This window comes from Pelobates fuscus, chromosome 12, assembly GCF_036172605.1.
Source record: "Pelobates fuscus isolate aPelFus1 chromosome 12, aPelFus1.pri, whole genome shotgun sequence".
Taxonomy (NCBI): Eukaryota; Metazoa; Chordata; class Amphibia; order Anura; family Pelobatidae; genus Pelobates; species Pelobates fuscus.
This window is the reverse complement of record NC_086328.1, coordinates 125,639,384-125,711,472: the sequence shown is the minus strand read 5'-3', so window position 1 is coordinate 125,711,472 and position 72,089 is coordinate 125,639,384. Positions and strand designations below refer to the sequence as shown.

The following is a 72,089-nucleotide window of genomic DNA, read 5'->3' as shown; positions in this document are numbered from 1 at the left end:
GTGTGAATGTGGTAGTTTATTTGCGTAGCATGGCAGTGTGTGAATGTGGTAGTTTATTTGCGTAGCATGGCAGTGTGTGAATGTGGTAGTTTATTTGCGTAGCATGGCAGTGTGTGAATGTGGTAGTTTATTTGCGTAGCATGGCAGTGTGTGAATGTAGTAGTTTATTTGCGTAGCATGGCAGTGTGTGAATGTGGTAGTTTATTTGCGTAGCATGGCAGTGTGTGAATGTGGTAGTTTATTTGCGTAGCATGGCAGTGTGTGAATGTGGTAGTTTATTTGCGTAGCATGGCAGTGTGTGAATGTGGTAGTTTATTTGCGTAGCATGGCAGTGTGTGAATGTGGTAGTTTATTTGCGTAGCATGGCAGTGTGTGAGTGTGGTAGTTTGCGTAGCATGGCAGTGTGTGAATGTGGTAGTTTATTTGTGTAACATTGTGGTGTGGGAATGTGGTAATTTTATTGCATGACATGGCATTGTGTGAATGTGGCTATTCATTTGAGTAGCATGGCAGTGTGTTAATGTGGCAGTTTTCGTAACACGGCAATGTGTGAATGTGGTAATTTATTTGTTTAACATTGTGGTGTATGAATGTGATGGTTTGCGTAACATGGCAGTGTGTGAATGTTGTAGTTTATTTGCGTAGCATGGCAGTGTGTGAATGTGGTAGTTTATTTGCGTAGCATGGCAGTGTGTGAATGTGGTAGTTTATTTGCGTAGCATGGCATTGTGTGAATGTGGTAGTTTATTTGCGTAACATGGCAGTGTGTCAATGTGGTAGGTTATTTGCGTAGCATGGCAGTGTGTGAATGTTGTAGGTTATTTGCGTAGCATGGCAGTGTGTGAATGTGGTAGTTTATTTGCGTAGCATGGCAGTGTGTGAATGTGGTAGTTTATTTGCGTAGCAAGGCAGTGTGTGAATGTGGTAGTTTATTTGCGTAGCATGGCAGTGTGTGAATGTAGTAGTTTATTTGCGTAGCATGGCAGTGTGTGAATGTGGTAGTTTATTTGCGTAGCATGGCAGTGTGTGAATGTAGTAGTTTATTTGCGTAGCATGGCAGTGTGTGAATGTGGTAGTTTATTTGCGTAGCATGGCAGTGTGTGAATGTGGTAGTTTATTTGCGTAGCATGGCAGTGTGTGAATGTGGTAGTTTATTTGCGTAGCATGGCAGTGTGTGAATGTGGTAGTTTATTTGCGTAGCATGGCAGTGTGTGAATGTGGTAGTTTATTTGCGTAGCATGGCAGTGTGTGAGTGTGGTAGTTTGCGTAGCATGGCAGTGTGTGAATGTGGTAGTTTATTTGTGTAACATTGTGGTGTGGGAATGTGGTAATTTTATTGCATGACATGGCATTGTGTGAATGTGGCTATTCATTTGAGTAGCATGGCAGTGTGTTAATGTGGCAGTTTGCGTAACACGGCAATGTGTGAATGTGGTAATTTATTTGTTTAACATTGTGGTGTATGAATGTGATGGTTTGCGTAACATGGCAGTGTGTGAATGTTGTAGTTTATTTGCGTAGCATGGCAGTGTGTGAATGTGGTAGTTTATTTGCGTAGCATGGCAGTGTGTGAATGTGGTAGTTTATTTGCGTAGCATGGCATTGTGTGAATGTGGTAGTTTATTTGCGTAACATGGCAGTGTGTCAATGTGGTAGGTTATTTGCGTAGCATGGCAGTGTGTGAATGTTGTAGGTTATTTGCGTAGCATGGCAGTGTGTGAATGTGGTAGTTTATTTGCGTAGCATGGCAGTGTGTGAATGTGGTAGGTTATTTGCGTAGCATGGCAGTGTGTGAATGTGGTAGTTTATTTGCGTAGCATGGCAGTGTGTGAATGTGGTAGTTTATTTGCGTAACATGGCAGTGTGTCAATGTGGTAGGTTATTTGCGTAGCATGGCAGTGTGTGAATGTTGTAGGTTATTTGCGTAGCATGGCAGTGTGTGAATGTGGTAGTTTATTTGCGTAGCATGGCAGTGTGTGAATGTGGTAGGTTATTTGCGTAGCATGGCAGTGTGTGAATGTGGTAGTTTATTTGCGTAGCATGGCATTGTGTGAATGTGGTAGTTTATTTGCGTAGCATGGCAGTGTGTGAATGTGGTAGTTTATTTGCGTAGCATGGCATTGTGTGAATGTGGTAGTTTATTTGCGTAGCATAGCAGTGTGTGAATGTGGTAGTTTATTTGCGTAGCATGGCAGTGTGTGAATGTGGTAGTTTATTTGCGTAGCATGGCAGTGTGTGAATGTGGTAGTTTATTTGCGTAGCATAGCAGTGTGTGAATGTGGTAGTTTATTTGCGTAGCATGGCAGTGTGTGAATGTGGTAGTTTATTTGCGTAGCATGGCAGTGTGTTTGTACATTTATCTTGTAATCTGCCACCATGCTCCATCAGCACAAACAGTCTGAAGATGGAATACATACAGTTCTTGACCGGTAGACTGTAAGGCAGCAATCAAGGTCTAATGAATCCCTTCTAAAGGTGAAATGAGGACATCACTTCAGTCAAAACTCAAACAGTGTGAAGGTCAACTGTATCTTGATGGAAACTGTAAATGTTTTTTTTCACAGGAGAGATCCTGGAGCCGTGAAACTTTATCCTGAGACAAGAGCCAGCAAAAAAAAAAAAACAGGCTCAAGTGACGGGAACATTAAGAGGTACTTCACACTTGGTTCAAATGGGTGCCCATTGAGGCTCTGAAGTACCAACGGTAATTCCCAGGGAGGAGAAACGTTTTTGATGGAAAGCTAAATCTTAAAGGGACATGCATCACTTCTTTTTTTATTTTTTAAACCCAACAAGCTAAAGCAAACGCTTACCCAATTGTAATAAAAGTGTTCTGTGTTAAAACCGCTATCTTAAAGCGGCACTGTCATGGCCGCATCCGTTTATTTTTTTATTTTAACCCCCCTCCCGACTCTAAAACATCTAATAGCTCCCATGGTCGCCGCCAAATGCCCCTAAGTCCCCCATATTTAATGATTATTTTGTGCCCGGACCTAGGTCCTGGGCGCCGCCATCTTTGTGTGGGTAGATTAAGTTCCTGTGGGACACGTCATCTGCCCACACTAGATAGTGCTGTGAAATTCACGCGCATGCCCAGTTAAACACTTGGGCAAGCGAACGGGAATTTCATCTATTCATTCATTCGTCAGAAAGACGAATGAATAGAAATTTCAAAGAAAAAAAGAGACCGAATGTTGGTGTTCATTTGTTTGTTCGTTTATACCAAGGAGGGAGCTGCCGGCTCGCAGATCCCTCCTTGTAATATGTAAAAATAGAAGCATCAGGGAGCTGTGCTCCCTGCCACTTCCTAACCCCACACATGGCCTCTCTCACTCTATGGGGGTCAATATGACCCCCATAATAGCATAAGGGAGATTAAAAGTTAGATTAGTTTAGTAGGGAGACTAGTTTGCACAAGTGGGGGGAGGGGACGGAACACTAATTGTTATAGGTGCCCCACTAAGGGGCACTTTATTAGAGGTGTGAGGGGGTCTTTGATGCCGGTGGCAAAAATGTCTAGGGGAAGTGCCATAAGGTGTGCATCCTAGGATTTTGCAATGTCACAATCTCTTTCAAGTGTGCATGCGCAACGACATTTTCAATCCCTAGGGTGAGGACAGTGATTGGCTGATTCATTGTCCACCCCTAGGGTGAATGTGGAAACTGCAAGGAAGAAGCAGGTGAATATGAAGAGATTCCTATATACCTGTTTGTTTTTATTACAGCTAACAGAATGAAACAACTTTATCATTCAAAGATAAAGCTTTTGTATTAGTGAGTTGTCTCAAGATGATGCATGCCCCCTTTTTTATTGAGGCAGGTTTAAGATACATTCACATGTGTAGTTGAACTCGATATAAGTAAAATCGGGAATACAACCTGGTAAATAGGCATATGATAAGAAACTCCTAAGAGAAGCAGCCTCATTTGTAAAATAAAGTTAGAAAGAAACAAGTTAGGTAAGCGTGAATAGCACGTCAGTACAAGTAGCATAATGGAAGATACACACTCGCTAGCTAGAACAATCCATATGAGTGGAGGCGATAAACAGTTAATGGCGTGTGAGTTCGAAAAATTGCACTTCAACTGTGTGCATATAGACAGCGCCTCAGCTATTGCAACACACATGAAGAGAAACCAAAACTACAAAAGAAAAGAAAATGCATATAAATCAACATAGTAATTAAGCAACGGAGTGCAAAATTACATGGAGTTTTCCATATGGCCCATCAAATATAAGACATTAGGTATAAGAGTTGTTGTTGAATATTGCATACTCTATGTTTCTAAAGATTATGTATGGATGTTTGGATTGACATAAGTAACAGATGGTATCAATAAGTCACAAGGCTTTCTTTGTCTGAGAAGTCTGGAATGTGGATTGGGGGTCTTGTCCTTATTTGGCTAGAGTTATACTCTGACGTCCGTATGGACATATCTATATAGTAACTGAACAAAGGGACACAAGGGCTCTCTCTCTCTCAGCTCTTTTTCCTGTACAGCTATGTAACGATGTAACTCTCTCTTCAGGAGTCCAGCAATTCTCACCTGCTGTTGAACATCCATGATCATGTAACATCCTTTGTTGTTTTATTATGTATCAGTAACTAAGAATAAACCGTAAGAAACCGTAAGTCTGGTTGCCTATTAGTACTTTTCATTCATATAGACTAAATATACATAAAAGAAATGTATCAATGAACTGGAAAAAGACAGAAGAACAAAGATATTACAGTTGTGTGCCTTGAAAAGTGTCTGATCAGCCAGTTCCTAAACTTGGAACATGTTGGGTAGCTGTGGTGCAGCAGTTAAACGGTGGTGAGGTCAGGCATCCCAGAAGCCCCAACCCTGTAAGGAGGCAGTCATCACTGCACCACGGACTTGCAGTCCAAGTCCTTCCCTTGTATGGGATAGCAGAGGATTTGTGTGATCTTTTGCTGCTTGTTATGATGATTGCTCTGCTGTGGTCGATTAAGAGGAGGTAAACCCCTGTGGCCTTCAGCCTAGGTGGGTTAAGGTAAAGTGGGGTAGTAACTTAATAGTACCCAAGGGAGACCCACCGCCATCTTACTTCTCGTTCCCCTGCTCTCTTGTTTGGGAGGCTAGTCGCAATGATGCTGCCCGTGCAGCTAGTACAACCCAGAAATCGTTAAAGATAGCTTCCAATTTTGCCCTAGATCTCTCCACAGGTATACACTGGCACCGCTCCTTCAGAGTATCCCCTCAAGGATCAAGTACCACCACCATCTTGTTCTTGTAAGCATGCGTTTCAAGGTTCTGTACCAATGATGGTGAGAATTTTGGCACTGGTACGCTGGCAGCGCAGTGGGGACCGGGATAACCCCTGCCAGCCCAGAGAGTACAGGACACAAGATTTTTTTGTAAGAGAATGATGCATTGTGGCAGAGAAGATCATCCGTTTCTCCCACCCAGTGCACACACAAGGCCTCAGCAGCTCCGTCAAACAGGACTGAGTGAGCACCATTGGAGACCAGACCGGGTCCCTCTGTCTGGTATCAGGAACAGGTAGGACACTGTCTGTCTCAGTTGTGAGTACTGGGTGTCGTGGTAAACTGCTGAAACAAGAAGCTTGCTGAAAAGGTCCTGCTACTTGCAACCAGATGCCATGAGGTTCAGGCCCCACTCCGCATGCTCACTTTTTATGACCTTTAATTGCCATAAATCTCGCAATCCCCGGGTTAGGTACCAATTTAGTTTCATTGAGAGATGAAAGTGCTAAGACCTGAACTGTCATAGGAGTAAAATAATGTTGTTAGTCAGTTTCTCTCCCAAGTTAAAGGATCACTATAGGGTCAGGAACACGAACATGTATTCCTGACCCTATAGTGTTAACACCACCATCTCGCCCCCCTGGGCCCCTCATGCCTCCATAAATATAGCAAAATCTTACTGTATTCAAGCCAGAAGCTGTAACTCTGCATGCTGTTTGCCTCAAAAAAACAAGCAGTCTGCTGACATCATCAGAAGTGGTAGTGTTGCGGTCGCCGGCCCGCCGAGTCACACGGCCGTGCCCGACCGGCACAGCCTCGCCGACAACACAAGCTTACCTGCTCGTCGGCAACCGCTCCCCCAGGTCTTCCGGGCATCGCGCCCATATCCAAGATGGCGCCGACCGCGTGGACGCGTCCATCTCTAGCTCCGCCCCCGAAAATTATACTAACATGTGCGTGACGTCACGACGTCAACGCACACGCACGTTTTGGGGTCAATGGTCGCCCTCTGACCAATCAGAGCATAGAGAGGGATATTTAAATCCCTAACTCACCCCAGTACCTTGCCCTGTCGTGGTTTCCGTTTCCTGGTTTCCTGAGAGTGCTCTATATTCGTGTTTCTGATTTCCTGGTATCCTGATCTTGGCTTTTCCCTGGTTATTCTGAATTCTGGTTTTCCTGACTTGGCTTGTGTTTACGGTATTGAGTATTTTCTGGCTTCCTTGACCTCGGCTTTCCCTTTGACCATTCTCTGTCTCTAGCGTATTAGTCCGGCCATTCTAAGGTCCGGTTTACGCTCTGTCCTTTTATTTTTCCTTTCCTTATATATGTATATGTTTACATAGTTTCTGCGTGCTGGACCACACTAGTAGTCGTGACAGGTAGCCTGATCCAATCACAGTGCTTCCCCATAGGATTGGCTGAGACTTACAAAGAGGCAGGTCAGGGGCAGAGCCAGCATGATTGAAACACAGCCCTGGCCAATCAGCATCTCCTCATAGAGATGAATTGAATCAATGAATCTCTATGAGGAAAGTTCAGTGTCTGCATGCAGAGGGAGGAGATACTGAATGTTTGGATGCATTTTAGGCAGACATGACCCAGGAAGGATCTCTAACAGCCATCTGAGGAGTGGCCAGTGAAGTTATCACTAGGCTGTAATGTAAACACTGCATTTTCTCTGAAAAGACAGTGTTTACAGCAAAAAGCCTGAAGGTAATAATTATACTCACCAGAACAAATTCAATAAGCTGTAGTTGTGCTGGTGACTATAGTGTCCCTTTAATATTAAGTTAGGGCCCAATGATCTTGCATTGGCTTTTTCGTCCAAAATGCATTGCATTTCTTCCTAATGTGACCTACAACTAAAATCCTTTGAGTGCTAATCATCCAAAATGTATGTTGTCAGCATTGAGTCCAAAAGTCAATACATGTAACTTTAGCATAGTGAGCTCCTCTCATTACTGCTCCGCCTTCTCACCTGACTTTTACTACATAATAGATAACATTCAAGGTTATTCACTAAACTCCAGGTGAATCAAAAGCGAATTTCCTATTTAAAGGGATTCTTTAGTGCCAGGAAAACAAACCCGTATTCCTGGCACTAGAGAATCCTGCAGTGACCCGCTCCCTCCCGCCCCCTATCCCATGTCACTGAAGGGGTTAAACCCCCTTGAGACACTTACCTTAATCCGCCGGCGAGGGAAACTTAGTGCGCATGGGCGGCAATGGCTGCGCGCATTATTCAATGCTTTCCTATGGGGATTCCGACCACGCTGCATAGCGTGAGGACGTCCAGCGTCGTTTAGACGACCAAAAGTCGTCTAAGAAGCCGGAAGTCCCTCTAGTGGTTGTCAATAAGATGAAGTGGTCTGGGTGTCTACAGTGTTCCTTTAAGGTCAAAATAGCCGAAGTGGAAAAATTCACCTTTCAGGTCAGCAGCTCTGCCTGAATTCTCAATTTATAATCTGATCATTAAAAAAACAAACAAGCAACAGTTAAATGGTTTTATTGGAAGACGTGAACTCATGCAGCAGGGATTAGATGATAACTGTACCCGCTGACAGCCTGATGTATGTGTAGCCTTTCAGTAAACACAGATAGCAATCTAAGTTTCATTTGCAGCTACAATGTCCACTTGTGTGAAAGGGTCACTATAGGGTTAGAAATACAAACCTGCAATATCGCTACAGTGTCCCTGGATAAATTCAACCACTTTCCCCCATCAGTGGTCAAATCCAATGCTCATCATAGAGGAGCACTGGGTACCTGATGCACATGTGCAGCAAGTGCTGTGCACAAATTCAGTGCTTCTCAAAGGAAACACAGCCACTAGAGGTATATTTGAGCATGGATGTAACCATTGCAGTTTCTATAATTCATTGCAGGGTTATGACAGGACCATGCTTCCCGACCAGGTCATTAAGATGAAGTGATCTGGTTGACTAAGAGGCTCTGCCTTGTTTTCTTATCTCTTCTACTGCTCTTAAACTACATAAGGCAAGGTATATATTTTGTGCCACTTGACGCAACTTGACAAAGGGTGGAGCTAAAATCACGCCCCACTAACTTTGTCATGTTAACGTTTCCCATAGTGCTCACCCATCCTCCACGACCACTGGCATCAAATATTGCGAGTCTATGCATGCCCACCCTGTAACTATTAGATGTGCAGAGTGGACTGTGTATGCGCGAGAGCAGAGTAAGGGCAGATGAAAGCAGAGACCCACCGTCAACCAGAGGAAACAAAACACATTGCCAGAACAATGAGGGTTCATAAAGTGGTGGGGGGTGAGGGGAAGAATATGACAAATATAACGTCACACGACACATACCGCTACATATAACGCCACACAACACATATAACGTCACACATAACGCTACATATAACGTCACGCGGCACATATAACGGCACATATAACGTCACGTGGCACATATAACGTTACACAGCACATATAACGTCACGCGGCACATAACGTTACACAGCACATATAAGGTCACCCGTCACATACAACGTTACACAGCACATATAATGCCACACGGCGCACATAACGCTACATATAGCGGCCCGCGGCACATATAACGTTACACAGCACATATAACGTCACGCGGCACATATAACGTTACACAGCACATATAACGTCACGCGGCACATATAACGTTACACAGCACATATAACGTTACACGGCACATATAACGTTACACAGCACATATAAGGTCACGCGTCACATACAACGTTACACAGCACATATAATGCCACACGGCGCACATAATGCTACATATAGCGGCACGCGGCACATATAACGTTACACAGCACATATAACGTCACACGGCACCTATAACGTTACACAGCGCATATAACGTCACGCGGCACATATAACGTTACACAGCACATATACCGCCACACGACACATAACGCCACACGACACATATAATGCCACATGACACATACTGCTACATATAACGCCACACAACACATATAACGTCACGCGGCACATATAACGTTACATATAACGTCACGTGGCACATATAGCGGCACATATAACGTCACGCGGCACAGGGTTTATTCACTAAACAGCAAATTGCAGAGACCTCAATATTACAATAAGAGTAAAGCAGGCCCCAACTGTGGCTAGAGCTGTGCAACTGTCACTTTAATACCCAGGCTGATGACGTCATAGCCCCTCCACATTCTCCACCAGCCCCTTGACTATTGCTGTCTGACTGCCGCAGGCTGATGACGTCATTGTGTAAACCAAACATGCCCCATCACTTCCGGTGAGTAGCGGCCTCAGCCTGGGTGATCGACGCGGGTGGACCAACATGGCGGGCGGATATTGCGCAATGCCCGGAGTGCCCGTGACGTTCCGCTCCGTGATTGGTTCCGGACGGGCGCCGTGACCGCGGAACGCTCTCTGATTGGCTCCCGGGTTGATGGCTGCAGTGGCTGACGGGAGAGAGAAAACATGGCTGCGGAGCCGAGTAAAGCCGATATTCAAACAGTGTTCAAGCGGCTCCGGGCGGCGGCCACCAACAAGGTGAGAGGGGGGAGGGAGGAGGAGGAGGTCAGGGAGCGCGGTGTGACCGGTGGTGGGAGTCTGAGTCACCGGCTCACAATATGTCTCCATAGGAATGAATGGAGCATTGTGCTGCTACTCCCATCACTCTCAGCCAGCAACAGCCACCACTGGCCGGGATGGAGTGTTAGCACAACAGCCATTCTGGACCACTACTCCCATCACTCTGTCAGCAACAGCCACCACTGGCCGGGATGGAGTGTTAGCACAACAGCCATTCTGGACCACTACTCCCATCACTCTCAGCAAAACAGGTGTCCCAGATCTGCCTTATGGGTGAACACAGTGTGAACCTGGGAGAAACCTGACTGTCCTAAAACAATAACAATATCACCCTGACTGTCCTCAAACTATAACAATATCACCCTGACTGTCCTCAAACTATAACAATATCACCCTGACTGTCCTCAAACTATAACAATATCACCCTGACTGTCCTAAACAATAACAATATAACCCTGACTGTCCTAAAACAATAACAATATAACCCTGACTGTCCTAAAACAATAACAATATAACCCTGACTGTCCTAAAACAATAACAATATAACCCTGACTGTCCTAAAACAATAACAATATAACCCTGACTGTCCTAAAACTATAACAATATAACCCTGACTGTCCTAAAACTATAACAATATAACCCTGACTGTCCTCAAACAATAACAATATCACCCTGACTGTCCTCAAACAATAACAATATCACCCTGACTGTCCTCAAACAATAACAATATCACCCTGACTGTCCTCAAACAATAACAATATCACCCTGACTGTCCTCAAACAATAACAATATCACCCTGACTGTCCTCAAACAATAACAATATCACCCTGACTGTCCTCAAACAATAACAATATCACCCTGACTGTCCTCAAACAATAACAATATCACCCTGACTGTCCTCAAACAATAACCATATCACCCTGACTGTCCTCAAACTATAACCATATCACCCTGACTGTCCTCAAACTATAACAATATCACCCTGACTGTCCTCAAACTATAACAATATCACCCTGACTGTCCTCAAACTATAACAATATCACCCTGACTGTCCTCAAACTAGCGATGGAAACCCGACTGGTCTAGAACAGCTGGTCTTTTGTTTGCCACAGATGCAAAACCTATTTAATAACCTTTTGTGATGCAAAATGTTTGACTGGGAATGCTGGGTCATCTAGCTTACAAAAGATGGAGTTTTACCCAATAGGGTATCCTAGGTAATATAGTCCCCAAGAGCTACAGTGCCAACAGTTAGTTTTTACACCATTTTATGTGAGGACAATTATGTAATCTGGCGTGGTGGTGGACCAGAACTGTTTTGAAGGATGAGAAGAGGAAGGATGATATTGCTATGGAGTGCAGAAAAACAGTATTAACACAATTGGACAAGTGGAATTGATTTATGGGGAGGTTTGGATTGAATATTAACAGAAATAGTGAAATCTGGTAGGTAAATTATGTTAGTACAAGGAAGGGACCTTCAGGAGAGCGCATAAGAGTCTTGTAGGGGAAGATGAGCATGCTCTGTAGTTGCTGTGATGGAGAGCAGGAGAACTGCCTAGAAGTGGCTTGTTTTAGTCTTGCCTTTTGGATTGTTATTGGCTGACATGCTCTGCTTTGCCAGATGAAGTGAGGGGCTATTTTAACTTAATATATTTTCACATCTATACATAATGTACAGAGGGAATGTTATGCTGTTTCATGTAATAGAAGTTGTATCCATGAGAAGTACTCTTTAAATATGTGAAATTATGGGTAACTTACATTATTTATGTGTATATAAAATGTTTTCTAATAACCATGATTATACTATTATACCAGGACTCAAAATTGCCACTAGTCATCTCCATCATCTACAATGGGAAATAACCTGTGTAATGTCCCTTTAAAAGGGCAATCTTAGTTATTGCTTCTTCAGCTTATGTTTGTAGAATTAATGAATAAATGTGCCCCCTGTGGTGGCTACTCAGCCAGCCAGTCTCATATATTTTGGAAAAAGGGAACAAAAACGGCTGTCAGATCAGCCCCTCAGTACTTGCACCGTTTTTTGAAAACTATTTAAAGTTACATTAAGGCAGTTCTCTTCCCTAATTCACTGTTCAGCCCCAAAGTAGGGAATCCCACCAGAGAAACGTCACTGTAATGCCAGCCTGGCATTTCATTATTTTATTTTTCTAATTACAATGATTTTAGTTGCTTTTTTTTTTTTCTTCCAGATCAAACCTGTCTGTACTAATTATCACAATCACTCCCATCCACCATGCAGAACAAACTAGGTCTTTGTGTTCTTGAGCATTGATAGATCAATGGCTCCATGGAAGAGTCATGCTTTAGAGGGAAGCTGCCCATCCTTGCAAAGCAATGATCGACCAGGATAAGACGGCGAGTTAGCACTTAAACCCTTTCCCATCCACCAGCACAATGAGAAATGTTACTTCCTCATTATCCCTCCAAATATCACGACCGGGAGAGCATGTACCGTGTGTTCACATTATGCAATGATAAGATCTCAGCATTGGGTGTTTGTAGAATTCAGTTTTGCTGAAATATTGCAGATTCTCTTTGATGTCAAATTGCTGTTCACATATTTGGAAGCTTACGGTGTCAAAACATGTTTTAACGTGGTATTGCACAAATAGCATATGGAGTGCGCTATTGTGGCGATGGTGCTTAATTTGTCTTTAATACGCGGTGTTCTTGTGGAAAGGGTTAAGAATTACTAAATAATCCCTGTGCTTTCGCATTGCTAGCAGGTGCATAATGAACACAGCTCTCTACACACACTAAAATAAAATTCACATTGAGGTTTATTGAACCAGTAACTGCTTGCCACGTAGAGTGATGACAGGACTAACACTGTCGTTGGTAATCAGTGTTGCGTGACAGTTAAAGATGGGTTGAGATAATGTGAGGGTTTCCATTGTAAGTGTGATTTCTGTACACTGATTCTCTTTTTTTCAGTCCTGCTTTGACTGTGGTGCCAAGAACCCCAGCTGGGCCAGCATTCCTTATGGCGTGTTCCTATGCATTGACTGCTCGGGGATTCACCGCTCTCTGGGGGTTCATCTCAGCTTTATTAGGTGTGTGAGATACAATTTTCCGTTTTTACGTGCAATTGTTTCGAGGAAGTAATCATTCTGTTGTCTTTCAAACCAGGTCCACTGAGCTAGATTCCAATTGGAGCTGGTTTCAGCTGAGGTGTATGCAAGTGGGAGGCAATGCTAATGCAGTGAGTAATGGTTTTATGGACTTTCTCTATACAACCACTCAGATATGGTTTTATTTTCATTTTAAATATTTTTTTTTTTGTATAACTTTATATATTCTTTACGTTACTCAGAACGCCTTTTTCCACCAACACGGCTGTACCACCAGTGACACCAATGCCAAGTACAACAGCCGCAGTGCCCAGATGTACCGGGAGAAGATTAGGCAGCTGGCTAGTTCTGCCATGGCTCGGCATGGCACTGATGTGAGTTCCCTTGCCCTTGGGAGGAAATCATATATTTTGAATCATGAGGAAGAGTGGTTAGAATTGACATCCATGTTTAGACTTACTGGGGAGGAATTGTATGGACTAAACCGGATAGGTAGTATGGTAGTGTGAAAAGGAATCTGCACTACACTCGTGGCCTATTAGTGACTTAATGAATATAAAGTGGAGGATTTATAGCTGGGAAGAAAGTTGATCCCAATGTAAGCCACACATTGGAATATAAATGATCCTCCGTGTATACATTTAGAGTGGGATCCACCAAGACTGAGGGAGTGGGTGAACTAAGCATGACCCAACTCTATGCTTCTTTCATGTTGGGGGTTATTTTATTAATTTTAAAGTCTGTGAAAAGGTTCAGGTTGTGAGATTCCCTGAAGATCCAATAAGAGCAGTGTGTCAGTCTGCTTTCCAGTGAATATCTTTGGTTTGATTTATTTGGGTTATTTTAACCCAATTCTCTTTTTCGCTCTCTCTAGCTGTGGATAGAGGGGATGAACTGCTCTGTTTCCCAATCACCAGAGAAGAAAGATTCTGACTTCTTTGCAGAGTTGACTCAGGTATTCCTTGTCAGTTTTTATTCTATTAACTCTGTATTTGTGGCAATAACTGACCAGTCTTAACCAATATCTGCTTCACAGCCTAGCTCATGGGATGTAGCACCAGCCATAGAACAAGTCCCAGAGGCAGCTTCACCTGAGACAAAATCTACCAGCGTCTCTGAGAGCAGCGAATCCACACGTAAGATCCCGGCTTCAACGAACAATGAGAATACTCTGTGTATCAAATACATCGAAATAAATGAGCACACTCACAACATGCAGGCTGCTCGAAAATATTATCTCAAATGAAGAAAATGTACAGGGATATGGTCACTTTTCCTACTCCTTCAATGCTTTAAAGAACACCAAGATTGTTCTGTTCTAGCCTTGTTATAGGCATACACATAAAAATGTTAATCCATGTACTTACAATGGACCATAGTTCTCTCTATAGAAAGGATCGTGCTAAATACTATAACAACTGCATCTTTACACAGATTCTGGTGCAGAGAGTACCCTATACCCAGTCTCACTGATACCTCCCTTATATTTGTAAAACTCACTGCAACTATAGAACACGGTACACCACTCAGGCTGTTGATATGGAAAAGAGAATTTAACATTATGAAATGTGTCGATTTTGTACAACTTCTACTTAGAGTGCACATGCGCAATTATAAATAGGAAGGATCTCTGTTGTCCTAAGACCTGAGCCATGCTTTGTGTCTGTGACACACCTTTTGGTCTTGAGCTGACCATTACATCAAACTCTGCCGACATCTTAACATCACTTGGTTCACTAAACGGAGAAGGCTACTACTAAACTAATATCCGTGTCCGTATGGCTGCTCTCTGTGTACAGTGCAGTGAGTGGAACTGCCCTCCGGGGATATTCAATGCAGCGGTTTATGGGACAACCTCACACCCCATAACTAAATTGTTATTTGACAAGACACTTTCAAGTTGTATATTGTTTTGTTTTTCATTTTGTTTTCTCCACCTTATCTTTTGCTCACAGATCCAGAGACTGGTCCCAATGTTGACATTCTCAGCACGTCCCCTAAAGTAACCGTTGGTAAGTTAAATTGGATTTCTTTTCTCCCCCATTGTGATTTTTTTAAATTTTTTAATTTTATTTGATTTTCTCTTGTGTGTTTTGTTTCTGCACTATTTTTATGTTTTAACTTTAGGTTTATGGTTAGGTTCATACCTGTTTTACTTGTTCCTCCACAAATCTGTCAGTTTGTCAAACCTTGTGCTGGTGATAAGAGAATCAGATTTTGGTAGTACATACATTTTTATATTTATAGTTTGCTTTAATTGTATATGTATATATATTGTTGTTTTTGTTTTTTTTATGACACGGCTATAGTTGTGCTAAAATCTCAGATGTAATATGTAGTTTGGAACCTCACAACTTTTGAAACTAAATATCCGTAGATGGTACACAGGCTGTTTTCATGTTACATTTATAATGCTAGTATAGAAAAATATGTTCTTGGAAAAGGGACTAAACACATGAATGTGTCTGCAATGTATGCACTAAATACCTCTCCTTGTGTTCCTCCTCACAACTGAACACCTTGTTCTTCTCCGTTACTTAGACCGGGCTATGTGCCTTTCAGTTCAGGAGCTGACACTGGGTACAGGTGACCAGATGGTGACTGGCTGACACTGGCTGCTGTGTGCTTGGCATGTCATGCACTGTGTATTTTGCAGATTGAAATGTCTGAGCTTAGCGTTCCCACTGAATTCTTTTCTCTATGTGTTTTGGGATCCCTATCTAAGGGACACTGGGTTTGCCTCCAGGATCGCTAACTCTGAATGGCCCCTGACATTTAGACCGTGAATCCCATGTTGTGCGCTGGGGAGCTGCCAGTTACTAACACTTTATGGATGTGCACAATTGCGCGCACTCGTTCACAGACATTTCTTCCTTCCTCTAGAAGTGAAGCCTACTCTCATTGGCAAGAAGAAACCAGCCACAGTTAAGAAAGGAGTGAGTATTTTTCTGGATACTAGCTAAGCTGCCTGAGATATAACTATGCCATCTGAGACCTTTTTCTTTGGCTATACCCTCCAGCTTGGGGCTAAGAAAGGCCTGGGTGCCCAGAAGGTCAGCAGCCAGAGCTTTAATGAGATCGAGCGGAAAGCACAGGTGGCAGAAAAACTCAGAGAGCAGCAAGCGGCTGAGCTAAGGAAAGAAGTGGAGGAGTCACTGTGAGTGTCACTTACACTGTATATGCATGACCGGCGCTATATCGACCATTCTTTTGGCAGTCTGTCAGCTGGTGCTGGGCAACACTTCCCATAATCCTCAGGGAAGAAAAATGTATATTCTAGATCATGGGGTCTTGCCTCTTCCAAGCCTGAGAAATAAAATTCAAATGGGCTTGTATCATTGAGCCATAACTGGATTTAGTTGCTCCTCGTGTTAAGATATTTTTGTATTGGTGCTATCAGATAATTTCTTCCAACCTTATTTTAGATAGGACCTGTGATGTCATATACTAGTTAACTATCATATGGATCACACTCTGTTGACTGATATTGCTGTATATTGCTACATTATAATGTAAATATACATTTACACATAATTGCTCAACCACTAGGTCAAATTAAGTCATTTTTCTTTTTTTTTTCTACAAATTTGTTTTAGTGCATTTGCATTTTAGTTTGGGGAAAACAGATTTAATAAAAAAAAAACAAAAAAAAACTTTGGATCAATTTAGATCATACAGTTTTAATGTATACATTAATTTTCGCTTCTGCTAACAGTATTTAGCTTGAAAACAGGGCGGAAAATTTCTGAACTACCAGCCAGTCCTTGGGTTACTTGTCACTGCCTACCTGGAGGGTACATGGCACACTCAACAGGAATTATTTCTACATTGTCACGTGTTGGTGACAAATGGACATTTTGAGACCTTTTAAACTAAAATATTCCTTGTGTTCACTTGCAGCAGGCTGTGAACTCGGTCTATCCCCTCTAGTGCTTTGCTTTATGAATGGAGGGCACGGATTCTCTGCTAAAGATATACTTTAAAGCCGATTAGCTGTTGTCAGATCCATATTTGTATGTTGCTATGAATCTGGCTGGCTAGCGCAATGTATTGTTATAGTAGTATTATCTTAGCCTTGTTATCAAGTCGACTTTCATGTCCAGTACACATTTATAGTTTACATCCCAGCACTGCAAGCATTGTACGTTGTCTTTACTATGAGTTTCCTTTTAGTGTCTCCTCAATGAGGCTGGCGTACCAAGAACTGGAGATTGACCGGAAAAAGGAGGAGAAAAAGCTGCAGAATTTAGAAGGAAAGAAACGAGAGCAGGCGGAGCGACTTGGCATGGGCCTGGCTGCACGCAGGTACACTGTGAACGTACTACGTGTGTTTTTAGATCCATTCATGGTTGTTTGTGAAGAACAATTCTGGAGCAATAGGCAAAAATCATTCCGTTGGGTTTTAAGCAGATTTCTCCACTAGCTAAACTTTGCGGCACAACTGCTGTTTATTCATAAGCTCATTTTGTTTTTGTTTTTGTGTAACAATTGTTGAAGGCTTTGATAAACAAGCAGTTGCGTGCACAATTTTGCAAACAATTATCCTTTTTTTTTTTCCTTCTCCTCGTAGCTCCGTTTCACACTCTGTCCTCTCTGAGATGCATGTGATTGAACAAGAGACTCCTGTTGCTACAAAGTCTTCACGCTCCCAGCTTGACCTGTTAGATGATGTCAGTTTCACCTCTGGACCCCCTAAGTATGTATAGCTATCGCAGAGCTTAAGAATGTCACATGTATGAAACCAGCGATTTCTGTTTGATTTGCGTGTCCACCTTCCTTCCAATCATTCCTCCCCTTCTTCACTGCCCCCATTATTTATAGGATTTTGTGTGACCTCCTCCTGTTTTTCTATCCTTGCCAGGGGGTGGGGGCCTTGTACCTGGCGCCTAGTGTAAGTCACATAGAACGTGACTTGCATTACAGAGCAGCACAGCTACCTGTCGGCTCACACTGTACTAATGCAGGACAACATCTGAGTGTTTTTGTTACTGCAGTGCAAGTCTCTGGTAGTTGAGCTTCTTTATAATAGGCAGTTTAGCTTTACATTACTGGCAGGTGTAACAAAACCCCTATACTCCGACCTAGTATATCCATTGTAATTCTCCCAAATCCCAAGTGAAGCAGTGATTTATAGCTCTGGTATACCCAAACATCAGCTTAGACGTGATTAAGGGTACAAGAAGACTGTTTGTTTGTTTTTAATCTGTCCAGATAGCCCACTATTAAACACAACAGGGATACAGTCGAACACTCCCCTAACACGCCCATACATTTTCTGAGTCCGCATGACTAAGCATAAAACCATAACATACCATAAAATATCAAAAATACATAGAAGACATATAGGAACCCCCACGAATATTATATCCCTGGATATCCTGAATCTGAGTGCCCAAGTTGTCCAAATAGTGCTCAGATCCCACGAATACAGCCGAATCGTTACTGGGGTAAAGTTTTTTGACCGACTGCAGCCGCGGCGTCTGCCCAAATCAGTTCCAGAGTTTCAGGGGTAGAGGTCGCTCACTTTCGGGAGTTACATACGAACAAACTGTCGAACAGTTCCCCTGGCCCTTTAGGTTTGTTCACTTGGTTTGGGAGAACAAACCTAACGAACGGCGCTCTCCTGGCTTGTCGCGGAAAGAAGCAGACGTTCATATGATTTTACTGGTGTTGGCGAGGTCAAGTGTCCGACGTAGAGTTCCAGACACTCGACAACCAAGTCCCGCTACCTGCGTACATGCAACAAGATGGCAGAGAGAGCACTTAAGTCTGCTTTCTTTGTAGTCAATGAGCCGGTGTTTGGTAGATTTATCTACCGAAAGTTGGGAAAGTATTTCTGTTCGGGAACTATATAAAACAAACCAGGGAAATGTCTTGGGAACAGAAAGGAAAATTTATTAAGTTTGGCACAAGGTATATGGTCTGTAGTTGGTGTCCAGGAGGCTAGCTTCCACACTCCTCCAGGAATTCGTGGCAAACGTCCAGGGTAAGGAGTGTTTGTCACAGCAGGGATAGTGGTACTGACTTCTGTCTGAAAAGGTAACCACGGTTATTTTCCTAGCGTATAATGGCATTACAAGTGGGAAGAACCTTCTAGTGCTGGCTAAGTAACCCTGTAAAGATACAAAAAAGCAATGGTTAGCCCCTCATACGCACGCCTTAAATGTGTCCATTCTCCCTGTAGGTTATGTCTTAGACTTACTCATGCAATGTGGAATGCTTTACAAAAACTGCATGTTACATGAGAAAGGACACTGATCATATTTAAAAAATAATAATAAAGGTTTAGCTCGCCTCTGTAGTGAACAGCAATCCGTTTCTTGAAACCTCAAACATTGCCCTGATGTGAATTTAAAATGCATGGATAGCTGTTCACTATAGAGGCATGCTGGGCCTTGTTTCTGCAGTATGTTACCTTCTTCACAAATTGACTTCTTCTAGTGCAAAGGAAGATCGCCTAAAATTAAAAAAAAAAAAAAAACATCCTGGCACAAATGTGTGGGCTTCTTTTTATTTATTTATTTTAGAAGTTCTCTTTAGAGGCACACTCTAGGTCCCATAAACACATCCCATTAAAGTAGTTGGGTTACCCAGAGTCCCCTGGTGTTTGAAACAGTTTACCACTGAATGGGGGTACCTTGGTACCTGTGGTGCCACCACCTGCTCCTTCAAGGGCTGAAGCAGTTAGCTGAAAGTCAGCCTTGTGAGGTATCTAACTCCTAGGTAGCTTTGTAACAACTCAGCCTTTTATGTAAACTGGAAGATTAGATGTCTGGATCTGAATATTTGGTCCACGTAAGGTGGGTTTCCATTAAGATCTAGTCACAAGCTATTTTTAAAAATGTTTGTTTACTTATTCTGTGTGCTGCTTTTTTTTTTTTTTTTTTAAATTCTTTATTTTATTTGTGCAAATAAGTAACAGGCAGGTTTGTTCTGCCACAACAGCTGAGGCAAACCAGATGATACATAGAAAGGTATAACACTATGGCATGAAGGGCATTGCACATTTTTAGGGTTAACTGAACAAGATAGACATATAATACAGCTTGACAGCGTAATCTGCACGGTCGTTGCTTGGATCCGTTAGTGATTATACATGTATGGCTGACAGCGTTAAATTACACAGCTTTGCTATCGACTTTGTTGTCGTCTCTTAAAGTAAGTGAAGGCACTATATGTGATATTGTGTTACTATAGAGCTTAATACAATTTTTAACAATTTTTAACAATTAACAATTAACATTATATTTGCACCATAAGTGTAGCTGTCAACATGGCAACTCTCAGGTTTAAATGTCGCTAGACAAGCCACCTATATATAAAAGGTGTGATGAGACATCCTTGTGATAATCTGCGATCTTTGCATTAAATAACAAATTGTTATATCATTAAAGAAAGAACAAAGAAAAAAAAAAAAAAAAAAAAAAACGGTATGGTAGCAGGCTGATTAAGCATTATGTTAATTTCAATTTGAATTACAGGCTAGGCAGAGCATGTTTGGATTATCTATTGAGCGAGTGATACTAGGCTATACAAATCCTAGGCATTTAAATAGAATTACAGTGCTAAACCAAATAATAAGATGATTGTCGCTTGTGTACCGCTGGGTTTTCTGCTGCCTGGGTTAGAGTCCCTGTCAGACTTAGCTGAGTTGGCAGCCAGCTCATGTAGTCTGAATATCAGCTGATACCTTGGCAGGGTACCCAACTTCCACATGTGTACTGCCCATAGGCTAACATGGTGATTTAGCAAGAACTAAAGAGTTGAGATAGAGTCCTGAATACTAGCAGTGACCAGGTAATAGTGGCAGAGCGGTGGCCTACTAGATATTATTGTGATCACTTCCTAAGTTACGTAGCGTCTTGTTTACATTGCACAGTTTAAGCTACCTACTATTTTCTGACTTTGTTCCTTTTAAGTAATTAAGCAATAGGGTACCCCAGTGGTTATCGCTTGAGTTTATGTTAGGTGTGTGAGAGATAATGAGCTTTAAAGGTAACTATCAGACCAGTTAGGCTAGGAATTACGTTGGATGAGATCAGAGAAGGTCTGAAAAGGGGTACGGTTTGTTCTGCGCGGTGCTCAAAACGATAGTTAGGTAACTACATTATAAACCCATATACATATATACATAACTTTAACAGAGATAGATAACATAGTGAGGCTTCCCTACCGTTTACGAGTGTAGGCTAGTCAGTCGCACATTTCAAACATTGTGTTATCACTTTAGTTGCGTTGTGCTATTCAATGTGGGTGGTTAGGGAACCATAGCTTGCAGGTCCACCAGCTGTCGTGTAAGATCTGTCGTGGGTCGATCGGGGATAAGCGCTGTGCCAAACATTGTGGTGTGTGAGGGGGGACCGTACCTGTCGTAGCTGACGGCACCCTGGGGCTGGTGTGTGCGCTCTGTCCTCCCTTGGTCAGTACCCAATTGGTGGCCTGGTGTGAATGTGTGTGTGGTTAGGTGTGGCGTGATGTGTGGCAGTGTGTATTTTTGTGTTCCCCGTCAGCTCCTGGATTGGTGCTCGTCAGTGTCTGGTCGTTTGTGAGGTGGGTGTGCGTGGGTGAGTTATTGCTGTATTGCTGGACCTCGTTGGTAGGTGTTAGGGAGGTAGTAAAGCCGTTATACGGCCCGTCATCTGAAAACGGGTCTGGGAGGGTCAGGGCCCCGTAGTGCCCTAAGGGGGGGGGGGGGGGGAGGCATTCTGTTAAACAGACATATACATTACAAGTCCAAGGAGAAATCGGTGTTTCTCATAGGTGTCCCAGGGTTGTCTGCTGGGGTGTCATCCATGCGGTTTCTGAGGAGAATATAGTCCACGGTGAGTCACGAGTGTTAGGTAGTGACAGCAGCATAAGACACAGGGGTTGAGCCTCTCGGGATAAACGGGTTGATTTTCGTCAGATCCCAATTATGGTCCGATGTGGTCAGGTGAGGAAGTCCTTCTTGGGCGAGGGAGTCCTGTGGGATGCCCAGAGTCCGCAGAAGGTCCGGTGCATCCTGGATGTCGTGGATCAGGTGGAAGTCCTTTCCTCGTTGTACGCTGAGAGTCCTGGGATTCCGCCAGTTGTAGCTGATTCCATTTTGGCGGAGCAGGGAGGTGAGTGGCCGAAGCGACCTGCGCCAGGCCAAGGTGCCGTTAGACAGATCGGCAAAGAAGGTTAGTCCCCTGTTGTCGAACTGTAGTGGGGTTTTGCCCCGTAGGGCCGTGAGGATCACAGATTTATCTCTCCCAGTGCGAAACGTGACTATGGTGTCTTTTGTGGCTGAAGACGGTGCCCTGGGGGGTTTAGGGATCCGAAATATGTCCGCAGGGGTGATGGCTTCGGGCTGTCCATGCGGCAATATGGCTGCTATCATGCGCCGAATAACGTGCGGTAGTTCGGACTCCGATATTTCGTCCGGTAGCCCTCTAACTTTCAAGTTTTGCCTTCTTCTGGTGTCCTCCTGTGCCGCGAATCGGCGTTCATAGAGCCGGTTCTGCCCTTGTAAGTCCTGTACTGCCTTTTGTAAGGATGACAGGTCCTGCTGGTGGCTCTGTGAGGAAGTTTCCAGCGTGTTGATGCGGCCTGTCAGGCCCTGTATTTCTCCCCTGAGGGCATGTACATCAGCCAGTATATTCTTTTGAAGATCAGCCAGTAGGGCTTTCATCACCCCTGTGGTCACCAATTCAGTGTCGGTAGTCGTCCCTTGGGGTCTGGCCCGTTGTGGCATGACTGGAGCTGGTAGGTAGTCGTCCTCCGCGTCTCCGGATAGATCATCAGAAAAATCAGAGCAGCCGCCATGAAGGGCCGCCATATTGGGTTCTGTCGGGCCTCGTGCTTGCCTCCACATATCTCCGATCGTCAGCCCAGAGGTAGGTTTTGCCGGCCCCGGCTTTTTATTTTTCTTTCCCATATTGCTCTTGGGGGTTCCAGCAATCTTTTGGGGGGTTAGTGGGTAATTCTTAATTAGTTTAGGCAGTTTTCCGTCGTGTTGTATCAGGAGCTCTAGTTATCTGCGACCGCTCTCCTCGGCAGTTCGGCTCCGCCTCCAACTCTGCAATTTTGACCTTACTTTTTACAATTTGCTTGTTTCACCACAATTTAACTGTTCAGTGAATCCAACCCTTGGCTGTTTTAAGACCCTGATTGGTGATGCATAGACAATCCTTGCTCCCTAAGAGGTTAAAATAGGAATTTTTGATAAATGCTAAATGTAGTTATTTGCGATTTGTTCACCACGTTACTGGCGTCATGCTATTTCCTCATGGCAATAAATCACATCTGACTTCTGTGTGCTGCTTTTTAGTAGCACATTGTCACATTTTGTTGAAGTCTTTGAAGACCATAGCTATGGACTGTGTAATCTGGACTTGCTTACTGTCATTGGAGTGTAACATTGGCTGCCTCCCTCATCAGGTATAAGGACAACCCATTCATGCTAGCAGAAGGTGTCTCTGTTCGGTGGGACTCGGACACTCCCTCGTGGTTAATAGCAGATAAAGGTTCCGAGGATGGTGAAGTGACAATCTCCAGTATTCAGCCGGCACGAGACAGGTCAGTCATAAGCCATTCATTTAGCGTAACTGCCAATTCTCTGTGGTTTATTTGGTTCTAGAATTTTGAAGAATCTTTAAGTTCTTCATATGATATGGCGCAATGAACAGGAATATGCTGTGGGTTTCCATGGTTACTCTCCTGAATGAGTTTATTCAAATAATGAAATTTCTTCACAAAACATGCAATTCTCAGAAGTTTCAAATAGATGACTGTTTGAGGATACCTTTTATAGTTCTGCAGCAAAGCTCCGATTTTATTGAAAACCGGTGAGGTAGCTCAGTTGGTAAATTTCCTGACTACAAAGCATGTTCACGGGTTCAAATCCCAGTGGGGTCAACTCCAGCCCTTTGATAAAATGAGTACCATCAATTGGGTAATAATAACAATTACTATTAAGCTGCCGATTTGGTTAATTCCGAGAGCGTGTGCTGAAAAGCGCTTTAAATCCCACTGGGAGAAGTGCGCTATATAAATACTAGTTTTTATTATTATTATTATTATAATGCACTTGTAAATATTTGAAGTTCGGTGTTTGCTCTGCCACACTGGCCAGAAATTGTTAGTATTGTGTGTCATATATTCTTCTGAAAATCCCCATAGCATGTTTCTTTAACATGGGGAAATGGATATATATATTATATCAGGAAGCTATCCCACAATTAAACTTCACCCATGTATTCCTTATGTTCTGGATACTCTAGGGATTTTGCTAGCTAAACATATTAAAGAATGCTGTAGTGTCAGAAACACAAACATGTATTCCTGACACTATAGTGCTGGCGTAACAGTTTAGGTCCCCAGCCCCCTTCTCTGTGCAGTGAAAGGGTGTTTTTGTTGTTTTTTTTTTTTACTTTCCTTTTCTCCCACTCTGCACTGTTCTCGCCACGGCTGGCTCTGCCTCAATGGCTGAGATCATCAAACTTAATGATTTCAGCAAAGCATTAGGAGGCTATTGCGGATGCGTGAAATAAACGCTGTGCCAATCAGTATCTTCTGATAGAGCTGCATTGAATCCATGCATCACTATTGGGAATGTCCAGTGCCTTCATGCAGAACATGGAGACTCATCGCCAGTACTACAGATTGTGCATCACTGGATTAGGAAGCACCTCTAGTGGCCATCTGAGTGACTGTTCTAGAGGTGTTACTAGGAAACAATGTAAAATTTAATTTTCTCTGAAAAGGCAGGGTTTACATTGAAAAGGGACAGACTATACACACTAGAACCACTACATTAATCTGTAGTGGTTCTGGTGACTATAGTGTCCCTTTAAGTAAATTTATTAAAAAAATACCCAAAGCAGACCTTGTTTTCCCCCACATGTTAACTAAATGTGGTTTCCTCCTGCCCAACATGATTTATCCACTTGGCAAAAATCTAACTTTTTACCCCTGTGCTTGCTGTTTTACGACACAAACTGTTCTTTAATTTAGGTAGTAATATATTTTCTGAATACAGGCCTGCCAACCGGAGAAAACCAGAGAGCACCCCAGGTCCAGAATCCAATGAAGCACGGATGAAATTTGCCACGGCCAAAGCCATCTCCTCAGACATGTTCTTTGGTCGAGAACAGGATGCTGAGGTCTGCTTTTTTATTTTATTTTGTTTCTCTTCTTTTCTCTGTTCAGTGTTTTCCATTTTAAATCCATAAAATTCATACATTTCATTACTGCATGGTTCAGAAGAGTGCAGTTCATTTCATGATCTGGAGCTGTATATGTTGTATAGTAACGTTGAAGGGGCAATTCATTAAATGCCAAAATCCGTTTCTGACAAGACATATTCCCACATCCATTTGATTAGCTGTCAATATTTGCCGATTCTGTATGTTTGGAATTTTGACTGTTCATAAGCAGCTGAATTGTAACCATTTTCAGCTTATTACCCCTGATGCAGAACAAGGACAGTGTATTTATAACTGTGTCATTTGTCCATTTCAGAGAGACATGGCTTTCCAGTACAAAAAAACATTACAGATAGTTCTAAACTAGAAATTTTGCTTTAATCAGAATTATGTTATAAACTACGTGTAAAGTGGAAGCCAAGCTTTTAAAGTAACTCTATAGTGTTAGGAATTCAAAGCTGTATTCCCAACACTATAGTGTCCATCTGCCCCTGCGGCCTCCCTGGCCATGCAAAGGGTTAAAAAAACTTTGTAAACACTTACCTGATTCCAGCACTGATCATGCTCCTCCTGTGATCTAGGAACATAATTCGCAGTGAGCCCAGTACTTGCATTTAGGCCTTCGCCATAGGAAAGCATTAAATGAATGGGGCTTTTCCACACACTGAATGTCCTCATGCAAAGCGTAAGGACGTACAGCGTCGTTTCACAAAGTCAAACTCTGTGAAGCTGCAGAAAGCGCCTCTAGTGGCTGTCTGGTTTCACATTGCAAGATTAAGATAACAGGGACCAGCACTCAGATCACTGCAATGAGATGAAATCGTCTGGGTGCCTATAGTGTCCCTTTACGGATGATCCATGTGCTCTCACAATAAGGGAATGCACAGGTGCCCATTCTAACTCCAGCAGAAATACATTTCCTTTAATCCTATGTATGTATATTGCGTGCATGACACCCCGTTTATCATCCTGTTTGTTTTATCATTAGGAGATCATGGTTCAGTAATCTCTTGTTAGAATTGAGATCAGAATGGCTATGTACCCTGCTGTATGTCAGGTGGGCTGCAGTAGTTAAGTTAGTGATTGCCTTGTGTAATCTCCACAGTATGAAGCGAGATCCCGATTACAGCAGCTCTCCTCCAGTAACTCCATCAGCTCTGCAGACCTCTTTGGAGATTCTAGTTCATCGGATGCTGCAGGTTTGTAGATGAGCCAGCTTTTTCATCATAATACATACAGGGTCATTCACTAAAATGAGAACTGTCAGACGTTCAGAGTGAATATTATATTTAAAGCCAAATAGCTGAATGGAACCATTCTCCTAGTCAGCAATGCCTCTGATTCAGCTACTTTGGATTGAAACTTAAATGGACTTATGGGCCGGCTGTGATAGCCTGAAAGCAGTCAGCTGACACTCTCGGACAGTCACCACCACGCGTTGCTGCTCAGATTAATGCTTCTCATTAGTCCGAACAGGACAGGGGGGACTGCTTTTGTGAACTCTCGTTTAACGTTGAACCATATAGAAACCATTTAGCATTGAATGGTGGACTCCAGTCACTATAACCACTTCATTGAGGTGAAGTGGTTACAGTGCATAGTGTCTCTTTAACCCTTTCAGTGCTAGTGTGCTAAAGTATACCATCACCAACACAGCACGGATTTATTCTAAGAAATTAGTCCGTTACAGATGATCTGTATCTGTATAACAAAGGTACAAGTGTGTAGGATTAGGGGCCCTTTGATTAACTGACTTATTAATGTGTTTACTTGCAGCTGCGGTGTCCTTGGGGAACGTTCTTCCATCTGCAGACATCACCCACTTTAAGCAAGGGGTAAAAACTGTGGCAGGCAAGATGGCTGTTCTGGCAAATGGGGTGATGAACACTTTGCAGGTAAAGCTGATCAGGAAAACCAGCCTTCACACCTGCTGCAAGTCTCCAACCTGCCAATAACCGATCTCCCTTGATTTTATGTTTTTCTCCCTTAGGATCGTTACAGCTCCTATTAACATGACCTGGAACTGGCACCTATAGCTTTTTATTCCCATGCACAAAGTTTTGTTTGGGCCAGAGGCAAAGAAGGTCCGGAAGTGAAATGAATCCATGCATCTCGAGGAGTTATGGCTGGCCCTTCCGAGGAAGTGACCATTTCAGTATTCCTAAAGCCACGTGTGCTGCGGGAACCTTTTGATCCTATTAACACATTGCAGTTGCTTCTGCTTCACAGCTGCTCCTCTCCTCCCCCAGAATGTTCTGCTGATCGCCCCTTTACACTGGAGCGGCCAAGGGACGGTGCTTTTAATTTAATTTGTGTATACGTGAGATCGTTATTTGTGAACCCTAAGCAGGGACTCGTATTATGGAAAGTCAGACAGGTGTAGCATGTACCACTTGTCTGTTTAACCTTGGGGTGTGGGGAAGGGATAAGATTTTTGATTAAGGTGAGGACACCTCATTTTTAGAAATTTAATGACTGTTACCTCTAGGAGGAAGGAAGCCGACTAAGACTTGAGATTATGTGCGTCACTGACATTTCTCCTTTTAGAGCCTTTGATATTATTGACACTGAGGACTTTTAAACGCTGATTTCTGGACAGGTTGCAATCAGATCAGGATTTCAATCACTGGCCCATTTACAGAGACTACATAGTCACACGCTTTGTGAGAGCGAGTCTGAGGCCGACTGCATGAGTATTTATTTGGTCTCTTGTACATTGGTACCATTCTGGGTACCCTACATTGCCCTTTAAACATAAATCACTTCCTTGACACACCGTGTTCAGTGATGACCAGAAAAAAAGCTATATATATAAATAAAATTACTGAGGCAATCTGGTTCCTAGTGTTTTGTTTTATTACATCCTCACGTCTTATTGAGTTGACTAGTTCTAATTGGACTGATTAGTAAGAAACCTAACTAATAAAGCGTACAGTATAAGTTATGGTGCTTAAGAACTGGTGTCAAAGATTCACTTGCGTGTTTTCCTTCCAGAGTTAGAAAGTTATGTTCTAAGCACGGGGGGCTGGCATTACAAACTACTGCTACCCTCATTCAGACAAATAATGTGGCAGCAGAAGGGCTGGGCTTTGAGTGCCAGGAAAACCACATTTTTTTTAATTTTTTGGTCAAAATGCTCCCAACAGTTTAATAAAATCCAGGGGAATGTCATCAAGTGTCTTGTACCATAACAATCAAAATAAGCTGTACTGATTATGGCATTTAGAGTGTCCCTGTCTCAAATTGTCATATTTAGTTTGAAAATCTGTATTTGATTATATCCACTGGTTCTGACATCAGGAAGTCGGTTACCAGATGCTGGTTATATTCCTTGCTAATTAATTGATCTTTTAGGTCTCTACTGAAACCATTTTAAAGTGTCACCCACTCCCCACCATGGAAAATGAGAGAATCTTTATAAAATACTCATATTGACTGTGTTTGAGTTAAACTGAAGTCAAAAACAGTCAAAAGATATACAGAGACAAAGTAGAAAATACTTGATCTCAGTATTTGTCGTACACCTGACACTTCTTGACATTGGGCAGAACTATTGCCGTGAAATGTCAATTCCCCCTAGCCGTCACCATGGACCAACTTGGCTCTATCTCTAAAGGTTCTTGCGTGATCCTCCATAGACATCGATGGTGTACTTTGGCACATGTGATGGCTCGTGGCAGCTGAAGCACCAGGAGAAGATGATGACGACCAGCCAGTAAAGAACAGCAGCGCCTGTGAGGGACAGGTTCAGGTAAGCAGAACCCACCTTTACCTGTCCTCCTGGTCTCCAGATCACCAGCGGTGATCACTGTGAGGGGTCTTTGCAAGTTGTGCAAAGTCCCCAGACTCTGTGCATTTCACTTTAATTCATGTCTGTTTTGGGACATTTTTCATTTATATCATGTCTTTAGCAAATGAAACATGAGCTACATTGAATTCAGGCTTGGAGACTAACTTGGCTTGTGAGGAACAATACTGTTTGTGGCCCTAAAAATTCCATTGGTCATGCAGTTTTGTTATTGTCCTGTTCTAAGATGCTCTAAATACCCGCCCGCATGAATAAAGCCTAATTAGCCAGCTTCAGTGGCAGTTATACATAACCCAGCCATAACCTGTCTAAATCATGTTTTATAAGTGAGATGGTAAAGCTCGGATCATGTACATTTCTCATTAGGCCATAAAGTGTTTTTTAATGTTATGCCAGGGATAAACCATATTCAAACTGCTAAATCGTTAATATATATTAACAAAAAAAAATTATCACACAAACAAGGTTAGCACAAGTTTTAGGTGGTTTTAATAGTGTAATTTGCAGAGAATTAATACTGTATTTATGATGGTTTAGCGTTTGGACTGTATTGCTAAATCTGGGGTGGCAGCTCAACAACCCAGGCCAGAGTCTCTCTGTTCTGGCCAAATCCAGGATGCTTGTGTGACAAAGGAGGGAGTAGCTCCTCATAGTGTTCACAGGAGGAACAACACAAATCAAGAGAAGAATTGGAGGTATATGGGGTTTTATTTTTCGCGATATGAAAGGAGGGGGGGGAGGGAAAAAAATTGCCCTTACAGAAGAATAGAGCTATCAAGAGCTCCACTTGCAGGCATTTGAGCAGTGTGATACCTGCTTAATGATGATTGTGTCCTTTGCTTGCACATGACCGTCCTGGGTTTATGAAACCATAACACAACATGACCATATAGTGTAGTATATCTGAATAGTGTAGAAAAATGTATAATAGAATTGCACTCACTTGGTATGGGAGCCTATACAGTGGCTCCTAAAATGTGGAATGGTACAATCTCCATTCTGGGATAACCGATGGGCACAATTCTTCTCTGTATTAGTGTATATGCAATAATATATATATATTTTTTTATTTTTTTTACTACGATATATGGACATTTGTTGCATAAACCCCAGACTGTCAAGTGGAACCAAAGGACACAATAAGCATCCTTAACATATAATTAATGGCTTCCTTTTTAATCCTGTACAGTACAGCTGCTGTGAGTCATGTCTGTGAGTTTGATTTTGGTTTTTTTTCAGACCAACACCACTTCTTGATTTACAAGAACTGTAATTTAAACAAAATATTTTTACTTATCCCTTCTATTTATAAAATGTGTAATCCGCAAATAGAAAGCAATACAGAGAAGAGGAGAAAAGAAACAGTCACATTAGCTGTCCTGTTTTTGTTAATTTTGTGCACATTCTCCTACTTTACACCCACACACCCCTCCCCTTGTATCACCCTTTATACATGGATAACTTTTCCCCTTTAATGCACTAAAAATTACAGATCTTCCCAAAACCTTTTGCCTCTTTATTTTTTTTTATTATTTTGTGATTTTACTATTGATAAAGTTGACAAAAGGCAAATTAGTCAATGAAAAGAAAAGCTGCACTCCAGGCTGCATAGTCACTGCAGTGATTATGGTACTTGATTACTTTTAGCACCATGAGCACTTAGGTGACTTCAAGTGGCTGTGATGCTTAGAGTGACTCTTTAAAGGGACACAATAGTCAACAAAACAACTTTAGCTTAAAGGGACACTCCAGGCACCCAGACCACTTCTGCCCATTGAAGTGGTCTGGGTGCCAACTCCCACCAAGCAGTTTTTCAAACTTAAATAATTACCTTGCAGAGTTAAGTCCTCCTCTAGTGGCTGTCTATGAGAGGCACCAAGTCGGACAGCCACTAGCGGGACTTCCATGTTCTTGGAACACGAAAAGTGAGTTATATGACGCTGGACGTCCTCACACTATGTGAGGATCTCCAGCATCACCCCAATCCCTATAGGAAAGCATTGAATAACCATGTGATAAAAGTCTCATGAGCACCCATAGTGTTGCCATGGTAATGCTTTGGGTGCTCGCGAGACCTCTCTCACACGGTTTGCACTCGATGCATACAGAGCAAGCTCGCCGGGCCCGCGTCATGGACATCAGTCTCCCATTCTGTCTCTTAGGTTCCCGGCGGCCCTGAATGTGTGGGTCAGTGAGAACCACACTTTGGGAAAACCTGGCTTATGGGGTATGTTCCCCCACCAAGGAAAGTGACGTCCAGTATATGATGCATTAAAAGCAGGAGGATCATTCTAGGGTGTCTTAAATAAATTAATAAATGAATCTTTATTCTGACACATAAAGCTAAAAACCTATAAAATAGAGTTAAAAGTAACACTAATGCATAGGGATGTGCATGGGAAAAAAAATTTGGTTCGGTAATTCCGAAATTCGTGACTTGGGCAATTCCCTAACCAACACAACCACTTACACTAGGGTTAGGGGTATTTATATTGCGGTTTATTAAAGGGTTAATGACATACTGATACATCGCGGTTTATTAAAGGGTTAATGACATTTCAATATATATTGCGGTTTATTAAATGGTTAATGACATACCAATATATCGTGGTTTATTAAAGGGTTAATGACATTCCAATATATTGCGGTTTATTAAATGGTTAATGACATACTGATACATCGCGGTTTATTAAAGGGTTAATGACATATCAATATATATTGCGGTTTATTAAAGGGTTAATGACATACCAATATATTGCAGTTTATTAAAGGGTTAATGACACCAATATATTGCAGTTTATTAAAGGGTTAATGACACCAATATATTGCAGTTTATTAAAGGGTTAATGGCGCCAATATATCGTGGTTTATTAAAGGGTTAATGACACCAATATATCGTGGTTTATTAAAGGGTTAATGGCGCCAATATATCGTGGTTTATTAAAGGGTTAATGACACCAATATATCGTGGTTTATTAAAGGGTTAATGACATACCAATATATCGTGGTTTATTGAAGGGTTAATGACATACCAACATATCGCGGTTTATTAAAGGGTTAATGACATACCACTATATCGCTGTTTATTAAAGGGTTAATGACATACCACTATATCGCTGTTTATTAAAGGGTGAATGACATACCACTATATCGCTATTTATTAAAGGGTTAATGACGTACCAGGAGCCATTGCTTTTGCTCTGGGATTATTAACCCACTCCTGGTTTTCCAGGTTAAACTTTGTAGCAGTAATGAGTTATTTCAGATTTGCTGCAGGTGTTACTGAAGTGCCCCCCCCCCCCCCACATGGAGAAGGAGCTCTGATGGCCAGAATGGAGGTCAGTAGTTCTCTGCATATTTCCATGAAGGAAGATAATATCAGAGATATTGTCATGTAATTTCATAAATCTGAGGTTAAAGGCAGTGAGTGGCTATTTCGCCTTATCGAGTGTTAATCTGTAAATATTTGGGTTAGGCTGGATTCATAGCGTGTGCTATTATGTTAACTCACAGTTAAGGTGTGGGTCCTACCTGTAAATCAGTAACCGTTCCATGGTACTGTGATTCCCCTGGAGGTGGCTGTGTATTGCGAACGGCTATTTATAAAGTAAACTGCAATTATTATAAAGTCAGAACTTGAAACTGAACGTTTTCAGCACACTTTGTATTTATCAATATGCAACCAGTGTGTGGTTAAGCGGTGAGTGAGATGTCTTTAGTGGTTATGGTACCTGGATTGTTCCTTTAAGGGACTTCTCACTTGCCACTTTTTTCTAAGGCTATAGGGTCTCCTCCCCTCCCCCCTCGCTTGGTATAAATGGGGAGGGGGGAGGAATCAAGTTATACTTGCCCTTATATTACGCTGAAGCTTTCTTGGCACTGCTCATCCCACTGCGTCAGGACAATGATAATGCTACTTACAGAGAGTCAATGCCCATCCCTATGGATGGGACTTCCACGTCACAGGACCGCGGTTTACTTGGGCGGTGCCGCAGAAGTTGCATCTAGTGGCTGTCCGTGTTAGAGCCACTAGTGGAGCAGTTATCCCTGTAATGGCACTGTGCTGCAGTACATACAGATTGACTACATTCAATACCCAGTGACTGTCTGGAAAACCAGGGCTCTAGTGCAGTGGGATGCAGTGCTATGAAGGAGGATCGAGACGGGAGTATTCACACAGAGCACTGGGCATATTAGAATTGCTCCTAGAATTCTTTTTTTCTTTCTGTTTTTTATGATCCACTTCGTTTTAGTGTTTAGTCAGTAAGCCTTACAGAAACCTTATGTTTATCCAGGTCGAGGCGTAATCTCTACAGACAGTAATCCATTGGCCCTACCCAAATTTAGCATAATTTAAATACAGAATCCGCGTTCCCATTAACCCACTGAGCCCAAGGATGCACCAAATAAAATCAGCAGTAGCCAAAAGTAGATCCAACTCGTGATATATAGATGCTTCCACAGCGTTGAGGTTCGCATGTCGGAGAGAAATACCGAACGCAACCTTGTTGGTTAAAAGACATTCTTTACATTGGAGCATAATGTGCAAAGAGAGAGACGTGGGATTAGGGCCTTTTTTTTTATTTTTTATGAACCTGCTGTGATACTTACCTGCAACATTATATGTTTTAGAATTCACCAACTCTCCTGAGGTCTTGCCATCCTTAACCACCGTAGGAGTTACATTTTCATGAATTGAATCTTAAAGGGACCACCAAAGTCACTGAGGCCACTCATCTCAATAAAGTGGCCTGGGTGCAGTGGTCCCGTAAATGTAACCATTTAAGGTAAAACTTTGCTGTTTTGCAGAAACGTCAATGTTTACCTCGAAGGGTTAAACACACCTCCATCTGCTGTTACGCTGACCTAAAACTCGCTCACGTGATGTGGAAGCTCCCATCGGCATTGATTCAATTATTTCCTAAGGGGAAGCTTGAGTGCGTGCACATGGCAAGGTGCATCGGGTCCCCAATTCTCCTACATGTTGAGCTTTGGATAGGACCCTTGTGTAGGAGGTGATGCCTCTGCTATGATGTCGTGAGTTGAGAGTTAAGCAGTGCGGAAGGACACTCGGCGCTGGAAAAAGATAAGCAAAAAGCTTTTGTTTTGTAAATTTTTACTGCAAACAGGTTTGTATTCCAAGTATTTGTGTTTTTTTTTACCCAATACAATCTCCAGCAGCGAATATAGATACTGGTTCCTGTAGGCTGCCTGGTGTCCAAAATTATATAGTATTAGGATCATATTGCAATTTATATTTAACTCCATAACACCCAAAAATTGCAAAAAATATATTAATTTCTTTTCATGTTTCTCGAGGAATCTTACTAAAAGTCCACTTGGTTTCATAGTTAAACTATAATGTTGTAAGTCCATAGATACCAAACTCAAAAAGAAGCCGACTAACTGCCCAGCCGGCAGTGCACAGCAAGTGGAATTTTTGTCTTTTTGGTTTTTATTGGCATGCATACCATAGATCTTCCCGTCTAATTGATCCAGGCATACTGAAACATATCATACTTCTGCCATAAGGAGCATTGTGCATGGCGATAGTCTTCTTCGATTGTCAGCTCAGTGGACAGTAAAGCTGTACAGTTGGGATACTGCGGCCATTCATTCGGCATGACTCCTGAAAACAAAATTTCAATTATAGATTGAGAAGCTTAGTATTATCTATTATCCTTGTCTTCCTACATTCGTTTCTTACCTTCCTTGGCAAAATGAAGGAAGTATTTTCTAATTAATCTCTGGAATGCACGATCTTCCACTGTAGTTTCTCCTAACGCATGGTCCAATGTTCCGAATAGCCCCAAGGTGTCCAGCATGTGAAAAGCAAACCAGCTCTTGAAGGAGAATAGGTTACCGAGTTTAGCTGGACGGGACGGAGTGTAGGTGACCACATATCGATAAACTGGACTGGACAGCGCTTCTGTAATTGTTTATAAGGAGAATTCAGTGGCTTATTGTTCTACCCTGGCAACTGTACTACTTTTTTTTAAAGCTGCAATGAATCAAGTTTATGAATTTTCTATCATCTTCCAACAAAAATAGTTAGTTTTCACTTTTTGCCACCACTCTAAATTTGTCCGGCTTCTTAATATATATATGACCAAAATGATGCTGGAATTTGGATAGGTATGCACTTTTTTCAGTGTGTGTTTATATGTAATTTTATATTTTTTTCTTATTTTAATTATGTATAGTTCGACAATTAGACACATATATAACAATAATGCTGCATGTCAGTTTATACAACAAGCGGTAATGACCAAATTTACAATTCAGAAACCTAATCAAGAGTGCATTCGATTAACTGCAGGCCAATGGCTTTATCCTTCAGCTTACTACACTCGCCATACTGAAATTAACTGTACCAGTCCTAACTACTGCTGAGTGTTAGATATTTTTTTTAATAAAAATGTTCCGTCTTCTCTCCCACGCCGCCCCCCCACCCTTTAAATGTTTCTGTCGAAGAGCTGCACAATAAGATCACATCCCATTGTAAACCTAAATTGGTCTTTCAGCCAAATTTACTAATTCTAAGTAAAGATTACTTAATATTAGTACATTCAGCCCCTACTCGCTATACCGCGAGTAGGGGCATGTCTATTAAACAGTATAGAGCCTGTGGCTGCTCACGGTTAAACAAAAACAAGACCCTAGTGTTTCCCCACCCGAGCCGTGTGAGTGGGGGCTATTAAACTGAACGGGGGACCTATTGCCCCCACCCCTGAGCAGTGGGTGGGGCCCCAAATAAAAATGGGGAACCCATTGTCCTTCCCCTCCCCCCCTCCCCTGGCACCCCTCCCCTGAGCGGCGGGTGGGGGCCCTAAATAACAATAAGGGGGGGGGACCGATTGTCCTCCCCCCCCTCCCCCTGGGCCCTCGCCGATGAGCCTCAAGTGAAGGCCCTAAATGAAAATGTAAACCCCCCAACCCAAAAAAATTAATACACCCCAATAAAACTAAATGCCTGTAAATAAAAAAATAACTTACCATTTGATCACTTCTTTTTTCAGCTCCAAATAAGGCCGAATAAAAGTCCATAATACCCGTTGGACTTTGTTTTTTTGTTTTTTTTTAATTTTCAGACGCTAAAAAATAATCCATCTTCACCCCTGGAGGGTACCACACAAACTGAGCTTATAAAGCCTTGCCCCGCCCTGCAATTAGGCTCCAAACGTTCTGATTGGTTTAAGCCAACCAATCAGAGTGCTCTGACTGGTAAATGAAGAGACTAACAGGTACGTTTCTAAATTTACCTGTCACAGCACTCTGATTAGTTAACTTGAAATCCAACCAATCAGAGTGCTGTGTCATTTTATACAGCGTGGGAAAGTTCTTTGGAATTTTCCCATGCTGTGTAATTTGACTCATAACTCTCTGATTGGTTGTTTGATAGCAATTCGGGATTGATAGCATTCGGGTTACTTATACCTTCTGTTTTAATTATTGTAGGTTCCTGTCTAATTAGGGATAGGGAGGAGCTACCCATTGTTGTGGTGCCATTGATATGGCCAGGAAAAAAAATATTCACAAATATCTTGTCTTGTACATTGATGACAAACAATTTATCTCATACCATTAAAATCACAGTGTTACATACATATCGACCTAACTAACAATGCTATGACAATGAGTTAGTGAGTGGGGAGAGGCTTTGCAGCAATGGTCTTTTAGAGCAAGTTAAAGTCTGAAAATGAAACCATGTTTTTCATGCAGTCAGGAGAGGCGTGGCTAGGGTTACATGAACAAATGGGAATTGGGGGCACACCCAGAACATGCATAACCAAGCAATGGTGCTACTATAAAGACAACAACACATACAAAATACAGTTAAAGGAACAGCGCGCACACAAACAAAAATACAGCTTTACATTTAACAAAGCTATTTATAATCACCAATCTTTGCAAACAAACATGGAGCTTAAGTTCCACCATATGGCCATATTGTGTTAAGCCCACCACTATGTCTACTATGGCTACAGAAACAAAAGGGATTAAACTCCTAAATGGCAGAGGATTGAGCAGTGAGGCTGCAGGGGCATGTTCTATACAACAAAACTGCTTCATTAAGGTAACGTTGTTTTAATGCCTGCACTGTCATCTATTGGTAAATCAGAAATATCCTTAATGTAAATAGAAATGCATTTTCCATTATTCTTTTACTGTTTGCCTTGTTGCTCATATTGGAGGGATGAGGCTATTTTCCGGAGATCTGCTTGCGCGTTTGCATGATACAAATTAGACTACATTTTGAAATGTTCCTATTTCCCAAAGGTGCCTTTTCAAGTTAGTTGTGACGTCCAATTAAAATGTATATTAATCTACATATATTGAAGTGTGGGGGGAAAACTCCCCAAACCAATATTTGTTTATCTGAATTTACAAATATTTTTGATCTGCTTTCATACTGTAATAATCCTATCGATAGGAATATGTGGACCCAGCTATCTCTGCCCCAGTAAACCCATAACAACTTTCTCAAACCTCTGCCAGCAGTGGCGTACATACCGGGGTCGCAGGGGTCGCGGCTGCGACCGGGCCCGGCCCACCAGGGGGCCCGGCCGCCCTGCGACCCCGGTATGTATGTCACTGGGCCAGCCTCTTCTCCTGGGGGGCCCAAGAGCCGGCCACCTCAGGGCCCCCCGAGGCTGGCCCTGCTGTCACCCGGCTGGCCGGTCCTGCAGGCGCGCGAGGGAGCACTGTCTCCTAGGTGCTTCCTCTTCAGCTCCCTCGCGCACCGCACTGATACCGGAGCCGGAAGATGACGTCATCTTCCGGCTCCGGTATCAGTGCGGCGCGCGAGGGAGCTGAAGAGGAAGCACTCAGGAGACAGTGCTCCCTCGCGCGCCTGCAGGACCGGCCAGCCTGACTGCCCGCCGGGTGACCGGCCCCCAGGAGCCCAGCAGCACCACTGGACCCCAGGGAATCCCCTCAGCTCTCCCACAGGTAAGGAGGCTGGGGGGATTTAAAAAAAAGGTGTTTGTGAGTGTTAGTGTATGTTAGTGTTAGTGAGTGTGTGTGTTTGTGAGTGTGAGTGTATGTTAGTGTGTGTGAGTGTATGTTAGTGTGTGTGAGTGTATGTTAGTGAGTGTGTTAGTGTGTGTGAGTGTATGTTAGTGAGTGTATGTTAGTGTGTGTTTGTGAGTGTGAGTGTGTGTTTGTGAGTGTGAGTGTATGTTTGTGAGTGTGAGTGTATGTTTGTGAGTGTGAGTGTATGTTAGTGTGTGTGAGTGTATGTTAGTGTGTGTTAGTGAGTGTGTTAGTGTGTGTGAGTGTATGTTAGTGAGCGTATGTTAGTGTGTGTTTGTGAGTGTGAGTGTGTGTTTGTGAGTGTGAGTGTATGTTTGTGAGTGTGAGTGTATGTTTGTGAGTGTGAGTGTATGTTTGTGAGTGTGAGTGTATGTTTGTGAGTGTGAGTGTATGTTTGTGAGTGTGAGTGTATGTTTGTGAGTGTGAGTGTATGTTTGTGAGTGTGAGTGTATGTTAGTGTGTGTGAGTGTGTGTTAGTGTGTGTGAGTGTGTGTGAGTGAGTGTGTTAGTGTGTGTGAGTGTATGTTAGTGTGTTTGTGAGTGTGTGTTTGTGAGTGTATGTTTGTGAGTGTGAGTGTGTGTGAGTGTATGTTAGTGTGTGTTTGTATGTTAGTGTGTGTTTGTATGTTAGTGTGTGTTTGTATGTTAGTGTGTGTTTGTATGTTAGTGTGTGTTTGTGAGTGTTAGTGTGTGTGAGTGTATGTTAGTGTGTGTGAGTGTGTTAGAGTGTGTTATAGTGTGAGTGTGTTAGTGTGTGAGTGTATGTTAGTGTGTGAGTGTATGTTAGTGTGTGAGTGTATGTTAGTGTGTGAGTGTATGTTAGTGTGTTTGTGAGTGTTAGTGTGTGTTAGTGTTAGATTGTGTGTTAGTGTTAGATTGTGTGTGTTAGTGTGTGTTGTAGTGTGTTAGTCTTAGAGTGTGTGTGTGTGTTAGAGTGTGTTAGTGTGTGTGTCTGTTACTGAGTATGTTTGTGTGCATCTGTTAGTGAGTGTGTATGTATGTCTGTCACTGAGTGTGTGTCTGTCAGTAAATGTGTGCGTCTGTTCATGAGAGTGTGTGTGTCTTAAGCACTTACCTTTCTCCAGCGCCGGACTCCCTTGGCGCTGGGAATCTCTCCGCCCCGATCCGCCTCTCAGCTCCGAATGCGCATGCGTGGCAAGAGCCACGCTCGCATTCAAACCGCCCATAGGAAAGCATTATTCAATGCTTTCCTATGGACGTTCAGCGTCTTCTCACTGTGATTCTCACAGTGAGAATCGCAGAAAATCCTCTAGCGGCTGTCAATGAGACAGCCGCTAGAGGCTGGATTAACCCTCAGTGAAACATAGCCGTTTCTCTGAAACGGCTATGTTTTCAGCTGCAGTTTTAAAACTAGAGACCTGGCACCCAGACCACTTCATTGAGCTGATGTGATCTGGGTGTCTGTAGTGGTCCTTTAAGTGTATGTGTTTATGCATGCACTTGCGTACATACCGCGGTCACACAGGTCGCAGCCCTGCGACCCGGTGCCCGCCGCCATGTGTTGCGGACCCAGCCCGCACAGAGTAAGCGCGCGGGGGGGCCCACGGATCAGTTTTCGCACCGGGGCCCCATGGGTTGTGTGTACGCCACTGTCTGCCAGCAATATAATTACCCTCATTGATTTCCAGGATGGATTCGACAATTTGTATCAGCAGCTGAACCTGCTCAGAGTGGACGTTGCCTAGTCCCTAATGGAAGATGATCGGGACATATCTTCTCAACAACGTCCAATATATGTGGACAATACATTCAAAGCATTAGCTCATGACTTGGATCAAACTGGACCCAGAGAGAAAAGCTAGGATTATAACTCGCTGTATTGTTCGGACATTGCATGACATGTAGAGACCGTTTATCAGTCCAATATGCATGTCAGTTGGTAACATACCTGCAGCACGTCTGGCTAGCTCATTACTGGGACATGTTGCACGTACGTCCGATACCATGGTCATGTAGGCTTTTTCCACACAACGAGTCGGTTCAGAGCAGAATTCTGAGGTGGGATACAAGGCCAGTGCTTCCTTTGAAAGACTTTCTCCGAAGGAATTGAGTTTTGCTGTGAACAAGAAAGGCCTTGTCAGTTGTGTAAAGAAATATATTAAACTTCATAATTTCTAATTTTAGGTTATCTTTTACTATTTGTCCAGAACCCTGTAGCTGTCACGTTTCCCTTGCCTTGATACAGCAGGGTCGCATCCGATTGGTTAGTAAAATAAACTACTCAGCTTGCCATTCAGCACCCTTGTGTAGCGATCCCCTGATGGTGCGGCATTATAATGATCGCCGGCTGCTGCGGTCCTACGAAGTCTTATAGACCCGCCTCCATCCTTATCAAAGATGGCGCCGACGTGCGTGCGACGTCACGTAAACGATGCGCACGTTTTGGGGTCAACCTTATTGAAACCCAATTTAGCATTTAGTCAGTGCCCTGTCGTGGTTTCCACTAGTTGGTTGTCAGAGAGTGTGTTCTTGTTCTAGTTCTTTTTGAGATTTGAATTTTTGGCTTGTATTTTGACTTTCCCTAATTCTGGAGTCCTTGACCTTTGAATTGTTTCCTCAGTCTGTCTCTTTCTGTGTCCCTGACCTCGGCGAGTATTTTGACCATTCTCATTTACGTTAAGTCCGTCCATTCTAAGGCCCGGTATACGTGGTCCCTGTTTATTGTTTGTAGGGATGTGCATGGGCAAAAAAAAATCAATTCGGGTAAGTAAAAAAATGTGTCTGCTTCGGCAATTTGGACCAATGGCATCCGGTACAGTTCAGCACTTCCGAAACATCTGAAGGGCTCCCTAACCCTACGCCTAACCACCACAACCACTTACACATCTATAGGGCTCCCAGTGCAAAGACTGCCCCCACAACCACTTACACATCTGTAGGGCTCCTAGTGCCAGGAATTAGCTTTTTGGTCAAGATTCCTGTTATCATTTACGTAATTTTTCCTCCCTCTTTCTTGTTTTGCCACTCTTTGGCAATTCAGCACTTCGGACATTCTGAAGCATCCAAATGTCCAAAATCCGTCCGAATTTACATTCGGAACAAAACGACTTGCACATGTCTATTTGTACATATAGTAATCGTGACCGTAACTTCTCAGGTGCTGTACCTTTCACAAACCACTGATAATCTTCTTCTGACCACACAGATATATTTGCATAGACTGGCCTGTGGAGAAAAAGGACCATAGTAATTGAGACAAATATATCATATTATATTGAATACCTGTATAACTATCCCACTACGCCACCATACACAGACATTTCTTCATTGGACCTTAAAGAGCTATGTGATCGTAATAATCAGTTTATCGGTTGTCATTAAGTGATGCTACATCTGAGGATTTTTGTGAAAATATACATTGAAATCAATATGGAATTACAATGGAACTGTTAGAATAATTGCTTCTGTATTTTGTTAAAATCTCAAAAAACAAAAACAAAAAAAAACAAAGCTTGAAAGAGAAACCAAAACCATACCATAATGAGCTGGATCAGTACTGGCCCTAACTCATAGTGGTGTGCACAGCATTGCTGTACCATCAAAAACTGTGACTAATTGGTTAAATTAATGATCCTGTTGCTATCCATGTTTGTAGTGGTTATGGTGCTTTGAAGGAACACTAGATAGTGTCAGGAACACAAACATGCACTAGTGGAGGAATCGCCATTTAGTTTCCCAGGCCTCTCTCCGTTAAGATTAAATGTTATTTTACTCACCTTTTTGCCCCATGCCAGGATGGCCCCATCTCCATGGTTGAGATAATCAGTTTTGATGATCACAAATGCATTCATGATAAAACGCGGTGTCTCGCAATCAGTATCTCCTCATAGAGATGCATTGAATCAATTTATCTCTATGGGGAACGTTCGGCATCTCCATGCAGAGACAACAGACGCTGAACGTAGGTGCTGCACACTGTGCATCTCGGACACAGGAAACACATCTAGTGGCCATCTGAGTGACTGCCAATAGAAGTGTAACTAGCAATGTAAACCATGCCTTTTCCCTAAAAAGGCAGTGTAACATTAAGTTGTCATGTTTCTGGTGACTAAAGCGTCCCTTTAACACTTTGAACTTCAAAACTGTAGTAATTAGAATGAAATAACATTCACATTTATTAATGTTTACAGTGATATTTCTCCCAACTTACCTGTTAAACTTATCAAGTCTTTCCCGTACAATAGTTTTTGCCAACCAATGCCATATAATTGTTGGTTCTGTTGCCCTATATGCGACCAATTTACTAAAATCTGTACGGGCTTTCTCTCTTTCAATACGTGAAATATTTTCGACTGTAAAAACTGCAGTTGCTGCATTCATTAAACAGAAACGCAAGGGTCTTACGCATATTCAGTTTCCTGAAGAGTGGTGCCAATCACATACGGTACATCACTATGGCCTTCAATCTTCTTCTTCCAAGCTTCAAGTGGAGCTACTGGAACCACATGCCCATCTACCACAGCCACTGGTCCAGCAAACCCTCCTTTCCGTGGTAAGTCACACAGGTCCTCAGCTGCCCAATCTGGGTACACGAACCATGGAATTGACTAGGAGTAAAAGAAGAAACTAAAGAAAGGGTACAGATTCCCATTTGACTATGGTACACAAAACTCAATGGGTGCTCTGTATAAAAGACTAATATGACAATTAAAAAAAAAAAAAAAAAAAAATATGGAACAGCAATAATGGCAACTAATAAAATGTTGCTGTTCTAGAACTTGGCCCAACTTGGCCCCAGAATTGTTATTTATCCATACTGATATTTAAAAAAAAATATGTTTTATTCAATATGGAATGCTCTCTGTGTATTCTGTTGGTATGTTTGTGACTTCCAGTAACTAGGTCTGTCTCTTACCTGAAGGATCTTGGGCACACTCAGTTGTCGTAGACACTCTACATCCTTGCATCCAGTCTTCTGCAGGAAAACTAGATTATTCTTTTCTGCATCGGTCAAACTAGCTTGGAATACGGAGGATCCACTTATATCGATTGCCCGATGGAAAAGGCCCTTGGCCAATGGAGACACCATCATAGCCCAAACTGAGGTTCCACCTTCAGTGCCAACAAAAGAGTAAGACACTTTATTTATAAGAAGTCAACTAGAAGTTTCTGTATCCACTTTCATAATGAAGTAGGATTGGCAACATGATAAGCAAGCATATTATAGGTTCATTCTGAGCGTAACAAAAATCACATTCAATTTAAATGTTTAAATATCACAAAGTACATTTTTAAAATATACAGCATGTGGCAATATATCACCTGAAGATGCTTTACAGTGATCTTGTATTTATTTTTATTAGCATTACCTGAACTCTGGCCGTAGATGGTCACCTTATTTGGGTCGCCACCAAAGTGCTGGATGTTACTCTGTACCCATCGAAGAGCAGCCACCTGGTCCATGAAGCCATAATTACCTTAAATTGAAGGCGTTAAGAAACCACATTATGATACAGATCATAGCGATTGCAAGGACAGAGAAAGACACTGAGAGAAGAGGTAATGATCATTGTATGGGCCTGAAAACAGAAGATAAAACTCATCAGTAAGAATTGGTTGATTGGAGGTTAAGTGGTAGTGAGTATGACTGATAAGTGAGAGTGAAAACAATATGAAGGAGGATAGGTGGCAGTTGGTCCTCAAGGTTTTTGGGTGGTAGTTCCAGGTGGATGGAAGAGAAGTGTTGGTGACTACACATGTGGAAAATTAAGTACAGGGAAGAGTGAGACTAGTATCGGTTTTCTCTGTTGTTGAAGAGGTTACGTTTTAACAAGGGGTTCACCAGATGTGTTGCTTAGGGAACCTTCCCTCAGTAGCTCCAGTGCCATGAATCCAAAAGCATTGAGACGGTAGTTGAAGCTGACATGGACAACCTGTCCATGCTCAGTCAAGTCTTCTGTTGGACAGTATCCAGGTTCTGATCCACTCAGTATGTGCAGATAACCTCCGTGAAACCAAACCATAACTGGTAACTTAGAATCAGAGTTCATGGCTGGAGTCCAGACATTCACATACAAGCAATCTTCTGAGCCCATGACTTTACCATCCTCTCCTACAGGCTGCACCTGGGCACACATGGATCCAAATTTGGTTGCATCTAGAGTATTATTCCAACAAGTAGGCATCTGTGGAGGCCTCCAGCGTAATTTTCCTGTAGGTGGGCTGGCATAAGGGATCCCTTTAAACATATAAGCCATACCACAGTGCACACCACGAACTTTCCCACATTCTATAACTGTATCTACTGAGGTGCAGGCTGACTTCCCAGACAGGTACGACAATCCAGCAACGAGGAAACACAGGCCTAGACCACCTCCAATCACTGCCAGTGTTATTTTATAGTTTGGAAGTGCACATGAGGATCTGGAGACATTCCTCTGCAATATTTCTTCTTCTTCTTCTTGTTCTTCGGCATCTGAGCCCACCAAAGGTTTGACCTCCGACTCAGAGGCATGTTCATTCAGTCTCACTGTCCTCCTGCCATAAAGAAAAAAGAAACCAGTTATTACAACTCAGAACCAAAAAGGGTTTGATTGGAGCAGCCGAACTGACTGGTCGCATCTCTGGAGAGCTCCGAGATCTACGGGCCCAAATCAAGAGAAACTCAAATTTTTTACCCCCCAAAAAAGCTACCCTAGCCCACACACGGCGACAGGCGGCACAACAATGGGCAGGAAACATAAAAAGCCAAAACCCGACCCGCCCCGGCCGGGCACCAGCATAGGGGATCTATGGCGCCGAGCACGTGGCGATCCGGAGCCTGACTTAAACGCCTACATGGATGACTTTATTGACACCGACGAAGGTCTCTCTGAGCCTGAGGAGTTATGCCCACCGGCAATGCACACCCTGACACAGCCTCAGGCAAAGCCGGACACTGCCCCGGTAACTAAGGCCGAGATGAGGGAGCTGTTGGCGGAGCTCCGCAAAAACATACAGGGCGATATGGCTGCAATGAGAAAAGATATTCAGGGCCTGACACATCGGGTGAGCACTGTGGAGCAAGACTGTCACAACCACACGAGACAAATGTCCACGCTCCAGCAGGAGGTGCAAACGCTACAACTACAGCACCTGAGGATGGAACAGACTATGGCGGCACTGGAGGACTCGCGTCGAGCCCAAAACATAAAGGTTAGAGGCATTAAAGAGACGGTCCCAGAGTCTGAACTCCCCCACTTTATACGACGTCTAATTGGCACACTCCTACCGCCAAAGCAGGCCAAAGGGGTAGTAATAGACGGCCTGTTCAGAATCCCGAAACCGCCTACGGCTCCCCAGACAGCACCCAGGGACTTGATTATCAAATTCCAAAAGCGCCAGGACAAGATGGCTGTAATGGCCGCCGCCAGAGGTAACTCACCCCTCATATTCGAAGACCTGGCCCTCTCACTTTACACAGATCTCTCTAGAGGGACGGTGGCCTGGCGCGCAACTCTCCGGCCCTTCACCACCCTGCTCCGCGCACACTCCATCAAATACCAGTGGCGCACCCCGCACAAACTTCAGGTGATCCAGGGAGAAAATACCTACCATATAGCGGACCTGCAGGAAGCGAAGACGCACCTTGCCGCTTTGGGCCTCCACCGGACTCACTCCAACAGCCCCGAGCTCCTTCCAAACCACACGAGTGGAACCCAGCCACTGCAGAAACCTTTGTCCCGAGAGCCGCTACCCGCAATACACGGACAGCAACCCCCACCTGAGGGACCTGACCGAGTTGCTCTGCGGAGGGAAGGCCTGAACAGCGAGCTACGACCCGGAGAGATCATCATTTGGGACACCGGTTGACGGGTGAATACGACAAGACTATATGGGACTCATGGCCCCCGTACAGTTATCCCCACATTTACAGTGGGCAATATTGCTATATTCTTACCACAACCTAGGGGCCACCATGTGACCAGGGTAACTTGACTATTGGAATATGTCCCTGTCCCGCTTGGTTTTTCTTTCTCTATTTAGTGTTCATTGTTCCTCCTTATGATTTTACATGTCTTGACGTGGTGAAACACAATCCAAGAGATAGCTACTTTACCTCTACAATTAATAAGTTTGACCCAGACGGGCGTAATGCATATAAGCAGAAATGTTATGTTTCCCTCACTGACTCAACTATCTTGTATAGAACTTAGAAATGTGTTGCCAGCTCCAATGCCACGTTATGTTTTACTGTACAGGTTGTTACATTGCTTGTTATAGTGCTCGAGGCTGAACAAAACTGATGGCCTTTACACACTAACTTACACTCACACATAACTAGCCCTCCCGGCCTTACTCTCTTCCCTATGTGCCAGACCTGTGCCACGCTGTTTGTTGAACCTAATATGCTGTTTGACACCTCTTGATCATTAACTACGGGACCAGGGGTCACGGCTCCCACGGATCTTAATGTGGTGCAGATTGTCACACTCACATCACACTTTCTGCCGCACAACCCGACAAGAAGCATTTAATCACGAAGGCTTAGTCGTTGCTGACCCACAATCACATCACACTCAGCCAAGAACACTAATCCTTAAGACTGCACCACTTGTCCCTAACACCCCCACACTAGCACTTACCTCTTCAGTCACTCAGGGTGGCAAACTTAGCTGGCATAACACCTGTAGGAACATCTAACTGCATGTTTAACTATCACTTAGGCATATCTTGCAGCAGCAAAACGTGATCTTTAATGTTAAACATGTAACTGCGTTAATCTTGTTAACGTGCAAACGTATACTATGAGAAGTCTCTAACGTTACATGTTTGATATCTGCATCTATCATTACTTCTGCGACTTTAGCTTAAACAAACATGCCTAGCCTATGTATTAATACTTGCTATGTATATCAAACTCTCTAAGCAACGTCCATAGCTACTGTTTATCACCTTGCTTTTAAAAAAAAAAAAACAAATTGTGTGCAAGATCTCATGTCTACCCCTACGCTCCAATTGTGCCTAACGTGTTTGAGGATTGCCTTTGGGGTACCTCATAAACAATTGTTATCACTATGCACACTTCAAAAATAAAGAATTAAAAAAAAAAAAAAAAAAGGGTTTGATTGGAGCTACAGAGGACTTGTTAGAGGGTATGGCCTCCATCATGACACAAACATGCCAATAAAGATTAAGAGCTGCACCTTTTTAACTAATTTTACGACTTATTTGTTTTAAAATGGCCAAGTACCTCCCTGAAAACGTGGGATATGTGGAACTCGTGGAGATCGCGTAACAAATAAATGTGAATGTACCTACCAAATGGGTGGGAGACTGCAGACCGTCATGGGGACATGGAGAGTGAGAGATGGAAGAAATTATTAGACCCCCTACGGGGATATGCCAAATGTATAACCACCGCATACTGAACCATAAGGAAAGTGGAACACAATGTTTGCTGGGTACAAGACATGTACGCCATACGTGTTTTCATTGCCAGCTGTATAAGAGTTGATACTTTGCATCGTGTATTGTGCATTGATGAAGTCTATTTACCTCCCCCCTCCCCCTTCTTTTCTGTACCCTTAATTGCTCAAAACAAAAAAATTGTCAAATTGAAAAAAAATTACAAAAAATGGCCAAGTGAACATATGCAGTTTGAGCCTTCCAAATGATATTAGTTTTACAGTCACTGCAAATATTGAGATACTTCTTTATTGATATATATGACCATTTTGCTGCAAGAGAAGATGATATTTCTAGTGTAGTACAGTCTCTAATCTGGGGGTTTTATTTTCTATATCAAATCTCTATTGCTAAGATTATAGAGCCCCTTCCCTCCCTCCCCTCCCATACATATTTGTATTCAGAAGAAAAAATAAAAAATAAATAAAGGGGTCCCAACACATTTTGTCTTCCACTGAGGAAGTCTACACACCAGACAAAACGCGTTGGGACTCCTTTATTATTGTGTCTAAGGGAGATTAATCTACCCCTGACTATTTGGCAGCCAATCATCCTTTCATAATAGTAAAATATATATATAGCATAAAGTTAAGAGTAGAAGCGTAGAGTAGCTAAATTATCATCAGTCAAAAAACAGAAGAAGAAGGGAAGGTTCTGCTTTTACAAGTCGAGAAGCAATACCTACCAGAACCTGTTTTGTAGTCTCTGCATATTATAAGTGAGCAATCGTCACAACCTGCCAACCATTGGTGTGTGCAGAATAATGTATTAAGGTGTGTACCCAGACAGAAGCGTTACCTGTTACTTGGCACCCACGGTGAAACTGCATGTTGGCACCCTCCCCCACCCCTGAATGGTAACTTTTTTAGTGCTCTGCATTGCCCATTGAGTGTATCTGTTGACCCTCCTTGTGTGCTTCTCCTAATCCCCTCATATCTCCTTACATGTGTTTTATTTCTCCCCCCCCATCCCCCTCTGTGTTTCATACCTTCCCTTACGGTCCCTGATCTACTGTTACACCATTGTTCACTTCTTCAATAGCAACATTTCTATTGCTTAAACTAACTAAAACACAGTGAGTGGGGGTGGGGGGGGGGCGGGGGGGTGGGGGTGCTATTGGTGCACCTGTGTGAAGGTGGTACCTTTTTATTTTTTTGAAAAGATGAATAACAGTACACCATTCTTTTTGTGCTCTATTTGTGACCGCTTGCGCTGGTTTGGTTTGGAGATATTGCACATTATGTTTGTCCATCCCTGCGCACTTTGTATCCCATGTTATTAAATTTAAAATAAAATACACCCGTTCAGGTCCAAAATTCACCTTTCAAAATCATGGGGTGCCAACTTTCAAGCCGGTTCTAGGTTTTGCAGCTGTGTGGTGTGGCTGTGCATGATATCTGTGTGTGTTTGTCTGTGTGAGAGTAGTTGTGATTGATGTGTTGTTGTGTGTGAGGAAGCTGTATGTGGTGTCCAACCTTTCCACGCTTTACTATTTTTGTATTAAATTATTACATATGTTGTTCATGGCGCTCCATTGAGTGGAGCTTCGCACCCCAACAGGTGCAGGTCTCCGTGAATGCTCCTTGCACTCTAGGATCACAAGAGCACACACGCACAGTGATCTGCACTCAGCCAAGGTGCAGTCCACAAGCTCTCTTACAGCAATAAGGGGGTTCAGGGCCAGCCAGGGAGATCTTTTGATCTCTATGCCAGCTCATGCATCATCAGGGTGTCCTAATGGCCATCTCCTTGCCACCATATTTCTTGCTCTCCTGGCCACTTCATCGTCTTACTTTTGTACTCATGCGCATGCAAAACACAAAGCAAGGTCTAAATAGGAGACCGTGAGATAATCGATAGATAATCGCAAGTATGCGTAGATACAATGATGTGTGACTGATGACCGAGTAACTGGAAATCAAAGAAATCCCAATACAGGCAAAACGAGCTCCTTATAAACCTTCTATCTTCATAAAAAGTAACCCAGTACATTGTATACCATACATTACTGGTATTTGTTCTATGCCCCTTATTTTGTGCCGTATAAATTCTGCCGCATTGACGTTTCATATTTTCATTTCAGTTTTAAAATCATCTTAAAGATTTTTTTCATACTGGTCACTTTTATATTTGGAGGATATCGTAGCGTATTATATTGATCCACACTCTGTGTTATTCATTAACCCCTTAAGGACACATGACATGTCATGATTCCCTTTTATTCCAGAAGTTTGGTCCTTAAGGGGTTAAAGATGAATTGTCAGATATTCCGAGAAACTCAAACCATTGGCCGACTCGGAGAATCTATTTTGGCCTAAAATGAGACACTCACTTTCAGTTCCTGACAAGTCATTCGTGAGTAAATAACCTTGTAAACTGCGCATATAAAAGTGCAGGCATGTCTATTAAATCGTGTGTTTGTAAAATACAAACATTTGGCTACACTCACGGCCTGGAATAGGTGCACTTTCTTTATTCAAACTGCATAGAATCCAGAGATCGACGTTTCAGTCTCTCCTGGGACTTTCATCAGGATAAAGATGAATCGTGTTTATAGATCCGTAACGTGCCTCCATGTCTGAAACACTCCACATATTGTGTGCTGGTACCTAAAGTGTTAACATTGTAATGTATAAAATAAACCTAATGTTTTGTATAGAAACGGCAGTATATTGGACTGACCCCAAGTTGTTAGGCAAAGACTATTATCCTGGTACATCATCTGTCATGAAGGTGTTAATACAGGCTTGCCAAGATCCTTCGCACACATGGAACTCTCACGAAAGAGGGATGGTTAACCATCTGGTTCCCTGGTTGCTCCTAGTCGTGCCCCCAAAACCCTTCGCCCCCCCGAATCAGCCACCAGTCGTCCAGAATTATATTTACTCACTTGTCTATGTTCTCCATGCTGCAGTTATGGCTGGGAACAGAAGCCAGCTCCTCCCTCACCCCTCCCAACAGTCGAGCAACCTTTGTGCCTTATCCCGGTCCCCAAACGCCACCTTCTGCTTACTTCTAGTGCGTGTGTCAGTTTATTGCCTGGGGCTTCTGTGTCTCAGCTTAACCGGAATGAAAACATTGAAAAGATGTTCATACAAATAGCATCGTGATTTATGTGTCAATCCAGCTCCATTCTAATGAATATATTCCTCAGTGCAGGTCGGTGTATAATTATTCTAAAAAAAAAAAAAAAATACCATTTATGAGAAATCCAAAAATGTAATTTTCCTTTAGGAATTGGGAATTGTAGAAAACTCACAAGAAAAAATGCATATTTTAGTCCAAAGCGACAGAGTTGTATTAACGCAGAGGCCCTGAGCACAATTTAATATAATACAATAAGTTTCATTATTTATATGTGTGAATACATAGCCCTCCATGCTGACTCAACTCGCGGGGTCGGATAGTTACCCCATTGCAGCAGTTTCTCCCTAGCGCGGACCTCCTTGGCACTTTTAAAATTCCACTGAACGCTTTGATAATTGGCACACTGATATCAAGTAGATGATCCCAAGTTGTGAAAGCAGTCACATAAACAGTAAGTTATATACGATGCAGCGTCATACGTATCAATTTCTTAAAACACTGTATATTGCGTAACCATTAACGTTTTATAATATCACAGGCATTCATCGATTGTGGAGTCGGAGTTATGCGCAGGCACAGTATATTTAAATAGTCTCTTATGGAAGCACATCCTCCACCATTGGCATCTTATAAAATGTGACGCAAATGGGCGAGGTTAAAGGGGCGGGCCAGAGGTGAAAGTCACATTATTAGTGCCCCCCAAAGGGGGTGGTGCAGTGTATGCCAGGCTGACTGCCAATACCACTTGAAGGTTGGACAATGCAGAGAACGGGAAACCAGGGAACAAACTCGGGACAGCAGGACAAGACCCTGAAATAGTTGGCAGGTCTGTGTAGGCACTGATGTATGCAGATCTGCATTTACAGCTCCTCGATTGATTCCAATGCAAGTATTCCCTCAGTTGCTCTAGATTGTAATGCCTAGGAATATTGACTGCTGTCAGAATTACCTTTCATACTGGAAAAATAAGCGGCTAAGGACTTTATATTTTGAAATTGATTTTATTTCCAAAATGTGGATAACTTGCACATTCCACCCCTCCACTTCCTATCCCTCCACCACCCCCTCCGTGGTACAGGTTCAAGACACCTTGTCATCTATCTTGTCTACTCTTCAGTCACTTAACGAGAGGATGACCAAGATAGAAACCATCATCCCTACGGTTATCAACGCAGCTGATGTTCCAGCCCCCCCGCACCTGCACCCTCAAATACACAGGGTAGTGCCATTACTATTCCCTCCACTTCACACATCATCGCCCCTGCACTTTCGGTTCCAGCTTCCATTAAGAAAGGCATTTTAGATGGCAAGGATGTCAGCCTAGTCTCTCTCTCCTTATTGCTTCGCAGGACATTTTAGAAAATAGAGCTTTTAATTACGAAGATATTTCTGTGATCCTAAAAACTAGGCACCCACGTCTTAATAAAAAACTCTCCATCCCCGAATTCGTTCTCAGCTTTGGACTATACAGAGATGTCATCTGCTCTGTATACTCTCAGAGGCAAGAGGAATTCGACCTCTATTTACAGAAAGTGGTATGGTAAAGCGAAACCCCCATACTTATCTGTTATTGCCTGTTCGCTGCCTGCCCTTACTTTTGGAACCATGTCTGACTATTCTTCTGGATTTGCCCTTGTCTCTACTGCGTATTGGAAACACCTTTCATGCACAGATCCTGTGCACAGATTCACAGTCCTAGTGGTTTTTAACCTTCTCACCTTGGGCTGTGTATATCTGCAAGGCTGAGCACAAATCTCTGCCTACCGGACTCCCAACTAAGGTAAGCCGTGACAAAAGGAGAACAAAATGAGCACCGAGTTTGAGGAAATATATATATAGACATGTATACTGAAATAGTGTTTAACCTATCGCGCAGGCGTAACTATTAACAACCGTGTGTGACTACTTGGTAATAGTATCTCGTGAACAGCATCCCAGACAACTGGAAATGTTTTAATAGACTATATTCAAATGGTGCATGTAAAACCATACGAATGTATCTATGAATTGAACCGTCGCCTTCGATTTAAAATAATGCATAGTGCTAATAAGTGAACCATTATTTTTTTTAAACCTGCAAATGGAGATCGTGAGGGGACAATTCGTGAAGACCCAGATAGGTCTAAGGAACTAAAATCATTAAATACGTGCAGGGAAACCGAACAGACGTGCCTGCAAGAACTAAGTGACATTTAGCAAATGCTAAACCGAACAGTTAAACTGTACCAAGCCTCATGAATTGAACAAACATGCGAACCGTGAATTTATGAGAATGACCAACAGAACAGCTGAAAACAAAAGATAAAGTGTCAGCATCTAAGTAGTGTAAATATTAAACGAATGAGCATATGATTCAACCGATGTACGAACGGGAAAGTACACAAACGTATGGCTGGAATCAAATGTGAGTAAGAATCACAGGGATAATTATACGAAGCTAAACGAACAATAATAAACAAATGGTACAAGTGTATGTGAACAATGAGAGCCAAGCCCCGTGTTTGGTAGGCCCGAACGTGGGAGCACCGCGCAAAGGAGGTTCCCACAAGTACGTACATAAGTGTGCCTGGGCTCATGGCCAGAAGCCAGCGTCCTGCGATATTAGAACCTGGTCTGTGCCTGAGAATGCCAGAACCTCGTGCTGGAGCAGTGAAATTTGGTGGGAAAGACCGGAACGGAAGGCAACCTCTCATTCAAACAGAAAACGGCATAGTAAGCGGGGGGTTAGAGTTTATATAGGGAAAACTCCTTCCACAAATTCAGGCCTGTATATCTGCTAAACAATGATTTATATATATATATATATATATGTGTGTGTGTGTGTGTGTTTTTATTTTTATTTTTTTTGTATTTGGACACTGTAGTGTCCCTTTAATATATATCACTGTTTAGCAGATATACCGCAAATGAAAACTTGCATGCATTTAATAGCGTTTTTGTTTCATTAAGTTATATATAAAAGCAACTTCAAAAGCTTCAGTTTTCTTGTCTGCAGCCTTTGCAAGCCCTCCCCTTCACACCAGCCCAGACGTTCCGTGGCTGTCCAATCACAGACTTCCCAATGCAGCTCAATGAGAAATCTTTTTGTTAGACAGGTGCTCTGGCCACTTGCTGCCTCTTGAATTTAGCTCCACTGAGTTAGCCAAACCAGGAAGTTACAGGACTGGTTGTCTGTCTGACAGCCAAGGGCGTGTAACTAGGTTAACTTATATTTATATTGCAATCTGAACTTTTTGTAAAATGTGGAAAAAAATAGGACGTGCTCCGATGCTTGTCGAATGTCCCTTTAAGAAAGCTAACTTTTCTTCCTTTTTAAGTGATGCTCTGACAACTATAACCAAAAGCCCTTACCTGCTGCTCAGAAAATGCAAACGTGTAATTTCTGTATTAACTGTACAAAGCTGTGTTGGCAGGATTGGAGCTCTGGGATAAGTTCATTATTTTGCTGAGAATGTCCCTTTACACTGGCTCTGTCACTCACCTCCTTGAGATTTTTTGCAGAACCAAGTAGCTAACTGGAACACGGGTAATTTGCATGCCATGCCTGACTAGGGTAATCCAGGCACTCCAGCATATTCCAAAATGTAGGCAATTTTTATTGGAACAAGGAACCAAAAGGCAACGTTTCGACCCCTTAGGGCCTTTGTCAAGCTTGAGAAAGGTATTTTTAGAAGAAGAAAAAAAAAGCCTCTTTGGGCACAACAGGGTAATCCCTAACTCCTGGACTGGTAGGAGGTACTTGTGGACCCCTGATCTAGACCATTGTCCATACGCTGAGGTGTCAGATCATTAGATATGTTTAATTTGTTTTGTTCTGCATCACTTCCAGATTTGTCAATTCAGAAGCATTCTAATTGTCCCCCCCCCCCCCCCCGACTATCCTGACTATTCTCTGGTGCATTAAGTCCGGCCATTCTAAGGCCCAGTAAGACGTTACCTTTTAGTTTAGTAAATTTTTAGTTTACATGTGACACAATTCTACATGCTGGATCAATTAGTAATCCTAACATAGATCCACAATTGGGTATCCTTATCAAGAAGGAACAAAATAATAAGTGTTTTTCTAATTTTTTTTGACTTGCAGATGTTTAGTAAATAGCTGTCTAATTGGTACCCTAATGTGGGATTATAGCAGATAGTGCCCCTTTTTGGTATCCTTAGATATGGCAATCCTATGTAAAAATAGAAAATTAGAGAGTGTGTGTTTGTGTCTGTGTGTGTGTATTCGTGTGGGTGGTATTTGGAGGCGGACCCAGTGGGTGGTATTTGGAGGCGGGCCCAGACCCTGAGCTGAGTTAGGGGCCCCAAAATTTCTGGTGGCGGCCCTGCCTTTATGTGGGGTTACCAAACTAGGGAGCCATCTGCTTAACAGCATCCTTATTTGGTTTCCTTTGGAATAGTGGGACTAATAGCGTGCAAATCTTTTCCAAATTCAAAAATTAACAAAACAATTTTTTATTCTTTTTGCCTGTGAACATCTCTACAGGTTATGTCCCATGGTTCTGACCCAAATCAAGAGACAGAAAGCACAGAACCCCCTCACCAAGCTCATACCTAACCACTAGTGGTCTGCAGACGTGCTGGAGCTGAGCCACTTGACACAAAGCTGACCATTCCATCTGAGTTAGATTAGAGCTGGGCCATCTGTACAATGACCTACGGTAGTAAAGTAACTCGACCTCTCAATGATATCTGTAATTAAACTATCAAAAAGAGACAATAATGGAACATATTGCCTTTCATATCACATCAATACCAGTAAAGACGAGAAGTAGGATACATTTTGGACAACAAACATTTAAAGAATTTCACAATATTTCCGTGGTTTCCGTAAGCTGCAGAAACTTGCTGGACCAGTAACCACTCCCTTCGCAAGAAATAAAAATAAAATACCAGTGCCCGCTTGTGAAGTTTATTACTTGACAGATGTACGGCAGAAACTTGGTTCCATCCTCGATACACCGCACTGCCGGATTAGGACAACACACGGATTGGGAATTAATGGACAAATATAAAGACTTATTACACTCTAGTGTGAGCTACTGCTGGGTTTAGAGGTCTCTTTATAGAATGTTTTTACTCTTAAGGAAATATTTCTCTTGGGTACTAATAGACTTGGGGATGGTTGCTACATTGTGACATGAGAAAGCTACACGGCCAATATTGCAGCTTATTTTCGCAAAGGATTCGTATAGTTCAATAGTATGGTTGTCCTATTGAGGATTTTTATTCCATTAAAGCGGCACGGTCACGCTTTTTACAAGCTCTTCTTTCCCACTCTGAATTATTTTTTTTTCATATATTTCTAACTAAAAACACAAGACAAAGTACTACCACCGTCAAGAAATGTCAATCCATCAGCTGCAGGGAATTGGCTCTTTTTATGGCTCTTTTATTTATTTTTTTTTATTCCAATTTTATTGGTATATCAAATAGTCAGGGTGGGTACCGAAGGAAAAAGAGGGGAGGGATTTTAAACATGTGTTACAGTAGTTATACACAACAGAGTGATATGTTATTTCATCAAGCATGGTACAATGTAATACAGGAGAGGATTGCATATATTTACGTTTCCAATATGAAGAAGGTTTCCCAGGTCCTCTCATACAGTTTTTAGTATTTAAGTGTGTCATACCTGTGGTTTATAGAAGGCTTATATAGTCTGTTGTGCATGCTATTTGTATGCATATTCAGAGGTAACTTAAAACTGGGTCCGAGGGTTAAACAATTCGGAGAGTGAGTGCGTTTGAGGGGTTGGTCAGGGGAGGGGATTGGGGGGAGTTGAGAGGAGAGGGGGGTTGGTACAGTGGTAGCAGGTACAACGCGTTTTTTACTTTCAGATTTTAGTTGGTTATGACTGGTTCTGTTTCTGTGCCCAGTATTGTATCCAGGGTTCCCATGTGCTCAGATATCTATTGCGTTTGCCCAGTGTGGACCAGTGGAGATTTTCCATTTCTCTTGTTCCTTCTACTCTTTCTATCCACTGGGTCACTGTGGGGGTTGTGTTTTTTCCCCAATATACTGGGACGAGGTTGTTTGCTTCACCCAGCAGTAACCATAACAAATGTTGTTTTCCTTTATCTTGGAAGGATTGCGGCCATCCCAAAAAGACCTGGGAGGGAGTTAGGGAGTGTGTTATTCCTAGAATATTGTTTATTTTTGTAATTACCTCATTCCAGGGGATCTTTTAATTGACATCTGTGCTTAAGAGGACCCTTTCTGAAAATGATGGCCGCGCCCACGTGGTACAAGTTAAGGTAAGTAGAACTCATCTTCGGGGTTTCTTGCAAATTCAAGATACCTTAAGCTCCCTGGCGGTAATCCTGAGTGTGGCTCGGGGTTAATTTTCAGTACCAAAAGCAGTGACCCCGAGCCATGCTCAGGAATACACTGTAGTATCACTTACCTTGTCCCTACGAGCCCCTGGTGTCCTCCTGCAGATTCCTACGCCTGACGTTTCTACCACCGTCAAGAAATGTCAATCCACCAGCTGCAGGGAATTGGTTCTTTCTGTGGAGGATCTGATGGGATCCTCCTGCAGATTCCTTTGCCTGATGCCGGCATCGTCAGGTTTCCTTCCCTGCAAGCGCCGGCAACGTGGGGGGGGGGGGGGGCGGAACCAGGTGGGAAATTCAAAAAAGTAAACATACACACACAATATATTGTAATACAGTGTAATCTGTTAGGATTACATTACTGTATCAAACCTTTTCACCTCAGTTCTGTCTCGGTGCTCTGTCCAGTGTCCTGCCTGCACTTTTACCGTTCTTTCTGCCTGGAAACTTGAGAACTTCCATGGCATCCAAAAAGCGTCTCTTTAGGTTGAAAGTGGTTTTAGACCAGCTAGAAAACAGCGATAGTGAATTAGAATGACTTGCAGAATTGAGCGATAGTGATTCATGGGAAAATTCGTCAACACTGTAAGTGACGACAGCGACGATTCTGCGACTGAGCTCAGTGATATGCGAACTTGGTGCTCTATTGACTGTGGTACGGATAAGGCAGCGCCCCCAAGATTCCCATTTGCTGGAGCATCTGGTATGAAAGACGTTTGAACATAACAACCCCTTGGCATACCTACAATTATCTCTGACCGCTGAGGTTATTGGGGGAAAATAGTTATTGAGAGAAACCGGTACAAAGAGCAACAATTAGCTACTCTGCATCGGAAGTTTTCAAGAAGCAGAAAGTGGGAACCAGTGATCAAAGATGACGTTTGGCAATTTTGACTTTACATTTGCATTTTTCTTTTGGTGTTGCTGGGGGGTTGTGGGATCAGGGCTTCCTTTTAGTACGGTGGGAACGAGGTTATTTGAGCATTAGATTTTTTTTTTTTTAAGGGGTGCCCTCGAAGGCACGTCAGGGTACAGTTGTTTTGGACCAGACATTAATCCTCTCTTGCTCCTTTCTTCCCTGTTCACCCGTTACTGGCTATGCACAGATAGTTTTTATCTAACCATTTTTGTTTCCCTTTACCAGTCTTTTTTCCCCACTTCTGCTCACAATAACATTTATAATTTCAAGTAAGCTTGTGTATTTCCAAAAGCTAGCACTGATTAGGATAGAAATGACTGGACTTTCCCACATATTTGGGGGGGAAGATTTTAAGATAATTCATTAAAAGTTATGTTTTAATATTCCTTTATGTAAGGTTTGCTCTCCTTATTCCAGAAGGTAGACTCGAGAGGGTTACATTTTCTCTACCTCTGAGTCTCCCCTGGGTTCGGTATTTTCATCCTTATTTACAGGGGTTACCCCCATCCTCATGAGCAACCTGACACGTCTTCCCTGCTTGAATAAATCTCAATTGTACAAAAACTACAGCGTAACGAGTTTTATACACAATAAAAGTATCTAATCACCCGTGGAATAATCATTCAATCTTACCTAATACCTTACAAAATATAAAATAAACACGCTACAGCAGTGAATTAAATATAACTATGGATGAGATCGCAGAAACCAAATGTCACAATCTACAAATATTGTAATAAAGAAAGACAGGGATTGTTAGTTGACTAAATAGTAAATGTAGGTGTACATACATTGCTACCAGTGATACAGGGATGTGTGGACCAATGCGGGTGTCACTTGGCCGTAACCCGTAAATATAACAAAGAGCTGCCTCTATCAAACTCAGGAGAATTCTAGGCTCTCAATCTAATCATTGCTTAATAATGCATGTAGCAAATTAATTTCACTTGTTTAAGAAAATCTAAACTGCTGGGATTATGGTCTACAAGGCTTGCTTTGGACACCATTGCTAAGATGCATCTGTCAGAGAATCGATTGCTATGTAGCTAGGCTGGTGAAGATGCCAAGTGCAAGTCTAGTCAGTACTAATGTTCTAGGGCACAAATGGTAAAACGTTACCTCATTCAATCTTGAGGGTTTTATTCTCCAGGAACGGAACTCGCAGATCTACGGCACTGGAAAGTTATCTTAACTGAGGTCTTATGGAGAACTATTTATCAACAAGATTAAATAAAAAGGCTTAGGATTTGGGTGAGTTTCATAATATGGCTTTTCAGAACACAACAGGATTAAAGAAAGAGTTTTGTGTGTGTGTGTGTGTGTGTGTGTGTGTGTCTCTCGCTCTCTACTGATTCTAAAGGCCCACAGAATTCACAGTCGTTCGTCAGAGGTTAACCGAAGTCTCAAGACGTCTGATATTATTAACCATAACTGCTACTATGTACTCACCCTTCAAGCGACTAAACCAAACCAACCATCCATCCACAATCCCACTATTTCAGACAGACAAGAATTGGTGCCCAGTTAAAATACTAGATGCCTACCTGACTACAGTTAACAGCTATCCACCAAATTCCCCTCTACTCTTCACGGCTACTCACTACCTCCAAATTCACATTTTATATTCGGACTCTACTTTTGAGACTGGGCTGTAACCCAGCATCCTTTTCTATCCATTCATTCAGGATAGGGGCAGCAACAGCAGCCTCGTGCATGTCACCAAAAAAACGGGGAGATGGAAATCCTCAGTCTATAACAGATACAACGCTCAGGAAAACTTTTAAACGTTTGGGTTTGTAATTGCTGCAATAAAGTGTGTTTTTCCTCTGATACCTTTTTGCCCTCTTTTATTAACAGGCCTATCCGTACGTTGGTTTCTGCACATCACTACCTACTTATCACCACCACCAATACTATCATGTATTCCAACTATATATATATAATAAAGTTACTGGCTACTGTACAGACGGCTACCATAAAAAAGCAAAGCAAATAAGGTGGCACAGAAATTATCATAAAAGTTCAAATGTGATTTTCTATAATATCATGTGTCATTAGTCAATGCATGCAGAAAAAAAATCCCACTCAATAGCTATTTAATATAGACTTTTTACCAAAAATAAGATCACTCGCAGGGCTTTTCCTCAATAGATAATCTACTTTATTTTACTTACATCAACTCGTGATAATTAGATTTGTGACCGACGTTTCAGCCCCTCCACGGGCCTTTCTCAAAATCAAATATAAACCTCAAAACATGGTGCGTACACAGTGCATACATTCTAATTAACTTACTAACCCAAGTGATTCCCTGCATGTGTGACTTCATGTTTCCATACAGCGCCTTTCGATGACACAAAAATGTGTTACCCATCACCATGGTAACCAGTGATGTGTGTTTTGGGATTAGAAAACCTGTTTTCATATAAATCCTATTCTAGTACATATTAAACACGCCTGAAATGCTCGGTTGCTAGTGCTACATCTGTTCTATGTTTATTGCAATGTTGCTTCACATACTATTTGAGTACAATTGTAAAGCCCTGGGGATTGGTGTCTAAATGCAGTGTGAGTTAATGGTTAAACATTGTTACTAAATTGAATAAGAATGAATCTACTTTTATTTTCTTACCATATTCCAGCTCATAGGCTGCACATGCGTTTTAAATGCAAATTGAAACCTGTACTAAATGTGGATGCTAGTATATGGACCGAGACCTTTTCAAAGTCCAGAAGATCTACGATCTACATCCAATTACTAAACAATCTATGTGGTATAGATCCTTTCCATGTAATAGAATTCAAACCTCCATATCTAAGCCTTGATTAATCGTCTAACTTTTAACTTTGGCCATGAACAAATATCTAACAAACCTATAAAATTTACACAAGCTCTGAGATCTATGGAAAAACCAGTGATATAGAGTTGCATCATATGTTAAAACAAAGACCCAAGCTAATGACATTTGCTGGAAAATATTAACATTGGCGGGTAAGACACATGAGGGAGGAGAGGAAACGAGACACATGGGGGAGGGCTGGGGGGAATGAGACACATGGGGGGAAGGCTGGAGGGGAATAAAACACATTGGGGTAAGGCTGGAGGGGAATGAGACACGTTGGGGGAAGGCTGGAGGGGAATGAGACACATTGGGGGAAGGCTGGAGGGGAATGAGACACATTGGGGGAAGGCTGGAGGGGAATGAGACACATTGGGGGAAAGGCTGGAGGGGAATGAGACACATTGGGGGAGGGCTGGAGGGGAATGAGACACATTGGGGGAGGGCTGGAGGGGAATGAGACACATTGGGGGAGGGCTGGAGGGGAATGAGACACGTTGGGGGAAAGGCTGGAGGGGAATGAGACACATTGGGGGAGGGCTGGAGGGGAATGAGACACATTGGGGTAAGGCTGGAGGGGAATGAGACACATTGGGGGAGGGCTGGAGGGGAATGAGACACATTGGGGGAAGGCTGGAGGGGAATGAGACACATTGGGGGAAGGCTGGAGGGGAATGAGACACATTGGGGGAGGGCTGAAGGGGAATGAGACACATTGGGGGAGGGCTGAAGGGGAATGAGACACATTGGGGGAAGGCTGGAGGGGAATGAGACACATTGGGGGAGGGCTGGAGGGGAATGAGACACATTGGGGGAAGGCTGGAGGGGAATGAGACACATTGGGGGAAGGCTGGAGGGGAATGAGACACATTGGGGGAGGGCTGGAGGGGAATGAGACACATTGGGGGAAGGCTGGAGGGGAATGAGACACGTTGGGGGAAGGCTGGAGGGGAATGAGACACATTGGGGGAAGGCTGGAGGGGAATGAGACACGTTGGGGGAAGGCTGGAGGGGAATGAGACACGTTGGGGGAAGGCTGGAGGGGAATGAGACACATTGGGGAAAGGCTGGAGGGGAATGAGACACATTGGGGGAAGGCTGGAGGGGAATGAGACACGTTGGGGGAAGGCTGGAGGGGAATGAGACACATTGGGGGAGGGCTGGAGGGGAATGAGACACATTGGGGGAGGGCTGGAGGGGAATGAGACACATTGGGGGAAGGCTGAAGGGGAATGAGACACATTGGGGGAAGGCTGGAGGGGAATGAGACACATTGGGGGAAGGCTGAAGGGGAATGAGACACATTGGGGGAAGGCTGGAGGGGAATGAGACACATTGGGGGAGGGCTGAAGGGGAATGAGACACATTGGGGAAAGGCTGAAGGGGAATGAGACACATTGGGGGAAGGCTGGAGGGGAATGAGACACATTGGGGGAAGGCTGGAGGGGAATGAGACACATTGGGGTAAGGCTGGAGGGGAATGAGACACATTGGGGAAAGGCTGAAGGGGAATGAGACACATTGGGGGAAGGCTGGAGGGGAATGAGACACATTGGGGGAAGGCTGGAGGGGAATGAGACACATTGGGGGAAGGCTGGAGGGGAATGAGACACATTGGGGAAAGGCTGGAGGGGAATGAGACACATTGGGGGAGGGCTGAAGGGGAATGAGACACATTGGGGAAAGGCTGGAGGGGAATGAGACACATTGGGGGAAGGCTGGAGGGGAATGAGACACATTGGGGGAAAGGCTGGAGGGGAATGAGACACATTGGGGGAGGGCTGAAGGGGAATGAGACACATTGGGGGAAAGGCTGGAGGGGAATGAGACACATTGGGGTAAGGCTGGGGGGGAATGAGACACATTGGGGAGGGCTGGAGGGGAATGAGACACATTGGGGGAAGGCTGGAGGGGAATGAGACACATTGGGGGAAGGCTGGAGGGGAATGAGACACATTGGGGGAGGGCTGAAGGGGAATGAGACACATTGGGGGAGGGCTGAAGGGGAATGAGACACATTGGGGGAAGGCTGGAGGGGAATGAGACACATTGGGGGAGGGCTGGAGGGGAATGAGACACATTGGGGGAAGGCTGGAGGGGAATGAGACACATTGGGGGAAGGCTGGAGGGGAATGAGACACATTGGGGGAGGGCTGGAGGGGAATGAGACACATTGGGGGAAGGCTGGAGGGGAATGAGACACGTTGGGGGAAGGCTGGAGGGGAATGAGACACATTGGGGGAAGGCTGGAGGGGAATGAGACACGTTGGGGGAAGGCTGGAGGGGAATGAGACACGTTGGGGGAAGGCTGGAGGGGAATGAGACACATTGGGGAAAGGCTGGAGGGGAATGAGACACATTGGGGGAAGGCTGGAGGGGAATGAGACACGTTGGGGGAAGGCTGGAGGGGAATGAGACACATTGGGGGAGGGCTGGAGGGGAATGAGACACATTGGGGGAGGGCTGGAGGGGAATGAGACACATTGGGGGAAGGCTGAAGGGGAATGAGACACATTGGGGGAAGGCTGGAGGGGAATGAGACACATTGGGGGAAGGCTGGAGGGGAATGAGACACATTGGGGAAAGGCTGAAGGGGAATGAGACACATTGGGGGAAGGCTGGAGGGGAATGAGACACATTGGGGGAAGGCTGGAGGGGAATGAGACACATTGGGGGAAGGCTGGAGGGGAATGAGACACATTGGGGAAAGGCTGGAGGGGAATGAGACACATTGGGGAAAGGCTGGAGGGGAATGAGACACATTGGGGGAAGGCTGGAGGGGAATGAGACACATTGGGGGAAAGGCTGGAGGGGAATGAGACACATTGGGGGAGGGCTGAAGGGGAATGAGACACATTGGGGGAAAGGCTGGAGGGGAATGAGACACATTGGGGGAAGGCTGGAGGGGAATGAGACACATTGGGGGAGGGCTGAAGGGGAATGAGACACATTGGGGGAGGGCTGAAGGGGAATGAGACACATTGGGGGAGGGCTGGGGGGGAATGAGACACATTGGGGGAGGGCTGGAGGGGAATGAGACACATTGGGGGAAGGCTGGGGGGAATGAGACACATTGGGGTAAGGCTGGAGGGGAATAAAACACATTGGGGTAAGGCTGGAGGGGAATGAGACACGTTGGGGGAAGGCTGGAGGGGAATGAGACACATTGGGGGAGGGCTGGAGGGGAATGAGACACATTGGGGGAAGGCTGGAGGGGAATGAGACACATTGGGGGAAGGCTGGAGGGGAATGAGACACATTGGGGGAGGGCTGAAGGGGAATGAGACACATTGGGGGAGGGCTGGGGGGGAATGAGACACATTGGGGGAGGGCTGGAGGGGAATGAGACACATTGGGGGAGGGCTGAAGGGGAATGAGACACATTGGGGGAGGGCTGAAGGGGAATGAGACACATTGGGGGAGGGCTGGGGGGGAATGAGACACATTGGGGGAGGGCTGGAGGGGAATGAGACACATTGGGGGAAGGCTGGGGGGAATGAGACACATTGGGGTAAGGCTGGAGGGGAATAAAACACATTGGGGTAAGGCTGGAGGGGAATGAGACACGTTGGGGGAAGGCTGGAGGGGAATGAGACACATTGGGGGAGGGCTGGAGGGGAATGAGACACATTGGGGGAAGGCTGGAGGGGAATGAGACACATTGGGGGAAGGCTGGAGGGGAATGAGACACATTGGGGAAAGGCTGGAGGGGAATGAGACACATTGGGGGAAGGCTGGAGGGGAATGAGACACATTGGGGAAAGGCTGGAGGGGAATGAGACACATTGGGGAAAGGCTGGAGGGGAATGAGACACATTGGGGGAGGGCTGAAGGGGAATGAGACACATTGGGGGAGGGCTGAAGGGGAATGAGACACATTGGGGGAGGGCTGGGGGGGAATGAGACACATGGGGGGAAGGCTGGAGGGGAATGAGACACATTGGGGGAAAGGCTGGAGGGGAATGAGACACGTTGGGGGAAGGCTGGAGGGGAATGAGACACGTTGGGGGAAGGCTGGAGGGGAATGAGACACATTGGGGGAGGGCTGGAGGGGAATGAGACACATTGGGGGAAAGGCTGGAGGGGAATGAGACACATTGGGGGAGGGCTGGGGGGGAATGAGACACATGGGGGGAAGGCTGGAGGGGAATGAGACACATTGGGGGAAGGCTGGAGGGGAATGAGACACGTTGGGGGAAGGCTGGAGGGGAATGAGACACATTGGGGGAAGGCTGGAGGGGAATGAGACACATTGGGGGAAGGCTGGAGGGGAATGAGACACATTGGGGGAAGGCTGGAGGGGAATGAGACACATTGGGGGAGGGCTGAAGGGGAATGAGACACATTGGGGGAGGGCTGAAGGGGAATGAGACACATTGGGGGAGGGCTGGGGGGGAATGAGACACATTGGGGGAGGGCTGGAGGGGAATGAGACACATTGGGGGAAGGCTGGGGGGAATGAGACACATTGGGGTAAGGCTGGAGGGGAATGAGACACATTGGGGGAAAGGCTGGAGGGGAATGAGACACATTGGGGGAAGGCTGGAGGGGAATGAGACACATTGGGGGAAAGGCTGGAGGGGAATGAGACACATTGGGGGAAGGCTGGAGGGGAATGAGACACATTGGGGGAGGGCTGGGGGGGAATGAGACACATTGGGGGAGGGCTGGAGGGGAATGAGACACATTGGGGGAAGGCTGGGGGGAATGAGACACATTGGGGTAAGGCTGGAGGGGAATGAGACACATTGGGGGAAGGCTGGAGGGGAATGAGACACATTGGGGGAAGGCTGGAGGGGAATGAGACACATTGGGGGAAAGGCTGGAGGGGAATGAGACACATTGGGGGAGGGCTGAAGGGGAATGAGACACATTGGGGGAGGGCTGAAGGGGAATGAGACACATTGGGGGAGGGCTGGGGGGGAATGAGACACATGGGTGAGACACATGTGGGTAGGGAAATGAGACACATGGGTGAGACACATGTGGGTAGGGAAATGAGACACATGGGTGAGACACATGTGGGTAGGGAAATGAGACACATGGGGGGGAAGGGGAATGAGACACAGAGAGACTGGGGGCTAAAATAAGCACATTTAGGTGCTTGGGGGGGGGGGATTTGAGACACATGGGCTGAAAATGCGATGCATGGAGGGGCAGCGTGGTGCTGAGATCCTGTAGGACACTAAGCAACTCCCCTCCCCCCCCCCCCTATACCGACTGAGGTCTTCCCGGTCCCCACTGGAACACTCTACTTACTAACAGGCTCCCACGTAGCCTCCACTGAGCAATACTAAACAGCGTCTCACCTATTCAAGATGGAGACTGCCTCCACTTCTTCTAATACACGAAACTAACCTCTGACATGGTTGACAGACTCCTCAGATGGCTAGATTACACATTTCACCGCTTCTGGGCAACCCTAGAGGCACGGCTGGCTGGCTGGCTGCCTCAGGGCACCAACTTCAACGAGGTGCAGGGAGACGCTGAAGGAGAGAGGACCCCCTCTGGGCAATTCAGTGCCTCACTCACCAAAATCTTCCACTACATACTCACCTGGGCCAAGGGCCATTAAGGGCCAATGGCCGCATTTGTATTTTTTGAAAAAAATGTTAACCCCTCTCCTGACTCCACTAGAATTGATTGTCCTCCTAATCACCCCCAAATGGCCCTAGGTCCGCCATTTTACCTTTTCTCCCACTGTATATCTTTATCTTGCCTGGAATTAGATCCTAGGCAGAGCCATCTTAGTGTGGGCAGATGAAGGCCCTGTGTGACACATCATCTACCCAAACTAGATAGTCTGTGAAATCCCCACTAATGCACAGTTGAACACTTGGGCATTTGCTATTGTCTGAAATTCAGACTGGAATTTCGGCAATTCGTTCATTCGCCAGAAAGACAAATGAATGCATAGAAATTTCAAAGAACGAACGAAGACCAAATTTCTATTTGGTCTTTTGTTCGTTTAGTTTACTACAAGGCGGGAGTTACCGGCTCATGGCTCCCACCATATAATAGGTAAACATAGAAGCGGCAGGCAGCTGTGCTCCCCTTACTCTATGGGGTTAATATGACCCCCATATTAGAATAATAGAGATAATGCCTTGAGTAGGGACATGCCTGCCAAACAATGATCAGCCAATGGCTACTCCCTTTCGTAAAAAAAACAAAAAACACCCCCACCACATCTAATAAAGTTGGAGCTAGAACAAGTCGCCCATGCCTCTTTGGTGGGGCATCTATTAAAATAATGGGGGTGGAGGGGCATAGTGTTAATGGCTGCTCACTGTTACTAATACTAAGATATAAAATCCTTGTGGGAATTAGGAGGCTATCCACTAAACAGCTGCAAGATGCAGCCGTGGCAAGAATCTGATCCGAACCGAATATAGTCACCGAATTTTATCCGAACTTGAATGGACAAACTGTGCACATTCTGTCCAGACGAAATTCGGTCTCAGCGAATGGAGGCATCGAGAGAACACGGAGAGGTGAGCATTGTGGAAAAACAGTCTTTGACACAAGAAATGGAGCTGATCTAAGCTTCTCCTTTGGTCAAAGAAAGTCAAGTGTAAGAAAAATACATAAGACAAAGTCCTTACTTTATTTTATATTTTAAAGAAAACTAGATCAGAAATGAAGAACAGGTTCTGAGAGGAGGAGGACAAGAGGACACAATAGGAGAAAGGAAAGTTCGGTGTGAGAGTTCCGCTTTAAAATTGGAATTTACTCGAATAGTATGTAAAACAATCCAGCACTAATCCAGCGTTTCATATTTGTCCTTATTATATACTAGACTAGGTTTTATATGAAAACGTTTTCTAATCACAAACACGCATCTCTGGTTACCATGGTGATGGGTAAGATGTATTTTTGCATCATCGAGGTGCACTATATCTAACATGAAAGACCACATGTATAGGGAATCATCGAGATAGGTAAATCGAATTAAATATTTGCACTTTATTTATTGAAGGAAAGCCCTGTGAGCGCTCCTATTTTTGGTAAAAAGTCTATATAATACACACACAAAAATTATAATTATTATTTATATAATTATTATTTATATAGCGCCAACAAATGCCGTAGCGCTTCACAATGGGTGAACAAACATGTAGTTGTAACCAGACAAGTTGGACGCACAGGAACAGAGGGGTTGAGGGCCCTGCTCAATGAGCGTACATGCTAGAGGGAGTGGGGTAAAGTGGCACAAAAGGTAAGGGAAGTAGATAGGTAGAATAGTATTCAATGACTTCAAGACTTGGTGTGGGGATATTTTTTTCTTTGAAAATGTCAGTTGCAGGAGAGGAATCAGTTGGGAGCAATTGCCGTTTTAATTGATAAGCTTTTGTGAAAAAGTGAGTTTTTAATGATTTTTTTTTTTATTCTTTATTTTTGAGTGCAGAGATGATTACAAGCTTAATCGGTGACATATTTAGTATACAATATTATTGCAAACAGTTGGTTCATATAGTCAAGAGGTGCTGCACTTTTTTTTTTTTTGTCGAGTAGGATCATGAGTTAAACAAGAAGAATTGCAAGATAAAGATATTGGCATATATCCTGGCAGAATTAACAGCACATTTAATTGTTATAATACGACACGCTTGGAGTGCACGAGTAGCATTTATATGGACTAGTTAAACCATACTGCATACATCATGGAAGAATAGGTAGAGGAGAGACAAAGAAGGATAACATGGCTTATGCAGAGATTATACATACATGGTTCCACTAGCAAGCTCCCGCTAGGCTGATCGAACCTCACATTTGCATGCCTAAGAGGTGGTTAAATGGTTGCATGTTACGCTAGCTCTAAAGTGTGGATAGCATGAACACCTAAAGCAGAACATGAGAGCAGCGTCAGCATTGAGATCACCATACTTCGCTAGTTTAAAATGTCCACCCCATGTTGGTTCCATGTCTGCTTGGTGAGGGTCCGCGTCGGCCTGCTGGGCAGCCCGTCAGTGTGCAGTGCAGACTGCCACATTGGGACGTAAGGTATGATGTAGAGGCTAGAGACCGTCAAGATTGGTGCTTGGGCGCTTGATGTTAGGGCTGGCTGCCTGTTGAGTCCGGTAGCTTCCTCTCGGGGCCGCTGTGTTTCATGGCGTGCGTGGGGAGTGCTCGAGGTCAGCCCCGTTGTGGGAGCCCCTGGCTCGGCGGTCGTTGTCGAGGATAAGTGTTGTGTGGTGTGGCAGGTCGTCCAAGCTGCTGTTTGTGGGACCACAGTGCAGGACAGGCAGGTCCTGGGTTCTTTTAGCCCTCTGGATCCATGCGTGGGGGCCTTGTTGGCTTCTCTGACCTGTGACAGAGATCTTCCACCGATTTCAGCGCACGTCACGATGATCCGCCATCTTGTGGGGCCAGGGCTTTGAGCACATGTGGAGACCAGTAATGCCGAGTGGTCACAGGGGATCCAGTTTTGGTCAGTGTCAGCGAATGCCTCTGCGCCAGCTTGCCTGTCGCTGTACCGCACCGCCTGATCAGTCTCCACAGTGGGGGCCCTCCCTCTGTCAGCTTTGATCGTTCTAGCTTGCACATGTTGCTGGCTTGCGGCGGCCATTTTGGGGAATACCGCCAGTGGGTTTTCTGCAGCAGGGTGGTAGTTTCGGCCCCGCGTGTCGTGCCATGGCAGAAGTTGCTGCGTGTATATGCAGACCGGGATGACCCCCCCGGCCCAGAGGGCGGGGGGGACGCCGGACACCGGCCGGAGACCCGGGAGAGCGGCCGTCTCCTCCCGGCTCAAGCTCCTCACGCCTTGGGCCTTCGTCGGGTTACGGAGGTCATCTTGAAGGGTATCCCCTCGAACCCCAGGATCTCGGGATCAGGGTGATATTTGTTGCAGGTGGCTAGGAAGATTTTACCCCCAGTTTGCGCCGTTTTCGGGCCTCAAAGCGGGAGCTCAGACAAAGCGTGTCTGATCCCGTCGGTGGTCCGGCCCCGCCCCCTTTAATGATTTTTTGAAGGAGTGGAGACTGGGTGAGCGTATAACGGAGAAGGGAAGGGAGTTCCACAGAAGAGGTGCAGCCCTAGAGAAGTCTTGAAGGCGAGCATCAGAGGTGGGAGTACGGACAGAGGATCGACGTAAGTCTTCGGCAGAGCGTTAGGGACTAGATGGGACATACTTGTGTATTAGGGAGGATAGATAGGTGGGAGCAGCATTATGTAGAGATTTGAAAGCAAGAACCAGAATTTTATACTGCGCCCTATATCTTACAGAAAGCCAATGTAGGGACTGACAGAAGGGTGAGGCGTTGGGTAATTATTATGTATCACCTGCATGTCTCAAGATAGACTTGGAATATTTTTCTTTGTTTTTTCCCAGCTGTTTGACATCTAAGTTTTGACATCTTTATTTTTCTAACGAGTTACTGAAACGGTCTTCCACTACATCCCTCCAAACAGTCTTGGCTCAGGGTATCGGATGCATTTTGGGACTCATGTCCTATTTATATATTGATCTGCTTCTGAGACCCCAGAGAAAATTTCCAAACAAATGTCAGTGGCATCAACCATACTTGCGCTGGGTTTGACAATAGTGTGAAAAATATCCACCCAAATGTGGCCAGCCTTGGTTGGAAGGGAAGTGTGGAGATTTTTGCTAGGGTCGGTGTTGTTGGGCATATTGTAACCGCGCTTCTTTCTGGCAACTCGACCATGCAACTTATTTTTGTTCAAGTATCGTCGTATTGTGCTCCTTGAAACAACCACATTGTCTTTTTCCAGAGCAGCCTGTATTTCTCTGGAGGTTACCTGTAGGTTTTTCTTTGTATCCCGAACGATTCTTCTGGCAGTTGTGGCTAAAATCTTTCTTGATCTACCAGACCTTGACTTAGTATCAAGAGATCCCCAAATGTTACCCTTCTTGATAAGATCTAAAACACCAACAGAATAGGAACGACAACTTTCTGACGAAGAGCAAAGGCTTTTTTGGGTGCGGAACGTGCCTTGCTTGCAGAGGAACATCAAATAATAAGAGACATATAAAGAACATAAATGAAATTACTAATAAAGATTTCGTAATAAAAGACCTATTGACCTGTTTTTCTAAAAATATTATTTATTTATTGATTTGCCCATGTAATAAAATGTACATAGGAAGGACAATTAGGTGTCTCCACATTAGAATCTCCGAACATGTGAGAAATATTAAAAAAGGAGTTGAAACACATAGTGTTTCTCAGCATTTTAAGCACCACCACCATCAAAACCCACAAGGTCTTATGTTTTGTGCACTGAAATGGGTTAAAAACAATTGGAGGGGTGGAGATTTTATTAAAAAAATTGGTAAAGAAGAAATGTCTTTTATTTACAATTTTAACACCATGGTCCCCCATGGTCTAAATTTAGACTTCGAATTATGCCATTTTTTATAAATATCCCTCATCCTTTAGAAAAAACAATTTCTCCCCTTTTTTCCATCATAATTTTTAATAAAAATTTTTTATAGTAACACCTTTAATCTACCAGTTTGGATTCTTTACCTATTTTTCACCTGAATTCTCTTATATGATTGTAATAGTATGCCATACATACACTTTCATACTTTTTTTTTTTTTATCATGAACAGTTCTCACAGTCCACAGCAAGCTTATGTGTATTTCTTATTCATATATAAAGTAAACAAATATGTAATACTCTTAATAATATAATGTTTTTTACCAATTTTTTAACAATTTTATGATGTCCCTTTTTCCCCATCCTTTGTGTATATATGGGTCCATTGAGACCCAATGGACTATGCATTCAAAGAACTTTTATCGAGTATCCATTATATCCAATGGTGGAACGCATGCCATGCGTTCCACGAAGCAAAAGGGAAGTAGAACAGCCGATCCCAGCAATCTCTGATTGTGGAACGCAAGTTTAGCGTTCCACGAAAGAAGACTTCCGTATCACGTGATAAACGCACGCACGTAGGACTGAGCGTGCGTTCCAACAGACCTCATATGCGTTCCACACAACGAACTTCCGGTCTAACAGATGCCGGCAATTTGGGAATCAAACTGCATACAAAAGAGCACGAGGACACAAGGTACACTAGACCAACTGAGGAAGCCAGTTACTGGCGAAACGCGTTTTGGACTCATAGATATTAATTTTATTGATCTTTGTATCATTTTACATTCATTATTATTTTTTACTTATACAAATAAATTTTGTTAAAACCTTCCTTGGAGCAGCCCTTCTCTATTCCTATTATTTTGGTTTAAAGTGGAGGAGACCAGGAGGAGATTGAAAGAAGGTGTGGGATCTCCCTCAAAAGATCCAGAGGCGCTTTCCACCAGAGCCAAGTGTTTTATTGGCTCTACGTTTGTGAGTTACCCATCTATTATTTTCTCACACATATTTTTGTGAAAACCATCTGCACTAAGATCTGTTTGTCTATTGCTTATTATTTGCAGATTATTATAATAGCATCTTATCCAGTTGTATAATATCATTGTCTGAAAAGGTAAATTGAAGCTCCACTTATATTTCTGTTTGCCTTCTTGATAAGTGATTGAACAGTACTGATTGGCATTTTCAAGGCTTTGGATGTCTTTTTATATCCTTTTCTATCTTTATAGTAAG

General features: G+C 43.6%; 2 protein-coding genes across 4 annotated transcripts; one reads left to right on the top strand and one right to left on the bottom strand.

Moving 5' to 3' along the window:
- The first annotated feature begins 9,620 nt into the window (after positions 1–9,620).
- ARFGAP2 (ADP ribosylation factor GTPase activating protein 2) lies at positions 9,621–27,914 on the top strand. 3 transcript variants are annotated; one of them, XM_063438684.1, is made up of 17 exons: positions 9,621–9,769; positions 12,773–12,891; positions 12,968–13,040; positions 13,152–13,283; positions 13,784–13,864; positions 13,946–14,045; positions 14,865–14,921; positions 15,451–15,489; positions 15,793–15,845; positions 15,930–16,066; positions 17,083–17,214; positions 17,480–17,605; positions 23,311–23,448; positions 24,911–25,034; positions 26,182–26,275; positions 26,853–26,971; positions 27,067–27,914. In XM_063438684.1, exons 1-17 carry the CDS (start codon positions 9,698–9,700, stop codon positions 27,085–27,087), a joined length of 1,617 nt encoding a protein of 538 aa, XP_063294754.1. In that variant the 5' UTR covers positions 9,621–9,697; the 3' UTR covers positions 27,088–27,914. The 3 variants fall into 3 exon arrangements, with proteins under 3 accessions (XP_063294754.1, XP_063294753.1, XP_063294755.1); XM_063438683.1 differs by having other exon boundaries at positions 15,451–15,495; XM_063438685.1 differs by lacking the exon at positions 15,451–15,489 and having other exon boundaries at positions 9,640–9,769.
- Positions 27,915–34,329: 6,415 nt separating this feature from the next.
- On the bottom strand, positions 34,330–50,291 carry LOC134579246 (para-nitrobenzyl esterase-like). Its single transcript, XM_063438464.1, has 9 exons — positions 50,219–50,291; positions 43,724–44,418; positions 43,251–43,358; positions 42,797–42,993; positions 42,286–42,488; positions 41,048–41,106; positions 39,830–39,997; positions 34,592–34,813; positions 34,330–34,513 (listed from the first exon to the last, which is right to left on the bottom strand). Exons 1-9 carry the CDS (start codon positions 50,233–50,235, stop codon positions 34,371–34,373), a joined length of 1,812 nt encoding a protein of 603 aa, XP_063294534.1. The 5' UTR covers positions 50,236–50,291; the 3' UTR covers positions 34,330–34,370.
- Positions 50,292–72,089: the final 21,798 nt, after the last annotated feature.

Bases quoted from the DNA above. Each gene is read 5' to 3' on its own strand.
- ARFGAP2 (XM_063438683.1), top strand. From the start codon at position 9,698: ATGGCTGCGGAGCCGAGTAAAGCCGATATTCAAACAGTGTTCAAGCGG. The intron at 14,046-14,864 runs GTAAGATCCCGG...TTTTGCTCACAG, and splicing joins TGAGAGCAGCGAATCCACAC to ATCCAGAGACTGGTCCCAAT. The intron at 15,846-15,929 runs GTGAGTATTTTT...TATACCCTCCAG, and splicing joins CAGCCACAGTTAAGAAAGGA to CTTGGGGCTAAGAAAGGCCT.
- LOC134579246 (XM_063438464.1), bottom strand. The intron at 41,107-42,285 runs GTAAGACCCTTG...TTTTCTCCACAG, and splicing joins CTTCAGGAAACTGAATATGC to GCCAGTCTATGCAAATATAT. The intron at 39,998-41,047 runs GTACAGCACCTG...TCTTGTTCACAG, and splicing joins TTATCAGTGGTTTGTGAAAG to CAAAACTCAATTCCTTCGGA.